The 72,089-nt window shown below is 38.4% G+C and overlaps 1 long non-coding RNA gene across 1 annotated transcript; it reads right to left on the reverse strand.

Moving 5' to 3' along the window:
* Positions 1-30,136: 30,136 nt before the first annotated feature.
* LOC112626959 lies at positions 30,137-33,628 on the reverse strand. The gene is made up of 2 exons (XR_003119997.1): positions 33,431-33,628; positions 30,137-30,568 (listed from the first exon to the last, which is right to left on the reverse strand). It is a non-coding gene; the product is annotated as an uncharacterized LOC112626959 (long non-coding RNA).
* Between the last annotated feature and the right edge of the window lie 38,461 nt (positions 33,629-72,089).

The raw sequence follows: 72,089 nt of genomic DNA on the forward strand, positions 1-72,089 counted from the left end.
CTAGGAAACCTATACAATTTTATTTCATCAAATAATTTCAGTACTACACTTCACCTTTAAGTGAATTGCGCCTTGAAACATTTTAAAGCTACTAACAGAACTCGTTAAATTTGAAATAGAATTATAGGTCCATTGAGAGCAAATGTTTGCCAATAAATAGGAAATTTTGTTCTATCTCAGTTATCAAAGTTCTTTCTTCTTCCATTTTTTTGTGAATCTGTACATTCTTGGCCCTTAAAAAAACAAACAAACAAACAAACAAACAAAAACTGGCGTGTATTGGCCGGGTGCAGTGGCTTACGCCTGTAATCCCAGCACTTTGGGAGGCCGAGGCAGGCAGATCACGAGGTCAGGAGATCAAGACCATCCTGGTTAACACGGTGAAACCCCGTCTTTACTAAAAATACAAAAAATTAGCTAGGTGTGGTGGTGGGCACCTGTAGTCCCAGCTACTCAGGAGGCTGAGGCAGGAGAATCACTTGAACCCAGGGGAGCTTGCAGTGAGCCGAGATTGCACAACTGCACACCAGCCTGGGCCACAGAGCGAAACTCCATCTCAAAAAAAAAAAAAAAAAAAAAAAAGGGGGGCATGTATTTTGACAATCCTTATAGAAGCATATTCTTGCAGAAGTGTCTAGTGATCTTGGTTATCTATCCTGGTTGATTGAAAGTAGTATAAACAACACGGTAAAGAAATTGATGTTATTTCCAATAGTACATAAGTACATAAGGATTCACCATTTTTAATGGGACACATAACAAAGTATCTTACAACTCCATATCCCACTCCACTTATTAGTATATTACATAAATAAATACAATTTCTAGGCCTCATATTTGAGAGAGGATGATCATTCTTTAAATTTATTACGTGCATTTTGTATTTTAAAACTTTGACATGGCCAAGTCTTTTGTAAACTTAGTTCTTTACGCACCTATGTAAATATTTTCCATATCTGCATACCAACCCAGCTGGATTATTATTTTTTGTCTTGTGGTTCTATTCTCACTTTCTCCTCCTTGTGCTCTGAAACTGATAGGCTGAATGAATCAACAAATTGCTATCAACGCTCCCGTCCTCAGCCTTGATTCGAAGACAGTGAATCCCACCAATTTTCAGTTCTGAGTCCCTCCCAGGCATTGATGCTAATAGAATGAATAAGAAGTAATGGCAATGCCACCAGCTTGGTTTATCAGTACTGGTTGTGAATAAACCAGTGGAAGAAACAATAGGGGAACACAATATTGTGAAACTCTCAAAGCTGTAGCCCTGTCAATTCCTTTTGCTCATCCTTTGTTGCTTATGCACATCCAAATTTATTTCCATACCAGCCTTTGGGATGGAGCTAATTAAGTCACATTTTGATCCACCCCTATTTCTTCTTTATTTCTATATTGCTTTTTTCACTGTAATATCACTCAAATGAGAAAGAATTTCTGCTACTAAAGTGACCAAGAGTGGCACATGCTAAGTGCAGCCTTAGAGAGTTCTTCTTCCATTCGATCAAATTCCAGCTCAATTCTTGGCCCACCCTAATCTCATAATGGACATATGATATTCCATGTATCATATGATAGTGGACATATGGTACATCTCATATTGTATCTTTTATCCAGGGTGTTGAATATTTTATATGTTTCTCTAAATTTTCTGACTATATTAGTCTATTCAGGATGCTGTAACACAAAACCATAGACTGGGCGGTTTAAACAACATAAATTTATTTCTCACAGTTCTGGAGGCTGAGAAGTGCAAGAACATGGTGCTGGCAGATTGGATTCCCCGTGAGGGCTTTCTTCCTGGCTGGAGGATGGCTGCTTTCCTGGGAGGCTTCTCATGGCAGAGACTGAGGGTGATATCTCCCTCTCTTCTTCTTTTTACAAAGTCACTAATCCCATTATGATGGTTCTACCAACATCGCCTCCTCTAATCCTCATTTCTTCCCAAAGGTTCAGATAATATCACATTGGGGGATAGGGCTCAACATATAAATTTGGACAGTGGGGAAGCAATTCAGTCTCTAACACTGACCTCCTCTATCTTCTTTGTCTTAACTAACCTTGATCCCTTCCCTTTGATCTCTTTCTTAGTATATTTACTAAAATCAGAGTTACTTTTTAAAACTTACGATATACTTCATAAGAAATTTTATATCAGCACTGCATAAATAAAAGGTGAAACCATAAAATAAAAATACGAAAAAAAAAGTTGTGAATGGACCTGTTTTCCAGCTCTCATGTGCCACACTTTGGGAACAGCATTGAAGAAACAAAACATGGGGAGGCTGTAAATTCAGGAATCTTCCCAGGTGTCCCAGATGTTCCACTACTGATGAGCTTGAGAGTTGGGTCAAGCCATGAGTTTTTCTGTATGACTATGCTACTGATCTTAATCTAGCTTAGAATATATCAAGAGTAGGGGAAGTGAGGAGTAATTGCAGCTCATACTAACTCCATCCCTTTTCCTTTCTGAATGCAGACTCATAGTTGTGAGTAATATGTATTTGTTTCTTAATGTAAGCTATATTGGCTACTGGCTTGTTAACTTTAATTGGGGGAACTGTGATCATTTAGGCTATTAACAGAAACTAGTCATGTGTTTTCAGGAAAACTGGTATAAATTAGAATCTTTCATTAAAGACCAATCAGCCATTTTCACATTTCAAAATTTGACACCATTGCTTTCTTGATGGGGTAGCAAAATGACCAGAAAATTCATCTAATCCATTTTCTAAGGGTAAGAGTCAAGAAAATAAAAATCTATCTATATTAACGGCTTAAAATATTTATATTACCAATTCTAGCATAACTAGTTCAAGAGTAAGATTATGGAGTGATTTAGTCAATGTTGCTTGAAAGGTAGGCACAGGGAAGCAGCCGCTGAGGCTGCTCATTACTGTCTGTTCAAATTTCTCATGTTTGCTTTCAAAGAAAACAATCAAACAAGTGTTTGCTTCTTTTTAGAAAAGAATCAAACAAGTGTTTACAGATGAAATAATCAAAGAGGAATCTAGCTGTAGATAAAATGGCATATCTTTGTTTTTTAAGAGCAGGATATAGCAGTTAAAGTGTAATAAGAAAATCATGAATATGTTTACAGTGGACTCGGAGCAAACTTCTTAATGAAGCTTAGGAATGACCCAGACCTAGAGCAATAGATAGTGAATTCAATGACTTCATGGAAATGACAGGACACCTACATAAAAGGCAACGTAGTTGCAAGAGCTTTGAAATAGTAGTAGACTAATCTCTTGGATTATAAATTTGGTCTGTCACTTACAAACTCTGATCTTGGCCAATGCATTGAACTTTACCTAGCCTCAGTTTTTTGTCTATAAAGTGGGTATAGTGATGACAATTGTTTAGCTAATGATTTTTTATTCTTATTTTCATTGATTTATTTTTTGAGACGGAGTTTTGCTCTTCTCGCCCAGGCTGGAGTGCAGTGGCGTGATCTCGGCTCACTGCAACCTCCACCTCCTGGGTTCAAGCGACTCTCTTGCCTCAGCCTCCCAAGTAGCTGGGATTACAGGCACCTGCCACCATGCCCGGCTAATTTTTGTAGTTTTAGTAGAGACGGAGTTTCACCATGTTGGCCAGGTTGGTCTCAAACTCCTGACCTTAGGTGATCCACAACCTCAGTCTCTCAAAGTGCTGGGATTACAGGCACGAGCCACAGTGCCTGGCCTGTTTTACTAATCTTACATGGTTGCTGGGAAAGACAGATGAGATATTCTATGTGATTGATTGTGTTTTGAATATTCGACATTGCTAATTTATACGTAAGGGCTGGTTACTATCATTCCTTTTTCGTTACAACGATTGTTTGGCAAGACCCAGCCAGTCAAAGACACAGACTCATTTTCTTGGTCACAGTTGCCACATCCATGAAGTAATATCAGGTAAGCAGAAGTTAGTGCACAGGTCTAGTCCAACTACTGCACACATATGGCCAATTTCAATGATCCTGCACATTTCTTTTTCTTTTATCACTTCTGCCTTATCCAATCTGCCTTGAATTACTTATATGTCAACATTTCCTTCACTGATATGTAGAAGAAGGCAATGAGAATTAAAATGGATAATTTTCCTATCTCATAGTTGTTTTGGAAAGAAGGGTTTATGGAGTACAATTCGTACGTGTGAAAGTCTGTTGTTTTGTGATCTATATTTCCTTAAATTGTATGACACATAGATTCACATTTTGGGCATAAAACCAAATGTCAAAAATAATTTAGGGCATAAAACTCTAAACGTCAAACAAATTCATAAACCTCTGGACATAAGACCTTCCTTGTTTACCTATAATGGTCCTGGTAAAACAAATTGTAGAAGACTTTCTGACATTTATTTTTATAATGTGAACATTTTTTCCTTAGCAAAGTCAATCGTTAACTAATGGTGTTATGTGTAGTTGTCATACAGAAAATTTTACTACAATGCTCTATGCAATTCATATATGTGTAATTTATCTATCACTTCCATAATATGCAAAGATTTAATGAAACTGATAAAATGAACACATGCCAGAAGATATAAATAGGAAAAAAAGAAGATTCAGCACTAGGAAAATGTAAATAACACTGAAAAGTCAAAACCAAGCGTTGCAATGACTTCAGATGTGCCGTACTTGCTTTCATGACAGTTGGTTCTGTATTACTATTATTGGTTGGAGAGAAAAATGCTAGTCATTTTGACATATATTTTTATATTTCAGTCTAGCATTAACATCATGAAAAGAGTTTTACTCTTTCCTTTTTGCAGATGATTAGATTTCATAATACAGAGGTCAAGGGATTTGCCTAAAGTTGCTCAACTAAAACGTGGCAAAGTTCTAATAATTTGAACACAATTCTAACTCCAATGCTGAGTTTGGCATTTGACACACTATCTGATTACTGTTTTTAATTTCAAAAAAATTATTTAAAAATTTTGTGGATACACAGTAGGTATATATATTTATGGGGTATATGAGACATTTTGATACAGGCATGCAATGTGAAATAAGCACATTATGGAGATTGGGGTAGCCATCCCTTCAAGCAGTTATCCTTTGAATAATAAAGAAGCCAATTGCATTCTTTCAGTTATTTAAAAATTAAAATATTGACTATAGTCACCCTATTGTGCTATCAAATAGTAGGTCTTATTCATTCACTCATTTTTTTGTACTTGTTAACCATCCTGAATATTTGATTGCTCTTACTGGTTTGTTATTCTACTTTTTTACTCCTCGGCTAATATCTGCCCCTCACAACCAGGCTTCCCTTACGCAACTTGAAATTCTTTGAACGATTAGAGGCTGCTGACTAATTATTTCATATTAACAAAATCTCAGATTTTTCCTGAAACTGACATAATGCTGAACTGTATTTAGTTGGAGAATATTTGGGAGTCTTGTAGTAAAACAAATATGTTTTACATAGGATGGGGTGAGTGCAACATACTTGGTGACAGAACTGTCTTTAGGGTATTATAAATCAGAATGACTGTCCCCAGCTCTGCTTTCTGATTCTCTAGGATTCTGATGACTGATGGGCAAGTCTTCACAAGATGAGAGAAGGATGTGTACAGAGGCAATGGGGAAGTCTCGTTAAAATATTTATTCTCAACTAAGCTTAATAAAGACTAAGGACAAACACTTACGAGTATCATGCAATCTCTACACTACCATTAAAACCAGGTGACTCATAGAGGGTCCTGAGGCAGGGCTGGGGTATGGAAACCTAGCAGCAGTACTCCTTGTGTATTTACGTGGGGATATATGTTCTGTTTGCCATCTGCCCCCATCAGTTTCTATGGAATGCAGTCTGCGCATTTTTTAGTTGATTCAGACTGTCTTTGGAACTTGTATCAACCAGATTTTACCCATGTGGAAATGTGATTAGGAGGGAAGGGGGACCACACACTGCGATTCGCTTCATGCATACGCAGCTCTATTTTTATTGTATATTAGTCAATGGAAATTAATTGCTAATTATCCAAACATTTCTATGATAATATTTCAAGCTCTCTTGTAGCAGATGTGGCCTAAACTATATTTGGAAGAGAGTAGATGGTATTATCTTTCTTGATGGAAATGATTGTGTAGGGCTTTAATATTTTTTCACCATTTTTTATTTTAGAAAGAAAAATGACTATCATTCTTTGACAACATTTGTTAAATATTCATGCTGACCAGGGTAATTATGCACTGACTATATTAGCAAACATATAACTCTGTCAACTTTAAGAATTTGGGAATGAAATTAAACAGGTTGTGTATAATATATTCAGTTATATGCAGTACAGACATATAGATTGTTTAAATAACCATCACCACATTTCATTTGTAGTCATTGCCAATGACAGACTTCTCTCATTTTGGGACTCTCATACTGAATTATTCTTTTTTATTGCATTAGATGTCTGTCCTTCAATGTTTGAACATTGCTTTTTCATTCCCCCTTTATGAATGCTAATAATATACTGGGTAGAGCACTGGCTATTTTTAGTTATTCAGCATTTCTTTATATTTATACTCTGAACAAACTTGAGGGAGTTTAGCTCTGATTAAAACAGATAATTTTCTCTTTTTAAAAAAGAATAATGTGGGACTGATACATAGCAAGGACAAAAGGAATTTGATGGGCACAGTGTCAAAGCTTAATTGTGTCAATAATTATTTGTGTATTAGTGCCAAGTTTTTAATGAGGAGTAGTCACTTGTGTGTAATCATTATCAATGACAAGTAGTTAAAATATCTTCATGAAGTGGCAAACTCGGGGGGGAAATGAAACCATATTAACATTGCCTACAGTTCCTTACATACTAGCAAGTCTGAAATCTATGAGTAGAGTTAGCATTAAAAAACTGAAAAAGCTGCAAGAATGTTGCTATATGTGTGTAGATGCATGTGTTCATACAAGATTTGTTTCCATGCTGTGAACATGTGTTGTTTGTTTTGGGGTTGCAGTCTAACCTTGTTAAGGTCTTTTTAAAGGAAAGACTGCCAGCTTGCTCACTAAGCTGTCACTCCTGCCCAGAGACCTAGACCTGTCTATGTACATCCTCATTTCCATGTTAAGATAATGGCACTTCTTTTTTCGTATTTGTGCTTTCCAAGTCATTAAGTCTCATCATCCACTATTCTGAGTGCTGTTGTTCTACTTTATTCTACATCCTGCCACTTTCCATGTGGCATGCTCTCAACTTTTATCTCTCTCTCTTTCCCCCATATATATACATACATATATATATATCTCAAATATATACATATTTGAGATGGAGTCTCACTCTTTCACCCAGACTGGAGTGCAATGGCATGATCTCGGCTCACTGCAGCCTCCGCCACCCGGGTTCAAGCGATTCTCCTGCCTCAGCCTCCGGAGTAGCTGGGATTACAGGCACGTGCCACTCTGCCCGGCTAATTTTGTGTATTTTTAGTAGAGACAGGGTTTCACCATGTTGGCCAGGTTGGTCGCCAACTCCTGACCTCGCGATCCACCCACCTCGGCCTCCCAAAATGCTGAGATTACAGGCGTGAACCGTCTCACCCAGCCTCATTAATATTTTTAAGCTAACGAATCTGAGTGGCCCACACTGCATTAGTCCTATAGAAGAGTGAGGAATTTACAGGAGCCCTGAAGCATCTGCAGAAACTTTGAGTTTGGCAGTAGCCTAGATACCTGCTTTCTGTCTCTACAATGTGTGATATAAAATGTAAGCTTTAGTAGTCACACGGCAGAAGTCTGGAAACTAGTTCCCATAAGTATTGTCCACACTATCCATTTGCTTGGTGTCCTTGTAAATGTTGTTATCTGCATCATCTAGCCTCAAATTGTGAATTAGGCAATCCAAATCTGTGCAGTCCTGGTGTGTTTACAGGCATGGAAATGAACTTTTATTTACTGATGACCACAATGAGGCTTCGATATGACCATGAATACGGGTAATTGAGAGAATAGCTGTAAAATGGTTTGCTTGGCAATAATGTCCACACAGAAACACAAATTATGGATTTTTCTAATTGTGTTCGCCTTTACCCAGAATTCACAATTAGCAGTAGTGGGGATCATTAATAGGTTTTCCATGCTTTTACCACCATTTGTTAGGATGCCTGTATTTTATCTTCTTTATTATAGTTTCATTCATTCTGATTCTACCTTTGTGTATGGTGTTTACTGAAACTGGAAATCTGTTATCTCATGTATTGTGGCGTTATAAGAAAGATTTTTTTTCTCACTTCTTTTGGTTTCTTAACAGTAAACTCTTTCTTGTATGAATATTCACTGAGAGGGGAAAAAGCATGAAGTGGTTGCTAGTAGCAGATTTTGAGTAGGCCTTAACCACTGAGTTGAAGTCTGGAGACTTGCTGACATTTTGCAAATAGTTTTTAGAACAAAATGTCAGATGATGGGAGCTTTACATCATGCAAGAGTAACTTGTGCAGCTGATGCTAACTAAGCCGATTCTTACAAAGCCATGCGAGGATGGATGACCACTGCGCTTTTAAAAGAACTAATTATATCCACATGTATATGCAACACTTCACATTTCGCACTTGCTTTGCTTTGCCTGACTTATATACGAGAGGCAGTTGACCGGCACCTTTGCCAACCAATCAAATGCTGGCAAACTGTTGTTATTTTTAAAAAGAGCCATTGGTGATGAGACGTCATTACATATGCAAACTTTAGACCAATGGCGTGACCGCCCTTCTGTGATCGCTCATCAAGGCAGCTGTGCTGTATTCACATTGAAATGAGGGGGTTTTTTAAACCCAAGCAGCTGTATTATTCACACTTAAAATAAAAGCTTAGTTTCCCCAAATGGGTGTGACGTAAACATCTCATTAAATATTTTTAATTTTGAAAAAAAAAAATTGTTAAATGGCAATGAGTACGCTGGTGGTGGGAGCGGTTCGTATTTGTGTGCAAGATTGTAGGAGGCTCTCTTTACACTTCAGCTGCATGGGATTGTACTCTTCCGACAATCGTGGATCTGAGGAGGAAAGCTCCATGCCACAGGTGGCAATGAATTCAGAAACGTGGGGTGCACATTCTGGCTGTTATATCACTTCTAATTTAGCGAGCTATTGTCTCAGAAGGAAGTCCCGGTGCTTTGTTCTAACCTCCTCCCTTTGTTTTCTAAATTAAATTTCTCTAAGTTTCAACAAGCTAAGCCCTGAGAGGGTTAACAAAATCTTTTGTCTATAATTTTTTTTTCTTTGGTCTTTCCTCAATTCATTGCATAGTGTGATATCATGGTTACGTTTTGCCCAAAAGTTGACACTCCCAAGAGGTTGGCTTAACTTCCCATAGAACAAGAAAGCGGCAGGATCCACTAGGACCTCACCTATTCCCTCTTCCTTTTGGAGAATATTGCTTCTTAGCCTGTGGCCATTCACCCATAAGCTGTTGATTAAATAAAGATGGCAGAGTTGACTTTTGCCTCTTAATGCAAGAGCTGTCGGTGTGCTGTAACATTAGCTAACAAAGCATTGCTTTAGTGTATGCTTTAGTTTCCTGTTGTTGCTGTAACAAGCAGTGAATTAAGACACAAATGTATTCCTCTTATAGTTCTGGAGGTTAGAAGTACAACATGAGTCTGTGGGGCTAAAATCAAAGTGTTTACATGGCTTTTTCCTCCATGGAAAATTTTAGGGAGAATCCTTTCCTTGTCCTTTATTTCCTTGTCATTATTCCAGTGGCTACAGGCATTCCTTGGCCCATCTCTGCTTTTGCCACATAACCTTCCATTCTCTAGTCAAATCTCCCTCTGCCTCTCCGCTAAGTACCCTTGTGATACTGAGCACACCTAGATCTCCATAATAATCTCCTCAAGATCCTTAATGTATTCACATCTGCAAAATCCCTTTTACCGTGTAAGGTAACATAGTCACAGTCTTGAGGATTTGGACATGGACATCTTTGGGAGGCTATTACTCAGTCAGTGCAGAGTATATGCTTTGGAGGAAGATGGATCTGGAGGTAAATTCTAACTTTGCCAGTTACCAGCCACATATCCTTGGGAAAGTTATTAACCCTCTCAGTTTCTCACCCATAAAATGAGATGCCACTACCAGCTTCACAGATAATGTATGAAAAGCAACAGGCTTTACCAAGCAGGTGTTCCACAAATTTAATCCCACCCAACCTTCAAGAAGTAAGTGTAGGAAGAACAGAACATATCACACATCTGACTGGGCCAAGTTACTGGTCAATAGAAATGGCTAGTCTTTTATTTCTTTTTCTTCCTTCAGTGGATTTCATAGTTAGAGAAGTAGCAATGCACATGGGGAGTTTAGGACATTCTCATATTATTAATATTGTTATGAACTGGGGCATTTTCTCATTGCAGCACCCCATATTAGATCACATGTACAAATGATTTTTGACAGACCCTTCTGCTACCCGGCTGTCTTGTGTCATACAATGCCAATGGGACTGAAAATCCTCTGACTGATTCTGCCCCTTGTTGAGAACGATAGCAGTTTGAATTTGATTTGTCCATCTTCTGGGATGACAGTCCACGTTCCCTTTCAGCACCGCTGAGTAGACAATGGGCACCACTTGTATTCTTTACAGCTCGTTCACCTATTATGATGATGATGTCATTATTCACATTATTGCTCTCATTATTATTATTATTATTATTATTCGATGACCTCTGTCCTGGGGTGGAACTCCCCGTGACAGATGGGAGCTTCATTTATCGGACTGCTTTATGCTGCACAATTCCCCTGCCATTCTGAGTTTATATTGAGACGGGCTGCTTTTGGAACAAAGGCAGCCTGATCACAATTTGTCAGTGTACTTGGTAGCTATATATCACCAAAGCTCTCTGCCAGTCCTTCTGGGACCCAATTATTTATGGAGCTGACAATATGGGCTAACTTGTCTTGTTATGAATGCCACTATTACAATAAAAACCTTGCTGTCTTGAATGGTAAGTCAACAGGCGTTCTGGTTGGTCAGAAATTCCATTAACTAAGAGTTAATTCACATTGCCCCGGGTGATCGCTTGATGCCCCAGGTGAGTTGATGAGATCCCTGGGGAAAGTTCTATTTCAATATTCTTTTCTGTCCAGACTTGGGAAATCTGTTGATAACTGTAGTTTCTGTGGCTTCTGTGTAACACAGGTTCAGTTCTTAAGGGTTGGGAAACAGTGTTCATTCTGAGCCTGCTATCGACAGAGGAGTTTACCAAGTACTGTGCAGAGTGGAAATGAAATGAAAGACTTGACCTCTCCCTATAAAGTGCTCATAATTGAATGAGGGGAACGATCCAACTCAAATCTATACTTACCAACTCAGATGATGGAGAAATAAATATCAACAGAGTCCAGCTTGACTGCCTTGAGCCTGAAAATGGACTCGAATCCCATTCCGGGGAAGTAACTCCTTTATTCTCTGATATTCTTCACTAGCCCTTATGTCACACTGATTTTAAATCAAATCCCTCATCTCTGCTTTTAAGATACCCCAGAGGAGCACTGAAAAGAAAGGAAACTAATTAGACCTAAAAGAAATTCTCTTGGGGGAAAAAATGTCCCATGCTAGGAGATGAATTAAAAAAAAAATGAAACAATCATGATTTTATAGAAAATATAGAGTATTATTTTTAGGACACTAGATGGTACATGTGTGACATCAGAAGGATTGGAGGAACTCATTCGCAGTGATAGAACGTTTGAATTTGAATTTTCTGGCGTACTGATTGGCAGGGTCTAAGTACATCTGTAGTACAAATATAGAGCGTATTTACAGACACACCTTTTTCCTAAAGCAAATGCTTTAATTGTACACAGAATTGTTTTTGTCCCTTTTTCTTTTATTAAAATAGTCTTTGAACTAGGCATAGTGCTTAAAAGATTAGATCGTATAGAGAAACATAACATATTGTATTTAAATATGCTAATCTCTTAGAGGAAATGAAGGATCTGAGCCTGCTCATTAAGAAATAAATTAATTCATCACCATCGCATTCATCATCAATCATCATCCAGTTGTGTCCAGTTTTCAATTAAGTTTTTCCAAACTGCTTTGTGCCTTTACCAAAAGGACTGATTATCTCTGATGATGATTTTTTGTGGGTATTCGGATGTTGATGGCAGTTGAATTGGCATAAACATGCTGAATGTCTTTTTTATTCAAGTAGTTAAGCAGTAGCAGCTCAGTGCATACAAATACATTATGATGACAAGTTAAAAAATTCTTATTTTTTAAGATGTATTTAGGTGGCCAAACATCCAGCTTTCAGATTGACAGGGAATATTTCATATGTGCATACCTTAAAGTAATGCAAACTTTGAATGTTTATAATATATACATTGTTCTTTCATTCATGAATCACTCACTGAGCCAATATTTATGAAACGCCCATAAGTTTCTGGTACTGTAGTAGGCGCTAAATGTGCATCAATAAATGCAATTGACTTTATTCCTGCCTTGATGGAGCATCTAGTCTAGATGCTAGACAATGCATTATTAATTTTAATGACTATACACCCTTAACCTGGTTTTTTTCTCAAGATAAACACCAAAAGTCATGATTACTTTATCAATGACCCTCTAGGTAGAGCCAAGCCTCCTTATTCATTCTTGGAGTTAATGAACATTCCATGCTAGAGGAGAACAATTTCTGACTATCTCTTTAAGGTTTCCATGCAGAACGAGGATGTATGAAAATGACTCACCATGCCTGCCACTTATCTCTAGATTCCTATAACATGAAGATGATCACAATCTGCCATCGTGCTGTTAAAATGATGCATAACCCAACCAGCACTCTGAAATGATCGAGTATTATTGCAGCCTCTTACAAGTTGGGCACTGAGATAATTTGGCTAGTGTTGGAGAAAGAATGTTCCACAACCCCTGTGGCTCACCCTGCATTGAATAAATATGGCATGCTGCTGCTTTTGTTCTCCTTGTGTATGAAAGAGCAATTAATGTGTCAAAGAAGAAAAATCACAAAATGTGCATACTTTTTCCCCTATGAAAATTGCAAGACTATGTTCAATCTGCCTTAAAATTATTGTAAAACATTACAGGATGTTGTTATTTCTGAAATATTAGATAACTTGTGGTTGACATTACATTTCTTTTGGTGACTTTGTGATTTCTGTGTCCATTAACAATCCTATAGTGAGTTTATATATTTCTTTATAAATGTTGTTGGGCTACCAATGTTTACATAGACATCCAGGTATATATTTTCTTTACTTAAATAGGTTAAATGAAATATTTTTTAAATGCAAACATTTGTAGATTTTAGTTAAGAGAAAGAACCATGCATAGGGCCAGCCTGCTACAATTCTTGCTTTCTAGTCCATTATTTTCCTAATATCCAAGTGCCTTCTTAGAAAGACTCATGAAATCATGGTAAAATGGGAATCCAATATTGGTTTCCTCCTGCTAGTATTTGGAGGGATGAAAGGGGAAAAAGGGAGTTCACAGTTTTTCTTTGTCCATTTTGTCTGCTAGTGTAGCCCAAGCAACTCAATTAATTCAATATTCTGGACCATAGTATGTGCTCAATATATGTATGTGACTTGAATGAATAAATGAATTCATCCTCTTACTAATAAAACCTATTACTAGGGACTCAAGAAGAAACTTAGTCCCTGACAAATACTAAGCTACTCAGTTAATTTGTCTTTATAAATTATATTAGGATGACTTTTACATTTTAAAAACAAAAAATGAATATTTTCATTTAAGGCTGTTGAATTATATGTTTGCTTTTCATCTCCCTTGCTAGATTGCAACCTCCAAGAGGCCTGTCCTGTTCACTCATCTATCCAGTGCCCAGGATAATCTGGCATGAATTACTTCTTCAGTTGTTATTTATCTAGTGGATTTTCCAGCAAGCAAAAAGATCTGGGGTGTATCTGGAAAATTGCACACATTAACAAATATTAGATAGCGAGTGTGCCTCTACATAATGTTATGTGGAATATTTTAAAGAAGATTACACGTTGCCTGAAATCTTGAACAGGGTATAGACAGGGATGGTGTGGCCCATTCTTCTTTCTGCGCTCTGATCTTCCTAAACTCTCTCTCCATATTTTAATACTCTAGCAACATCGACCTGATTCCCAGTGCCCAGCACAGATCACATGGTGTCCCCATGCCTTATTTGTCAGCTTTCTTCTCTGGGAATAACCTGTGCTGCTCTTCCTGATCCATTTTCTCCTGTTCTAGCTGTTTCTATTTATTTTTGAAGACTCAACTCAATCAATTCCTCTTTCAGAAAATCTTCCTTATCTCTCCCTCCAATGCTTCCCAGTCTGCAGTATCCTCATTTTTCTTCCATCTGTGATTATCTTTGTACTAATTGCATTGACTATGATGATCTGCTTGTATGCTATTCTCTTCCACTAGGCTTGTGAGTATCTTGAGGACAAGGATTGTTTTATTCACTGCCATATTCTCAGTGCTTGAAGGAGTGCATGGCACAAAGTGAAGGGAAGGATAGGAGGGATGGATGAAAGAATGAAAAGATAAAAGGAAGGAAGGATGGACAGGACAAGGAAAACACCCAGAGAAAACTCTTTAATGACTATTATAAAGTAAGTAATCTCCATTGGAGAATACACCATAAGTTAGAAAAGGGAGGGGAAAATACAGGGTTTTAAAAAGTTACTATGGGCCAGTGAGTCTTGATCTATATAAAAGACACCATCCACTTTTTTCTGCATACTCTACGGCCTACTCATTTCTCATCCTGTCTATTCCTCCTTTCCTTTCAGCAACCATCATCATAAAAGTTTGATGTATTTTAAAGGCCATTTAAATGGTTGAACTAGTGGTGAAATTTAATTTCTGCTTCTATTATATTAAGATTGTTACAAGCTTGCTTCTGTTCGTCCAGGAAAAAAAATTATTATGGGCAAATAAAAGAATTTTTGTTATGTGAAGAGCTTAAATATTCAAGCTTGTGGTCAAGTAAATTTAATGAGTGTATTATTTTGATTTCAAAGCACATATTAAGGGTGAGAACAGTGTTCTTGTCCTAGAATTGAGTGTTTATGAATTGACTTTTTCAAGATGTCATAATAATAGCTAATACTCACATAGTGCTTACTATGCTAGCAACTATTCTAAATGCTTTATTCATTTACTTCTCACAACAACCAACTAATCAATTATTTGTCTCTTGTAGTTGAGGAAACTAACATACAGAGAGGTTAATGTGTCCAAGGTTCTACATCTTATATGAAGCTTAGTTGAAATTCTAACCCACATAGTTTAGATTCAAGGCTAATCCTGTAAAACCTCTCACAAGATTTCAACCTAGAGCCTGGATAACACAAAAACTCATTCAATGTGATGACTGCAAGCACAATTATGTTCAATATAATAAGCCAATATCTTATGATTATAATTTCGTTTTCAAGAAAATGATGGAGTGAGCCTGGCCATTTAAGTACATTATTTAATGTAATCATCACTACAATCTTATGAGATTGGTGATAATCTTTTCCAAAACTCACTTCACAATAACTCAGGGGGCATCTGGTGGTTGAGTCAGGACTACAAACAGATATCCTTTGAGCCTCTCCTGGCTTTTCTCAGTAAATCTGTGACTTTAACATGTATTTTATTAAACCTCTCCTCCAGTCGAGATTATTAAACATTGCCAAATCTTTTATTCTTAGAAAGCAGATTGGGAGGACAGACTAATAAAGGGGATCTTGAGGATCCCTGCCAAGTGGAGATCAATCAAAAAGGAAAAGCAATGGAATTGATGGCATTTCTAAAGCATTATTATTTTTTTCAATGGGGAAGTTTTATGAACATGCCAACATTTAGCAAGATACCCATTGAGTACTATGAGACATACCAAGAGAGAAATCACTAGCTGACCATGGAGTGCTCTCCAACATTTCACTTTTCTGACTTCTGAGCATAGTTGGAAGGAAGTAGAGAAGTGTTCCTTCTAAAGTTGCTACCTAATGACCATGTTCATAACTACGTATGACAAATGCAAAAACCTAAATATTTGCAGCTGAAAAGCAAATGCTTTTCTTCTTCATTTTTTAGACGGAGTCTTGCTCTGTTGTCAGTTTGGAGTGCAGTGGGGCAATCTCGGTTCACTGCAAGCTCTGCCTCCTGGGTTCATGCCATTCTCCTGCCTCAGCCTCCAGAGTAGCTGGGACTACAGGCACCCGCACCATGCCCGGCTAATTTTTGTATTTTTAGTAGAGACAGAGTTTCACCAAGTTGGCCAGGATGGTCTTGATCTCTTGACCTTGTGATCTACTCGCCTCAGCCTCCCAAAATGCTGGGATTACAGGCGTGAGCCACCGCACCCGACCTGCTTTTCTTCTTAAAAATGTACCTTAAACCCTTTGGTAATGGGCAGTTTTCCATGCTGTGGGAGGTCAATAAATCCCTTTTGACTCTCTTTATGTTCAGCAGCTCCAAGTCAAAAGGAAAGACATGTCCATCCAGGCATTGCACACACATGCTTTTTCACATGCTCCATTTAGATGCCTAATAGTTAAGCCAGTGTGGTATGTGGGGCCCAGTTTTGAACCACTGATGGAGGCCCTCATATACAACATTTGCTACTTTTTTGTTAGAGGAATAATCACTTTGGAAAAACAAGACAATAGGCATGCTTTCAAGCTGTTCTGATTTCTCGTGTGTATTTATGAAACACACATTGTGTTTTCTTTTTCTTCACAAGGAAACTTACATGGTATGAAGCAGAAATTTTATTATGAAATTTATTCACATTTACAATCTGAAAAAGTAAAGACTTGGAAAGCTGCATACCTGCACTTAGAATATCATTATAATGATCATCTCATGTACATACGTGGTTCAAATCTGCTTGTGAAATTATCTTGAGATTTATTATATGAAAGACTTTATTTAACAGTAACGTGAAAGGAGGTAGGAGAAAAATATTTTTTTCTTCAAACTGGGAATTAAATTTCATCATTCAGTGTTATGGGTCCAAAACAGGGGTATAGTTTTAAAATAGTTCTACAATTTCTTAGCTGTTATATGGTGTTAAACCCAAAAGGATCCTCTTACCTGTAGTCTAGGATAAATAGATGTACATTCAGCATTTCTAGATACGGTAGTCCCCACGTATTCCTGGGGGATATATTCCAAGACTCTCAGTGGATACCTGAAACCTCAGATAGTGCTGAACCCTATATATGCTATGGCTTTCAACCTCATAACAGAGGCAGGTCCTAAGTGACTAATATGCAGGTAGTGTATAAAGTATGGATTCATTGGACAAGGGGATGACTCACCTCTAGGGCAGGACAGAGCAGGACAGCAGGAGATTCTATCAGAATACTCAGAATAGTGCTCACTTTGATACTTCTAAATTGTTTATTTCTGGAATTTTTCATGTAGTATTTTTGGACCACAATTGACCATGGGTACCTGAAAGCATGGGAAGTGGAACCTCAGATAAGGGGGGCATTGCCGTGAATTCAAGTAAGTCCTGAAGTAATATGTCCTAGTTACCAGAAATTAGCTTGCCCACCCTGAAGAATATTTGGTGACTTAGACTACTTTGAGGTTTTATTTATTTTTGAATGAACTGGCCATCACAGTCAATGGATACACACACACACACACACGCACACACACACACACGTACACACACACACACACACAAATACACAAAGCTGTGCCCTGAACAGTGCAGGGGTTAAGAGCACTGACTTCCTACACAGGTGAAAATCCCCACGTAAGTTTTGACTCCCCGCAAACTTAACTACTCATTGCCTATTGTGAACTAGAAACCTTACCAAGAACAGAAGCAGTTGATTAACACATATTTCATGTTATATGTATTATATACTGTATTCTCACTATAAAGTAAGCTATAGAAAAAATGTTATTAAGAAAATTATAAGGAAGAGAATATATATTTACTGTTTATTAAATGGAAGTGGATGATCATAAATGTCTTCATCCTCGTCATTTTCAAACGTTGAGTACACTCAGGAGGAGAAGGAAGAGGAGGAGTTGGTCTTGCTGTCTCAGGGGTGGAAGAGGGGGAGGAGGTGGAAGGGGAAACACGAGAGGCAGGCACATTCAGTGCCATTTTTATTGAAAAATAATTCCACGTGTAAGTGGACCTGTACAGTTCAAATCTGTGTTGTTCAAGGGTCAACTCTATATATTATCTTTGGCTGTGATACAGCTTTAAATATATATATGTGTGTGTGTGTGTGTGTGTGTGTGTGTGTATAAATATATATCCAGATCATTTGGCTTTAAGAAAGAAGATGGAAGTCTTTCTGGTGTTTATTACATAATTAAATAAATATTTAACCTTCCCAGTTAATAAAAAAGACTGAAAAAACAAACAGAAAAACCTTTGTCACAATTAACATAATTATCAGATAGGTCAGAAACCCATTGCATTTTCTGATATTCATGTTTCCATTTTTAAATCTGCTTCTGTCTTTAAGGCAATAATATCTCCAAATTACATTTCTGCTACTGCTGTAGAAACTGTAACAAATTCAGTCCTATGTGAAATCAATAAAAGCTGCATTCAGTTGGGTGAAATACAAGGGCAAGGTCTCTTTGTTCTTGAAATGAGACTGAAGGATGATTTTCTTCTGGAGATTAATATTTATGTTTATATTGTCCAGACTAGAAACAACCTGCCAATAATCAATTGATTTAAAGCTAAATGATAAAGACTAAAAATTGGTCTGTTCTTGTGTGTTGAAGAACAGTGCCTTTCTTTTGTACAAAAATTGCATTTGTTGAAGTGATTTAACCAATGACAGATTTAGTTTGGAACATGTATTTTAAAACTTGTAAGCATTTCCATGGGCTGAAAATATTTATACTTTTATCATTTACTGGCAGGTCATGAGCCACACAGGTATTTATAGAATTGACAACACTTTTCCATTGCCTTGTTGAGTTATGCAAACTTGGCATGGATCTGGGCGTGTGAATGACAGAAATAGAGTCAAAACACAAAGGTTTCCAGATTTTCCATTACTGCAAAATACAATTTTTTTAAATTAAAATGAAACATCATTGGGACATTATTTCAACTGATAGTGAATAAAAATTTTTCACTCTGATAAATCAAGGACAGATGACATGATGTTTTTCAAAAACAATAGAAGACACTTAAACTAAAATTGGGAATTTTCCATAGGATTAAAATGCCTGCAAATGCAAATCTACGATCACATTCTATCTAGGCCTGTGTTATCTTTTTTCCATTGTTCATTTACTAAATGCGTGACCTTGTGTAAGTGACTCAACTTCTCCATTCCCGAATTGCCTTATTTTTCCTGAATTTAAAAAATGGGAAAAATTAGAATCTAATTTTATATTTGCCCTTAGGGACAAGTGAATTACTACATATAAAGTAATTAGCAGAGTGTTGGGCACATAGAAAGTACTCAATAGATATAAGCTACTTTTATTAATTATTCCAATCCTGTTCCCCTTATAAAAGCATAAAAGTCATGCATATTGCCTTGTAATCTTTCTTTCATGGTTACTTATTGTGTGAGCCTAATTACATCGTAACTACCTTGATGGTAAAGCTTTTGTCATATTCTTCTTTGATATTGCTGATGAATTGGTAAAGACACAATTCGTTGTGTAATGGGGCAAGTTTGTGGATCCAAGATTGCATTAAGGATTCACCAACATGTACACTGAGTTTCCTGTGTCAGAAGGCACAGTGTAGAGAATGAAACAAACAAAAAAGAGTTCACGTATTCAGCAACCTGCCGTGTTGTGGCATGTTAAAATACCACTATGCTTTATGGAGCAGAATTTTGCAAGCTGTGTTCTATAGGATCCTGTGTCCCAAAAATATTAACAAGTCTCCACTCCAAGCCAAAAAATTCTGTGGTCCAATAATATTGAGAAACCTATAATTAACCTATGTCAGGCTCCTGTAATTCAGGAATTTCCCAAGCCTTTAAATGCACTAGTGTGCGTTGAGATAATTCAAGAAGGGAAGGTAACAGTTTGTAAACCTGCCCCTGAAACCTTTTTAGCAGGGATCCTGTAGAGCATCTTGTGCTCAATATAGTGAACAGCAGGATTTGGGTAGCGCTGCTCTAAGTCTGTGACCGCGACTAGAGGCACAATATTGGGCTTCACTCGTGATTCGTTCCATAGTGCCGTGGTGTAGTGTTCCGCGCTAGGAGCTGGGAGGTTTCCCCAATTAAGTATTGAAAACCGAGAATGATTTACACGAAATGAACTAAAATCAAACCAACTCAAGAATGTCCCCCGAAGCCTGTCACTGCCATTCATTTGCATTTCAGTACATTTACTCTGCAAGCGAAAAGCAGGAAGCAACGTGAAACTGACAGGGATTTTGCTGCACATGTGCGGTCATGCAGCGGGTGTGGAAAATGGCAAAAGGTTTGAGCAGCGCTGGGCTTTTCAGGCGCGCTCTCTTCTTCTGAACGATTCCCTGGGCCCTGTATTTCACTGACTGCTTCTGTTGTCACTCTTGAGCGTGTCTGGGTACAGCTATAGCAAAGCATTTTAATTTTATGACTTTCAGATGTCTTGTTAGTGGGCAAATGAAGTGATAGGACAAGTGGGTTTTGTCTAGTTGCTAAGGGATAAAAATAACAAATGCCTTTATTACTTTGCTGACAATCTGTTTATAAATTTCTGGAGGGGATGCCTACAGAGGAAAATACGGATATATTTTGGATATACCTGAGAATTCTCAAGTAAAACTGTGTATTGATCGAATCTGCTTTACAAGACTTTGGTAGTGTGCGCAAATATTGCTCCTACACGTAAAATAAGTTTCAAGCTTGGTTCTTTGATGGCTATGATAGAAATGACATTTGGCAAAGGCTATTTGCTCACCTCCTCTTTCGCCTTACTTATACCAAATGGCACAGGAGATTTCCAGATATTGTAGTGCTATCACCTTAACTACACAGGATGGTAAAAGTGGCATTTAAAAATAAGTATTTGCCTCAACCAGTGGTAATCTGTAATGGGAATGAGCCCTTAAAGTCTCCCTGTGAAAGCTGGGAAAGTTTTCTTTGACCTAAGGAGCTCTGCTTGGTCTCCAAGTCGGAGAGCAGCTCTTCAGTGACCAGCACATCCAAGCCTTTGACGCCCTTGCCAGCATTTGGGCCCTCGTGCTGCTGTAAATGGCAATGGGATAGAAAAGTATAGTAGGTACTGGCATGTGAGTGAACCATTCCAGTCAGGCTGCCCTCACCCCGCACACTGAGAAACTGACAGAGGGCAAAATGCACTCCCCTGATTACACACTTGGCCCTCTCAAGCGCTTTCCCAGAAGAAAATGACAATTTTAAAACTTGCCCAGACTACCGGAAGTTTGAGTCCAAGTGGCTCATCTGGGCACCACTTGTCTCTGAAATATCGACATATTCATTGTTATTCTAAGGGAGTCTAATACCAAGGGAGAGAAGAGGAAGTGGTAAAACAGGGTGACCTGTTGTTTACATAATGCTATGGTATTTCCAACTTCTGCAAACCCACATTTTTTGTTTTTATGAACCAAGCATTGGCATTTGTTTTCATGCAGGTGTGATTCATAATATCCCAGCATTCTGAGTTTAAAAAGCAGTTTTGTAAACTCTCACACCATTGATGCTGTGGTAATTTGGCAGTCTGTTACAGTAGGAAAAATATCTTATATAGTAGCCCGAGTAGTTCCTTCCACCTTGTACAGAGAATGCCTTCCATCCTGCTACTGTTCTTCAGTGTTTGTGTTTTAAAAGGCCCCTCCTTGATGATGATGAAAAAATACCACACAGCTCCAAGACAGGGTAAATCAAAGTGAAACCAAGGTGGTTTGTTTGTTGATAAGTGTTTATTGATAAGCCCCTCATTTGGAGTGTGCCTGCTTCCTTCTGGCCAGGTAGTAATGGTTTACATTTTTTAGTAGCTACATAAATTTGAAACTTTCCAACTTCTACCGTATTATTAGATCATGAGGGGTATGGAAAGAATTTGTGTGCCAATAACCAAAGATGAGATGATAAAAGAACCCACAAATTTTCCACAACTGAAGGTCTTTTTTAGTCAGTAAGGACTTGTAGATGTGTATGTTCCCTCCAGATGTCTGGGGAAAACACAGCTTAGAGAGGAAGATACTTTTATATCTATATGAACACAAAAGACCTGTAATTGTTAATTATTTATTGCCATATTAAAGCCCTTCAACTACATAGTAGAATTACTACTTAGAAATTAAAATAAAGGATTAAAAATTAATTGTCCAGTGTGTTTTGGAGGTGAACATTTTTATAATCCACGTTAAAAGTTTTATCAACAGGAATGCTTTTTTGTTGCTCATTTAATTTATCCTTTTGTCTTACCATTTGGAGATATGAGAGCAGCTAAGCAATATATAAATTAATTGAGCTCTGTAATGAAATAATAGTTTAATTAGTTATTTATAACGTACAATGAGAAAGAAGAGAAAAATTCAGCAGAAAGCCCGACAGCATTTCTACTCTCATTTTGGATTGTTTTCCTGTAGGAGCACACATCAAGTGATTTTGTGAACCCCATGACATTTCTCTTTTTTTTACTTTGAACATCATGGCTTAAATTGATATGATTTTACATTTTGACATGTTTGCTCTTTCATTTCTTCTTCACTTTTTAATCGTTTTATTTTAAAACAAAACACAGATACAAGTACACTGAAAACACAGATACAGAACATTGAACACTGAATAAAACAAATGTGCAACTTATTAAGTTATCATGAGGCAGGCACCCTTGCAACTGCTACCGGGTCAAGAAATAGGACTAGGCCAGCCCCTCACCACTCTTATTTAGGAGTTCCTTTCTAGCCCCCACCCTTCCCATTTCCCCAAAGTCACCACATTTTTATAGTTTATATGATCTCTTTCTTGCTCTTCTTTATCACCCAGGACATATCCCTAGATCTCATGGTTTGCATTGGCCTGCCTGGGGCCTAGGTCTTTGTCTTAGTTCAGGCTGCTGTCATAGATTGTGTGGCTTCAATGAAAAAGCATTATTTTTCACTGTTCTGGAGGCTGCTGAGAAGTCCATGATCGGTGCCAGCTGATCTGGTGCAGTCTGGTAAGGACTTATTTCCTAATTTGCAAAAGGCCATCTTCTCATTATATCTTCACATAATAGAGGGAGACCGAGAGAGAGAGAGGGAGAGCGCATGTAAGCTCTCCTGTCTCCTTACAAGGATATAAATCTTACAAATCCCTCTATGAGGTCTCCACCCTCATGATCTTATTATCTCCCAAAGTCCCTGTCTCCAAGTACCAGTGGGAACTGGGACTAGGGTTTCAACATATATTTTTGGGAGAATACAAACATTCAGTCCATAGCAGCCTTTTCTTCCCTTCCCTCCCTGCCTCCCTCCCTGCCTCCCTCCCTCCCTCTCTCCCTCTCTCTCTCTTTCTTCTTTCTTTCTCCTTTCTTTCCTTTCTTTCCTTCCTTCCTTTCCTTTCCTCTCTTTCCCTCTTTCTTTCTCTTTCTTTCTTTCTTTTTTTCTTTCTTTCTTTCTCTCTCTCTCTCTCTTTCTTTCTTCTTTTCTTTCTTTTATTTATTTTTTTTTTGTACAGAGTCTCACTCTGTTGCCCAGGCTGGAGTGCAGTGGCGCGATCTCAGTTCACTGCTGCCTCTGTCTCCTGAGTTCAAGTAATTCTCCTACCTCAGCCTCCTGAGTAGCTGGGATTATAGGCATGCATGGCTAATTTTTGTATTATTAGTAGAGTCCGGGTTTCACCATGTTGGCCAGGCTAGTCTGGAACTCCTGACCTCAGGTGATCTGCCCGCCTTGGCCTCCCAAAGTTCTGGGATTACAGGTGTGAGCCACTGTGCCCGGCCCCATAGCAGTCTTTAAAGTCTCTTAGAATCTACAATTTTCCCCATATTCTTTTATTTCCATGCAATTTATTTGTTAAATAAATTAGGTCATTTTTTAAAGTTTTATTTTGACTTTTAAAAAAGACAGAGTTAGAGGCCAGCCGCGGTAGCTCATGCCTGTAATCCCAGCACTTTCGGAGGCCGAGATGGGCAGATCATGAGGTCAGGAGATCGAGACCATCCTGGCTAACACGGTGAAAACCGGTCTCTACTAAAAATACAAAAAATTAGCCAGGCACGGTGGTGGTTGCCTGTAGGCCCAGCTACTCTGGAGGCTGAGGCAGGAGAATGGCATGAACCCGGGAGGCAGAGCTTGCAGTGAGCCGAGATCGTGCCACTGCACTCCAGCCTGGGTGACAGAGCGAGACTCCATCTCAAAAAAAAAAAAAAAAAAGAAGACAAACAAAGTTAGACAGGAGGAATAAGTTCAAGAGATCTATTGCACAGCATGGTTACTATAGTTAATGACGAACATATTGTATTCTTGAAAAATGTAAGGAGAGTGAGTAAGTGTTCTCACCACAGAAATAACCATGTGAGGTAATGGACTTGATAATTAGCTAGATTTAAGCATTCCACAATGTATATGTACTTCAAAGCATCATATTCTATATGATAAATACATACTACTTTATCTGTCAGTTAAATTTTTTATATTTAAATTTAAAAACGTCATTAAAAAAAATAAAGTCAAAGTGTCCAAACAGCACAGGTGTTTTCTTTTTAGGAGGTGTTCTGTAATTTTTCATTTAGGTTCTGGTCTTCCCCACCAGAGAACCCCCATATTTCAGTTCTATTTGGATAGACCAGCACGCTTGAATCCAAGCATTGCCAACGATGGAATACGGAATTCATACAGAAAGGCTAGTGGTGCCTGCTCCCACTTGTCGTTGGAGAGGACTGGTAGAATAGAGAGGGTATTCCTTCTGAAATTATTTACAGTGTGATCCATTTCACATACCAACAGTCCCAAGAGGTTATCATTCAGAAAGCAGGGTGAAATATACAAGATTCAAAGGGCGGAAGTCAATCAAGGTATATGAAAGTCTCTAGATAGTTGGGCTCTATGTCTCTGTAAAGAAATGGGAGCAGGAAGTTCTATTTTGGCATCTTTTCTGTACCAAACTATTTTCCAAGTTTTGACACTTTTCTACAACCATGTGAGTTAAGACTTAATAGCCTGGTTTTGCAGAAGAGGAATCTGAATCTGTTTCTTAACAAGAAATCACCTCCTCACTGGACTCCTGTTTCTATGTATAATCCTGTGTTAACCTGAATCAGATAATGCCAAGTCAGCGTCCTTTGCATTTACAGTCCAGACTCCTTTGCGTGGATTCTGGTCCACAGGATGGAGGTCTGGCCGCTGCCAGTGTTTCTGCTTTCGATGGCCCCTCCCACTCATGCCTGGCCTGCTGTGCTGTACCCTCACTGACCTTTTTGCTGCACCTCAGATACAAGCTTGTCCAGCAAGATGAAGAAAGACATACCTTGGTAGTCTCTAAGATTCATATTTTCTCCTTTAAGGGAAGTCAGCATGCAAGACCACTTTGGCGGCCTCTGCATTTGCTTTTTCTGCTCTCTGGAACACTTTGCTGACACAATTTGCTTCGCTGGATCTTACATCTCTTTCAGGCCTCAGCTTAATTGTCACTTCCTCAGAGAACTTCCTTGCCCACTCAATCTACTTGGGCTTTTTCCTGTAATTATCTCCTCCACTTATTCTTTTTCCTCTCTGGCACTTATCAACACTCTAATTATACATATATTTATTTAATGTCTATCTCTTCTACCTGACCCTGAATTACCTGAGGATGGCATGTGCCTGCTTTGTTTACTGCGATATCCCTCATGCCTAGCTAACACAGAGCCTAGAACACCAAGGAAGCTCTTAAATATTGGTTGGAATGTAAAATCAGAATGAGGTTCAGAGAGGCTAGATAACTTGTTCAAAGTCACACAGCTTATAAGCATCAAAGCTGGGGATTTTAAAACACACCCGAAAACCCCTGTATTTTCAATATGAATTGGTTTTTCCAAACTGTGTTTCTTGAACACTAGTGTCCTGAGGAATCTTAATAATGTGTCAAGAATAAAAAGGGATCCGTGTTCAAATAAATTGTGGATGTGATGCAAATGTTTGAAGAAAATTGAACGTATTTCTTTCCTGCAGTATATCCCAGGGATTTTAATATGCAAATGTGCATTGTGACTCTCCAAGAAACTAATATGTTATGCAGCATTTCTCACCAGTGTTTGGCCATGATTTACTTTTTTGCATGAAAACAGTATCTTGTGGGACCACAGTATTCAGCAGAAGCCAGGGTGGGAATTACTCGACTACACCCTGCTTCTCCCCAGGAAGTGGGGAAATAGAAATTTCTATCAGCAAATCAGGTCTAAATATCCTAGTATCTTTTAAAAGTTTTATGCTTTCTTCCATCTTCTTCAACTATGAATGTGGGCCAGAGGAGGGGGTAATGTCTTAAGAAAACAAGGTTAGAAAGCTGAAGTTAAAGAAAGTTAAACAGATTGTAATGTAAGTTATTGTGGAGAAGATATGAGAGGCATATATTTTTTAAAGTAACAGATTAGAAAATACAAACTAAATAAAGTTAAATGGTTAATAACTTAGAACTGCAAGCATTTTTTCCACTTCAGTATGCATTAAAAATGACTGAGAATGGTCTTAAATGCTGACATCCCTTAATGGAGAAAGTATGAAATTACAAAATAACCAATGTAATCACACCTTAATCTTGTTAAATTGAAACACTGTAATCTACATTCAAATTTCACATATGGTCAATCTTGCAAGAGCTGGGTGGATGAGCCAATGCACTATTCGGAATTTTAAATAGGGAGCCGTTCATACCTCTCCAAAGTCCATTTACTTCTTTATGAAAAATATTTCCCTGGGATGCCAGGTGCAGTGGCTCGCGCCTATAATCCCAGCACTTTGGGAGGCTGAGGTGGGCGGATCACAAGGTCAAGAGATCAAGAACATCCTGGCCAACATGGTGAAACCTGTCTCTAATAAAAATACAAAAATTAACCGGGTGTGGCGGCACGCAACTGTAGTCCCAGCTACTTGGGAGGCTGAGGCAGGAGAATCACTTGAACCCGGGAGGCAGAGGCTATAACTGTGAGCTGAGATCACGCCACTGCACTCCAACCTGGGTGACAGAGCAAGACTCTGTCTCAAAAAAAAAAAAAGACTAACTAGATAGGAATCTCATGGAAGAACTTGAAATCTAAGATAGTGGTCACTGATGGGTTATAGATGCTTTTGAGAATACATTATATTCTCAAATATTCAAATATATGTTGGACTTCTAAGCATATATTCAAATATATGTTGAAACATATAAAAGTCGGGCACGGTGGCTCATGCCTGTAATCCTGGCACTTTGGAAGGCCGAGGTGGGCAGATCACTTGAGGTCAAGAGTTTGAGACCAACCTGGCCAACATGCTGACATGCTGTCTTTACTAAAAATACAAAATTTAGCTGGGTGTTGTGGCACATGCCTGTAATCCTAGCTACTTGGGAGGCTGAGGCAGGAGAATTGCTTGAATCTGGGAGGCGGAGGTTGCAGTGAGCCGAGATCGCGCCACTGCACTGCAACCTGGCAACAGAGCAAGACTCCATCTAAAAAAACAAAACAAAACAAAACAAATCTTCCCTCCTTGGGACTGGGGAAAAAGGCTTCAAGCCAAAACGAACTTTTGTGTAATCGAAATAAAGAAAAGTTTAGCCGGGCGCGGTGGCTCATGCCTGTAATCCCAGCACTTTGGGAGGCCGAGGCGGGCGGATCACAAGGTCAGGAGATCGAGACCACGGTGAAACCCCGTCTCTACTAAAAATACAAAAAACTAGCCGGGTGCGGTTGTGGGCGACTGTAGTCCCAGCTACTCCGGAGGCTGAGCCAGGAGAATGGCGGGAACCCAGGAGGCGGAGCTTGCAGTGAGCTGAGATCTCGCCACTGCACTCCAGCCTGGGCGACAGAGCGAGACTCCGTCTCAAAAAAAAAAAAAAAAAAAAAAAAAAAAAAAAAAAAGAAAAGTTTATTTCCAGAACCCTGATACTCATGTCCAATCCTACCATAAAGAAAGCAGAGTGCATTTCAGAAAAATGTGTAACTATGTGAGAGGAAAATAGGTTTCAGCTTTTTCTTGCCAATGAATTATTTCAACCTGTTGAGAAACGTGATTTTTAAGCACAATAACTAAAGTGAAGTAGTCTCATCCATTGCTGACTCAGTGTGCCTCTCAACTGAATAGGTAGAATGTGCTGCAATTTCATTGTCTAGTCATGAAACGTACATTTGGGAGCAGAATTCCAACAGTAGAGATGCCCACTTTAGATTTGAAAAATGGTAGCCCTTTGTTCAGAGGAACCACCAAATAAATGGTTTGTTCACCTCCTGTCTGGTAACCTCCTTTTTATTTCTTCAGAGGCTGGGGATCTCACTCTGTCACTCAAGCTGGAGTGCAGTAGTACAATTATAACCCATGGCAGCCTCAAAACCCCTGGGCTCCGCTGGTCCTCTGCTTCAGCCTCCTGAGTATCTGGGACTACAGGCACATGCCACCACACCTGGCTTTTGTTGTAGTGACAGGGTCTTGTGATGTTGCCCAAGCTGGTCTTGAACTCTTGACTCAAGGGATCCTCCCGCCTCAGCCTCCCAAAATGCTGGGATTACAGGCATGAGAGCATGAGTCACTGTACCTAGCCAACCCTTCTAAATATGAATACATGTTCTTCTCAGATACAGTGAGATAATACTAGAAATACGCATGCTTTTAACAGATTAAAAAAAAAAATCCTGGAAAGAGAAAACTGGAGAATCTTAATGTTAGAGGAATAAAAGATGATTTGTTTATGAATTATCTGGACTTCTGTATCCTATCCTTTACACGCTGCTTTACTGGGTTTTAACACTTTCACCAGGGACTTGAAATCAGTGCTGCTTTAAATCAGCTCTTCCATGGGGACTGCTGATTATGGTAACCACAGGCTCTGCTATGATGCTCTGACTACAACATTACAGGGAAGATTTGGCTATTTCATTCATTCTAGCAGGCTGTTGCTACCCAGCCAGTCCCTTGTCTCTGGAGTATTTTACTGTATCTATAATAAGACAAAACAAAGGTATTTTGAAGGTTACAATAGACACAGCCTCCATAGGCATAGTCCTCTGGAGACTTGGAGGGAAAGACAGATGAGGCAAAGCAGCAGTCTCCAAATCCTCTGTGAACTGCATGCCCATACCAGAGCCCTCCACGAGCCTTCACCTACCGAGAACTTCCAGGGTTTTTCTGCAATTGCACATCCACTGCCCTCTGCTTTACTGCGTGAGTGCAATTGCATTAAGTGTACTAGAAAAAGTAAACCCTTTTTTTCCAAATCAGAAAACTGTGTGTCCTAGTGTGGCAAGAACCCCAGCTTAAAATAAGAACATCTCTCATCTCAGTTTTGAATGAGACAGAGAAGGAACAAAAAGGCATAAAGACAAGAAGCCACCAAAATGAGATTTGAAAGACATCTGTTTCAGTCGAGGACCAGATTCCCATGCAGTAGTAGGTGAGCTGCTTTACCTCTCAGACCCTTAGTTTTCTCTTCTGACAAATGGGGTGGTTTGGACTTCAAATTTTACTGTAAGGATGTGAGAGATTATCTAATGATATAGCTTCACTATAGATGTCAAGGCATGCAGCCAAGTATGGAACTTCAGACTCAATTTTTGAATTGAGTGAATGTGCTCTAATATTCTTGCTACTATGTTCTGAGGCTAAAATTTCCTATTGTTTTGAGCTTCCATAAGCTGACCTCATTTACTATGGGAACATTATAAGTATTTAGGAATATGAGGGTAAGCACCATAGAAAGAATAATTCAATCTAGATGTGAGAGGCTCTTTTTTTAAGCTTCATTAACTGATAATTATGTGAGTGCAAAACAATGCCCTTACTGTTTGATAAATGAATATTAGCCTCATGTCATGCTGATAAAAGTCATGAGCAGAACTAGACTCCTCTGCATTTGGGGGACTTTGTTATCTTGATGCTAATGGATTATGTTCATTTTATATAGATAGATATCTCAAATCTCGAATGACTCAGTAGGACCGACTTAAATTAGATTTGTCAATCCATACTCTGCTTATTTGTGTGTCCTGAATATCTTGATGGCAGTCTTACATTACAGTGTGTACTTCACATAATTTATCTATCATGACCTAAAGATTTCGATGATAGGAGAATTTGATTGATCATTAAAATCATGATTATGTATTTATTTGAAAGTATAGCATTGTGGTTTTATTTCTCCCCAAAAGTATTCTCAGAATCAGCAATATGAAATAACTTATTAAAATCTCTTTACAATGTATGCTCTTTTGGAGTGCATTGAATATTACTTCTTTGTAGATATTAGCTTCTTATAATGGAGAGTTGTATTCGTCTGAGTAGGCAGCAGCTATAATAAGTAACCTTCAAATTTCAGCAGCTTTACATAATGAGGGTTTACTTCTTGCTCATGTCACAGTTCAAATGCACACTGGTGGGAGTGGAGAGCAGAGAGAAGCATTGGACAGGGAATGGGTTCTGCCCATCAGAGTCGTGCAGTGACCCAGGTTTCTTCTGCCTTGTGGCTCCACCCCTCTCTAGGTCCCTGAGGTCTTCTCTGTTCAGTAGGTGGCTAGAAAAGGGGAGTAAAAATTATAAATGAGATGATTTTCTTACTTGGCTCAGTGTGGAAATAGCGGGACTAATTTCTACACACTTTCCATTGGCTGAATCTCTGACATGAGTATGCAATCTGGTAGGGTGACCAGAAAGAAGAGAGGACACCAATGTCAATCAGCACTGACTGTCCCCTCCACAAGATCTAGACATCAAATCGAGGATAACTAAAGATAGGTTTGGTGAACGCTTAATACACAAAAATCTTATTCTGACCATAAGAGATTAAGGTATGATTAAGGTATAATAAGATCAAGGTAAAATAAGACCAAGTAAGGTATACAAATAATTATACCATAAGATGTATGAAATATAGGTACAAATCTTCACTGACCACCATTGTCAGTGAAGATAATAAGACAAGATGTATGAATAATCATACCTTTTATAAAAGATTATGGCTATGCATGCAGAAAGCTATAAATACTGATTAACAGAGGGATAAAGTCTAACAATTCGGGAGGACTGGGAAATTGTCTTGATGTGATGGTACTGATATTGGGCTATATATTCAACAACCAGAATTCTAGATTGCTTCTGTCATTTGCTTGCTGCAAAATGCTGAAAAAGTTTCTGAACCTCAATTTTTTCGTACGAATATTCATATATTCTCACATATAAATATCATAAGACCATATGAAGGGGGATGTTCAAATTAGGTCATGAATAGGGAAAGCTTTTGTGAATGATGGTTCAAATATCCAATTAAAGTCACTGTTGTTACTATTATTTTTTAAATTCTATGTACACAGGCAAGGCTTACATTTATAAAACATTGTTCAGCACACATACACATACAAACACAGACACATCTGCACACATCAAACACACACAAACATCCAGGTAGTAAGAAAAGAATTAAATACTTTATTTTTTTGATCTTCAGAATGAAGTTGAGAGTCAACGCCTGCATATTTGGTTTCTCTGGTCACGAATACATCTTGCATCTGTGCTAGTTTCATAACCCGTCCTTGGAAAGTAGCATCAATTATCTGTGTCTGTTCAGGTAGGCTGGTTGTGGGACTCTCTGTCCTTTCTGGCTTATAATATTGTTAAGAACTTCAGAAAAATGAAGTTTGTGGAAATGTTTTTTAAACTGTAAAAAAAAAAAATGTATATACGGACGGGAGATTTATTATGATTTTGCCTAGTTTAAGTACCAAATGTCTATCCAGTTAGTTTGGGTCATCACTGTAAAAAATTATTTAAATCACACCTTTACATACCCTTTTAGCCAAAAATCTAGTGTGCTTTAAATAACACATTAAAGCAGCAAGTGTAAAGAAGTCATTTAATATATGGCATCCATTATTTTTGTTAACTTTGTTTTTACTGATCTCTAAATACCCAGGCTGCCTATTCTCAATAATATTATAATCTCATAAAGTGACATTCTTTTGTTGGGGGGTGCAGGGCACAGGGAATCAGAGAATAGGTATTTCTCAGGAATCTCAAACCTACCTTGGGTGGTCCTCAGAGCCTAGGATCAGTCTAGCCACGTACACATTCCAGGGACTAGATGAGCAAAGCCATATCACGCTTTGGAACCTGGCCCCAAATTCCTATAATTGGCAAGACCAAACCTTCCTCCTCAATTCTTCACTTTCAAGCTGTGGCTACCTGGATGACTGTCCTAGAAAAATGCTCGGCCGACAAGTTATCAGAGTTAACATCTAGGGAGGTAGAATGACAATTCTTTAGCTGACATTATTGACTTAGAGCTGGGAAGACACAAAGGCATAGTTTTTTGTTTTATGTTTTTTGTTTTGGATCAGCAAGTCCCACCTGTAAATTCTGACAAACCATGGTGTCTTCGATTGTCTAGGAGACTATAGAGAAATTCACAAGATAAAATTAGATTATCTTTGTAATGATAACTCTACGATGTATGTGACTTTTATTACGGTCAGTTCCCATTTGTCCAAGCCCCGGGCCATGCTCTGTGTTGTTTCTAAACTGGAAATGGGATTGCTGAATCAAGTTCAAACACGTCGCAGCATCGATTCCCTCTTGATCCCTCCCCTGTCATAAACTCAGCTTGGGATCACGCTTTCTGGTAGTTACCCACGTTCCCAAGCGTTTCCACTTTCTTCACCCACTTTTAGAAATGGCTTTTGCTTCTTCAGCCACCTGGAGAATGACTACTCATTTTTCACAACTCACATTTAAAATTCCTGTCTCTGGGAGGCCTGCCAGGATGCACCAGGCAGAATGAAGACTGTCTTATGTGTGATCACATAGCACGTTATATGCAGGACTATTGCAGACTTCAGCCAGCATATTGTGACTGTCTCACTCCTTTGTGTTCCTCAAGCAGATTGTGAGCTCCTTAAACACTGAGATGACATTTTAGTTTTGCATCCCCATAGCCCAGCACCTGCCCTGGCACTTTGTAAGTATTCAGAAAACACATAATGAATGAAGGAATGAAGGAATGAATGAGTGAATGATTGTCCCTCTTAGAAGAAGCAGGATAATTATAAGACAAAGCGATAGACAAGGTGCCTACTCTGAAAAGTTAAGCATTACACATTGAGACCCACACTTTGAATCAAGAGTGGAAAAAAAAAAACAAAAAAAAACAGGTAGTAATTGCAGAGGGAGGGCAGCTAAGCATGTGGCTGCTTTGGATATTTACTCATCAGACCAGACTGAAACAGCCTTAATCAGGGAAAATCAATCTGCCTGTTTTTCAGTGTAAGCATAAACATGCTGACAGTAGATGCTGCATAGGTGTTCTGAAAAATCTTACATCAACCTCAAGTTAGTTATAGCTTCATTTACTTTCTGTGTATAAGTTTGAATTGTTTATGCTTACCTGGAAGGGCAAATTTATCTTCTGCAAGCAGTATTCTATATCATGTCATGCCTGAGGTCAAACGTCTCTTAATGCACAAAATACAGTCCAAATGCTGCCTGAGATTCCATCTCTTCTCCAACTTGATCCAGTTTGCATTCACTATTCTCTATATTCACCAGCTGTCTCAGCAAAAATTGTCCACATGTCTTTCTCCATATCCTGTCACTACCCTTCACAAGTCCTCTTGTTTTCTCCAGCACCAGCATCACCCTGAAACTTCTGTGGTACCACACATGCCAATGATGTCTTCATCCTCTGAATTGTCCTTTTCATTCAAATAATCACTTACTTGTGCTGTGTTCTGCATAGTAAAATAAATTGTTCAACAGAATTCAACTTTAAATTTTCCATAAGGTTTTGTGTGTTGTTTTCCCAGGCTTATTTTACAGTTACTGATGGAAGGAACTTCGCTTCTTTGTGTTCAGTTGTAGCAGCTAGCGCAAGGCCTTGATGATCGTCAGTTTGTAATAAATGTTTGTTGATATTTGAAAATGATGCCTGGGTTTATTTACTTTTTAATTATTTTACTTTATTTTACTTTTTTGAGATGGAGTCTCGTTCTGTTGCTCAGGCTGGGATGCAGTGGCACAATCTCGACTTGCTGCAACCTCTGCCTCCTGGGTTCAAGCGATTCTCCTGCCTCAGCCTTCCAAGTAGCTGGGACTACAGGCACGTGCTGCCATGCCCTGCTAATATTTTATATTTTTAGTAGAGACAAGATTTCACCATATTAGTCAGGATGGTCTGGATCTCCTGACCTCCTGATCCTCCTGCCTTAGCCTCCCAAAATGCTGGGATTATAGGCGTGAGCCACTGCGCCCAGCTTGATGCCTGGGTTTAATAGTAACAGTAAATTAATCTTCGGAATGGAAGCTTCTGTACAGGGAGATATGGTGCTTCCTTTGGCTAGCTATTTATGAAACTCCACTCCTTTGTTGCTTCCTCTGGGGTCAGAGGAGTGGGGTTTAATAAATAGCTAGGGGCTCTGTTCTCTCACTGGCAGTAGATCACCAAGGTGATCAGTTTCAACTCTTTATGTTTTCGTTGTCTCATTGGTAAAATGGGATGGTAGTAACAGTTGTGGAAAGAAAAACATGAAAATAAAATACATGTGAAGGTTATGCTTCATGGTCAGTATACATTAAATATGAGCTACTATTTTAGTGATTTTCTCTTTTATAGGTCCTAGGGCCCAACTTCCTGTGGTCACATCCCAACTCTTCCACTTATGTATGATCTCTTGCCTTGGGCATGTCTCTTAACTCCCAAGCCTCTGTTTCTCTCTCTGTAAAATAATCAAGGCAGTAATACTGTCCTCCCAGTGTCATTCTGAGAAATAAATGAGACTACACATGTAGCACACTCAGCGGTGTGCACAGACCATAGTAAGCACTCAATAAATAGTCGCTGTGCTCATTGAGATTCCACTTGCCCATGCTGACATTTCCACGAAGAAAATGTTGCCCTTTATCACAATAAATAAATTATTTTTCTGAACGTTAAATCCCAAAATATGTCATATCCCTCTTTGGGCCTTCCTCTTGGTGCCATGGAATAAAAGGAAAAGGTGTTTGTTGTTCCATGCATTTGTTTGATGCAGTTGTTATTTTGTAGGAATGAGCTTTCTGTAAAAGGGTAGTCTTGTCTAAGTGATTTATATGTATCTGATGTAAGCATCACAGCTCTTGACAGATAGGGCCATCTATCACTATACCATGGAAAGTATACAGACATATGGCAGGGTACCACTGACCCACGTTTCTTGGGTGTGGTCAGTCCTGATGTCTCCTTCAGTACCTGTGCCACCTACCCACTGAAGAGCTCACACACACTCCTGCTCATGTGAAATGGGTACATCTATTGGCTGGAGTGTTTACATGGAATCCTATTTCTTCTTTCTAGAGAATTGCCTATGCTGATTTTAAGAAGGGATAAGCATACCATAGAATTCCTTGTAGGAGGATTAACAAATAGGTTTCTTTTGAATTCCCTCTCAGGAGAAAAATGTACAATCGAGTTGTTACCTCTATTCTAATCTAGTCAAGCTTCATTGGTTTGCAGGTCAATCTCAAAATAGGATTTTGTTTGAATCTCAGATACAACAAAGCAAACTCCTGCATAAATGCTAGCTAGGTATGGTGTATGTGTCTGTGAAGTTCCTCATAAGAAGACAAAAAAAGTTCTTTTGGCCAAACTCAGTGTATAAACTCTCTGGGATAGTGATATGCCTCTTATGACATTTAATATATTGATTAAAGTCACTAAAAACTTATCTACCAAATTTTCATGGCACATGTTTGAGACACAGCATGCTTAAGTTTCTATATGACACTCTCACTGGGAATTTTATGTCAAGACATAAAAATCCATTGACATAACATTAGGTCAGTTTTTTGTTTTTATTTTGGTTTAATTTATACCTTTAAAAGTTGATCTTTAATCCCTCTTCTTTTTCCGTTGAACCCACTTCAGTAAGACTTTTGTTTCTAAACACTTCACCAAAGCTGTGTTTGTCAAGGTCCACCATGAACCTCATAGCTAAATCCAGTGGCCTGTGCGCAGTTCTCATCTTACTTGACCTACCCCAGGATTTGACACAGTTAATCACTCCTCCTAAAACTCTTTCTTCACTTGACTTCTTAGTTATCACTCTTGATCCTCCTCTGGTTACTCCCTCTCAGTATCCTTTGCTGGGGGCTGACCCATCCTCTTCCCTTCCACAGCTCTGTCATGGGTCTTTGTAGCTTCTCTCTCTTGCATTCTCTATCTGGGTGATTGCATCCTGGCCCATGTCTTTAATGCAACTGAATTGCTAATGACTGTTGACTCTTTGGCTCTGTTCCAGCCACACTAGCCTCTTTCCCTGCCTTGCCTTTGATTCTGTTCCAGCCACACTAGTCTCTTTTCCTGCCTTGAAAATCCCAAATGAACTTCTACCTTTATAGTTGATACTCACCATAAATATACGGTTGCTCCCCTGGTAGCTGAATGGCCCCTTCTGTCACTTTCTAGAACATTTAGTTTCCATTTTCTCAGTTGAGTCCTTCCTGACCTGCCTATGTGTGTGATCTCCATAACATAACCACTCACTCCAATGCTTATTTAATTACTTTTATCAGGCAGGGGCTGAACAGGAAACAGAGGGGACACTGTTAAGGGTTTTACAGAAGAAAGGTTAACAAAGGAAATGCATATGAAGGTATAGGCAGGTTAAGGGAATTGACAAGGAATGGTGAACTACTCAGGAATGAGCAACCATGAAGCAGCTGTGTTCACCTCCAGGACTGAAAAAACAAGTGAAGATAACTATGTTACCCAAAACTGTTCGCAACCTGGAGCTATGAAAGATGAACTACTCAACAGGAATGTGGCTGGGGAAGAGCACAGCCACTTCCAAGAAGGACCATGAAGACCCAAGGGAGACAGAGGGAGAGGAAGATCAACTGAGAAGAAATACCCTTGACTTTCTCTTTTGCCTTCTGAACTCTTTCTATTATCTTCCATTGGCTGAATCAATGAAATTCCACAGGGTGCATAAAGGTATCTCAGGTTCAGCTTCCTGCCACCCAGAACAGAGCAGAAAAAGGTGGGGAATGGATCTAGGGGAGAGAACAAAGACAAACTAATAAAAGATGTTTGTAAAGGCTTATTTTCACTTGGCACTTGGGAGTGTGACATTCTACCCTGCATGGATCATGACAAAATCAGCATTAAATGTTCTTGCCTCCTTTTTGATAGGGTAACCTCTATACCATCCAAACTAATGTTGGTTGAAGTCATGACTAGTCATTGTGTCTTCTCCAAACAGCAGGAGTGGTGTTCACAGTGTTTAACAACCAGTGTGACACAGGCACAACGGTCAGAACAGTAACCCAACAAATGAGAGTAATGTGCAATACTGGGTCCAAAAGGGACCATTTGGAAGAGATGCTACAATGTGAATATTTGAAAGGGGTGATCTTTTCTTTTCCAAGGACATCTGAGAAAATTGTGCCCTTATATCCAGGAACCCGTGTGATCTATTCATAGGCAATGTGGTGAACTTGATGGAAAAGGCATCTCATTTAAACCTCCAACAACTCTTCTCTGTTTTCTTCATTTTCAGATTTGGAACCTAAGGTTCAATTAAGGTCATTTTGCCTAAGACCACTTATTTATCTGTAGTGGAGCTGGGACTGACACCCAGACTTTCTGACTCCAAAGCCCCAGCTCTCAACTAGTCTTGATATTAAGACTGCCTCCCAGATGGAATAGTGGAGGATTTAAGAACAGAAGCTGCATATTTCGAACTTCTTATGTTTTTTATTTTTCTTTCCTCATTTTCATATTTTTTTTTCCAGAGGCAGGGTCTTACTTTTGCCTAGACTGGAGTGCAGTGGTTCTGTGCCTCTAATTCTTGGGCTCAAGCAATGCTCCTGCCTGAGCTTCCAAGTAGCTGGGACTACAGGCACATTCCAGTATGCCTAGCTATTTATTTTTTTATTATTTTTTTTTTATAGAGATTGGGTCTCACTGAGTTGCTCATGCTGGTCTCAAATGAGCTTTCATTTTTTAAATGTTTCAATCGAAATCCCTGGGAAAGTCTATTCTCTTTTTATTTCCTACATGATTTTATCTTTCAAAAGTACATTTGGATTCATTCCTGAATTTGGCTAAAATCTAAAGCAGGGTCTGAAGGTACCGTGTGTTTCTCCTCCTTACCACATCCATTATCCAAACTGTATACAAAAGGCACCTAAAATATACATGTGAAATGTCTGAATAAAATTCCTTCTTACTTAGGACTGTGGTGTTAGGCTCAGCATTCCAAAGCGTGAATAGTCATAGCAGGTGACACATAAGGTTGTTCTGACACAGGTACCTATGAGACATAATTGCTACATTTTACCTTGGACTGTGCTCTTATTTTTAAAACTATAGGCCACTTGTATAAAACAATCAGAAAACCTGAATTTCCTTACTTGCTGTGTTCTTTCTACTTTTCTAAACCGCAATTTCCTGTTTCCCCTTTCTCTGCTTTACTACTGTCAATAGAATACCAACAAGAAATTACTCATTCAAACTCTTCCTTTGCAATAATTATTTTGAATCCTTAAATCCTGACCCATACCTGCAGAGGTGCCCAGATGGGCTAGGCTACCTGTGTGGATAATTGGAAGGCTCCTCTGGGTACCGCTTTTTCCATCACAGATTATAATGTCTTTGTAAAAATGAACAAACTTTGTGGGCTGGAAGAAGCAAAGATGATTATTATGACCAGGAGCATGTTGGAACCTTGATTTTTTTGGTGTGTGTACATCACACTTGTCTGCCTAAGTTAATGAAGGAAGAGTGAAGACTTACTTATCATTTTAATACAGTTTTGAGTTTCTCAAGAGAGAATTTCTCATTTGTCTCAAGGTGATTTGAGTGTGTGTGTGTGTGTGTGTGTGTGTGTCGGTGTGTAGGGTGTATTCAGGTTGTCCAGATGATAAATAGTGCCCTAGGTAAGTTGCGGGCTATATATGTAAAAAAATAGAAGTAATATTGCAATGGGAAGTTTTCAGATAAAAGTAGAATTCAATTTTGTTTTGAAAGGCTATGATGAATGTTAACCACTTTTTTGCTGAAATTCTTTTCCAGACACATCTTAATGTTTTAAAATGATCCTTATGTGATTTTTAATATAAAATACATAATAATGTAGATAAATTCTGTTATTAATAACATTTGAGGGAGTGATTTGTTCTTCATTTCCTTTTTCCACTCCCTTGAAATAAAGACAGAGCTATGGTGTGCAAGGCTGTAATGTTAACCGAGTTTTGTAGGTTTTTTTTCCTTGTTCCTGGAGTTCTACAACTGAGAAAATTATTTCCCTGGTTTTCTCACAATGAATTTCTGCATGTTTCATTCAAAACAACGATAACGGAAACATACCCTGCATGTAATACATCTAAACACCCACAAATAAACAGTGATTGAGATTAATGCACCTTCAGCTTGTGCTTATTCTTATGCACTTATGTAGGCATGAAGATTTAATTTTCCCTGTCACATGAAGCAAATACCATCTCTTATGTGGCAGATTTGTTTTGGGGCTCTCTCTCGTACCCTTATTTCTCACATTGCTGTTTTGACATAGTATTAGCCCATTAAATACTTTCATGAAATACTGAAGAACAATAATTAGTAAATAGAATGAACACATGAAAAGTTTCATTTTGTACCCAATGTAAGTAGTATAGATGTCTTCTTGCTTTGTTTTAAGTTTCTTTTTATTGTACATTTTAAGGTGTACAATATGAAGTTTTGATATACATATAATGAGCACTTCAGTCAAGCAAATTGACATATCCATCACTCTTCATAATTACCTTTATGTGTGTGAGATAAGAGTACCTAACATCTACTTTTCACACATTTTCATGATGCAATACAATATTATCAATAATAGTCACCACGCTGTACATTAGATCCCTAGACTTACACATCCTAGATAATTGCAAGTTTGTATGCTTTGACCTACTTCTCCCCATTTCCTCCCTGTTATTCCTGCCCCTGGAAACCATGTTGTACTCTCTGTTTCTACGTATTCAACTTCTTTTTTTTTTTTTTTAAAGATTCCATGTATAAGTGAGATCACACAGTACTTTTCTTTCTGTGTCTGGCTAATTTCGCTTAGCATAATGTCCTGTTGATTCGTCAGTGGTGTTGCAAGTGGCAGTATCTTTTTCTTTTATAAAACCGAATATTTATGTATATTCACACGCTATAGATACCGTAATTTCCTTATCCATTCATCCATTTACAGGCACTGACGTCGTTTCTGTATCTTGACTATTGCAAAGAATGCTGCACTGAACAAGGGAACACAGACATCCGTGTGGGGTGGTGCTGATTTAAGATGGGGTACTGAATGTCTTTGTCCTTTTAAAATTTTGAAAATATTTTTCTCTTTTGTTCCAGAAATAGTACCCATATTTCTCAGATTCAAAATGTGCCCTGAGATATGTTAACAGCACAGATGTTATATTTATTAGAAAGTTTATATCATCAGTAATTTTAGTTTCAGGTGGCCAGTGGTAACACAATTTTTTTAAGCTTTAAAATGATGTAATACATTTAGCAAGAACTAAGGTGACTTATGTGATCCAAAAGATAATATCATCTCCAATACGGATTACTTTTGTATGTGTAACATTTTGTCACATTCTTTGTCATGGGACTTGAAATGTGGGTCTTTAAAATGTGGTCCCCTTTCTCTGTCATACCCCACATTCAATTAATTGCCAACTCCTGAATTTTCTGTCTTCAATGTTTCCCCTCTCTGCCATCATTTTTATCACTCATTCTATCATCATTCTGATAAAAGGCCCTCTACCTCTTTATCTGTGGTCTTCTACCTCTTTATCTGTGGTCTGTGGTCTTTCTTTTTGTTTTTGTTTTTGTTTTTGAGACAGAGTCTTACTCTGTTGCCCAGGCTGGAATGCAGCTACATGCGATCTCAGTTCACTGCACCCTCCATCTCCCAGGTTCAAGCAATTCTCCTGCCTCAGTCCCCTGAGTAGCTGGAATTACAGGTGTGTGCCATGGCACCCGGCTAATTTTTGTATTTTTAGTAGAGATGGGGTTTCACTGTATTGGTGAGGTCGGTCTTGAACTCCTGACCTAAGTGATCCATCCACCTTGGCCTCCCAAAGTACTAGGATTACAGGAGTGAGCCACCGTGCCCAGCCGTTATCTGTAATCTTTCTCAAATCAAAACCTTTCCACGAGGTTGCCAGATGACTTCATAAAGACGTGAATCTCTAAACATTGAGAATCCTCACTGGACTTCAAATTAACAGCAAATCCCTGATGATATTCTCTCAGTGAGGCTCTCTCCTATTCTTTCAAGCTGATCTTCTAGAATATTCTCTGTAGGAACTTGACATTCTCGCCCAACTCAGTTATTTCTGAATGCGTCTTTTGTGTATGTCTGAAACTTTTTGTTGTTGTGTTCTTTTTTACCCAACTTGTGCTTCGTGACTAAACATAGCCCTTTACTTTTGTGAAGCCTTTCTTGAACCATCAGCCAGGTAGGGCTGAGCTCCTGTTCCCCAAACTCACTGAGCTTTCTCTGCCATTTTATTACTCTATCTAACTGGGCTGTGCATTACAATGACTTTAATTAATGAAATAGATACTATTTATCATATGCATATTATCTAGAGGTTTGCAATTGTGATCTTATTTATTCCTCTACCAACTTAAAAAGGAAGGTATAAATGTAGCTTAGCAGGATTGATCCTATGCTTCCAAGTAATGTAGAAGTATCACACAGGTGAATCATGCTGACTTTCATATCTCTGTGCTTTGCAGTGGCCTCAATTACAACCACTTGTATTTAGTACTTCTTTACTCTTTCAGATTTTATGCCCCTTGAGGACAGGGCTTACTCTTGCTCATAATTGTATCTTCCACGTAAGGTACTTTTTGTGTAGTTTGATACTTTCCCAAAACTATAAAAAAGATATCAACGTAGTAACTAAGGGGAAAATAACCTATTAGGATGGAAAATAAAGCAGTCTCTGTGTGACCCCCATGGTTTAATCTGGATGGGGAACGTGGATAAGGGATATATTTTTAATATCGTTTCTTCTCACTTTCAGAGACCTTATGTACCTTGACCTGAGAATTTTATCTGGGACAAGGCAAAGAAAAACTGCAATGTCAAAGCTTTTCCGAGTTCCTAGTGTTGCTGAGGGTGTTGACCTATGGCAGCTGGCTCTTTAGTTAATCACATTAATGATGCTTTTAGTTTTAAAAATAAGAGCCAGGTGTAGTCCAATCAAGGAAAGTTGAGACAAAGGGGAAATGAATTTGTTCTATGAGTTAAAAAGGGCTTTTTTCCTCCAGTTTTTCACCTGACAGCCTAAGCCTAAAAGATTTAACAATGGTGTTTGTACTTAATGGCTAGTAATTATGTAGTACAGCATTATTTGAGGCAAGTACACATATAAGAAAAAAAAAATTAGACTACAAGACAGTCACCAGTAAAGGAAATTGGTAATTATACTGAAATCCAAACCTTCCTCTTTAAAGATCTCCTGTGATGATGGAGAAGGCCAGTTGTTTGAGTCCCAAAATGTCATACCCAACCTGAATTTCAATCCCTTGCGGGCAGTTTGCTTAGAGGCAGAAAACACAGTTCTCTGCAGACCCATCCTCATTTATTTGCATGTATTCCCTGGTAGGTTCGCTGTTGGCTTTTGTCAAATAATGTCGATTCTTAAATCCGGAATTAGAAGATACAAAAGTGCCTTGGTCTTATCCTAGGGGATAGGATGGGTGTCAAGACTCAGAGAAAGTTCAATTCCAATGAGAGGCATATTTGATGGGAGAGAGGACCAGAGGGAGATGGCCACCCATATTCATGTCAGGGAAAGCAGTTGACATGTGGCCTGAAAGATAATAGGGACATGGAAAAGGACTTAAATCAGTTGTATTATCATAAGGCCCTATAAAGGAATCTGTATTACTTGTCATTAACTTTGCCTGAATGGCAAAGTGAGCTCTATTTAATTAAATGAAAGCCTCAGTACTCTTATTAGAAAAGAAGAACTACAGCAGGTCCATATGGTCCCTACTATGAAACATGCAAAGCCTCAAAGTCTCAGGCTTGAGCAGCCTCAGCTGCCGCCTATTAGCATGAATGGTAACAGCATGATCATATCCTCAGACCTTATAACATTCATAACCATAGAGTTGTAATTTTACTCTTACAGTGACAAATGAGAAATTATAAACATTTAATTTGGAGGGAAATTTAACATATTATTCCCTAAGTCCACTTGGCAAGTGAAGGAGGCTATTAATATAAACTCATTACATTGCAGTATTGCATCCCTACAATCACAAAAGCTGGCTTTTTAAAATCACAAGTGACAAGTTGAGGTGGAAGAAATTCTGCATTTATACGCCTTCTGTCAAAGTGAAGCATCTTGGACAATGCATACACCTGTCTGAATGTCAAGACCTATGCCCTCGGACTTCAGGGTGTTTATACATTTGGCTTTCAAATTGGAAACTCCACATTAAAGCATCCAGATTTTCTCTGGCTTTATTAAAGCGGCTCCAGAACAAGGTGAAGGAAGTGAGTTTCTCATCCTGGTCGGGGCTCTTGGTCCGTAACTGTGCTTTAGTGCACTCTCCCAGTGGGTAAGGATGGAGTGTTAGCACAGACAGCAGAGTTAAGCCGGAATGTCCTGCGGAGCCTCACCATCACAAAGGGTAATACTACTTTATCGATCCCTTCCACACTGTCTCCCACCGTTGTGTTAAGCCTGTGGCGAGTACAACCTTTACAAAACGAGATCTGGCGATATGACTTACTTTCTAACTTGAACGTGAACTTAAAAAAAATGGATAAAAGCGTGTTTTGTAGGAATGGCATGGTGTTGGCATTTCACAGCGTAAATGATAAAAATAAAATCAAAGTCAAGTATCTCAACAGAGGGAAAAAAGTCACATTGAGACTTGCACACACGCATATAAAATGGGGCCACATTCTTCCACTTAAAGCAGAAACAGCTTCATTTGCTCATGTTCTATTGAATTATCCAGCCTTTTCTTGTTACCTTAAGAAAGGCAACATTGTTAGCATATATTTTTAGAGATTCAATGCTCATTTTCATTTCAGACTTTATGAACGTACATCAATGAGGTTAGGAGAGGTTCCATATGTTTAAATTGAGACAAATGGATTGATTTCCCCCCAAATATTGATGATTTATAAGCTGTTATGCGTTGTGATATTTTTTTCACTTAATAAGGCATTCCACTCTCAAGGAGTTAAAAAAAAAAAAAAAAGCATTTTCTGAAAGCTACATGGAAACATGTTTTTAATTGGCACTGTCCTCATCCTTCCAAGGATAATAGGAAAAAGCTTCTACTTCACCGCTTGCATGATTTTTGATTTTACCTTTGTTTGTCACGATGCAGAATTAAGGGGGAAAAAATTGGCCGTGAGGTACCTTTTAAAAAGGCTTTCCCTTTCATTGTACGTACTAATGGGATGAGAGAGAAGTAAAAGACAGATTTATTTTTATGTTTAATCAAGTCCTATAATTATTGCATTGTGGTTACTGCTTTGAGCATTACATTTTCAGTAAGTAATTTATCAGCTACATTCCTTTTTATTTTATTTTATTTCATTCTGGAGAGGATTAACAGTTACTATAGGATTTATACATGGTAGGCATTTTTCCCCTTTAGTAAATAAGGCTTATTGGTGGCATAGATTTCCTGAGCACCTCCCCCACACACACAACCCTGGCTCCCCACCGAATTTCTGCTTATATACTTACAACTTTTAGTTTGTCGTTCATTTCTTGACCTGACTTCATTAGGAATGTCTTTATGGCTGATAGGACCAGAGGACAACAGAAGAAATTCAGAGATAGATTTACCAACTTTTACAGACTTGTCCACAACTCCGTTTTATCATTGAACGTCTCAGGTCCTTAGGAAGCCCTTAGCCCCTGTCAAACCAGTAAGGTTGGTCACTGTGTGGTTTGGGCACAGTCTTGGAGCTGGCATGTCTGGATATAAGCTGCATGTGCAAAGTTTTAAAATAATAAAGATGAACTTTCTTCCAAGCTGGGAGAATAGAAAAGAAGGCTGAGACAACAGAGCAGATGTGAAGGATATTCATGGAAAGGCAGGACTTGGCGAAGCTGGAGAAGGAGCCAACCCGGGCCAAAGCTGAGTCCTGTTGGTACTGTTTGACCTGGTTCTGGTTCTTTGGCTGTGTCCTCCCACTTCCATTCCTCCCAGCCCTTTTCAGAGTAAGTGCTTCCTTTTTTTTCTTTTTTGAGACAGAGTTTCACTCTTGTTGCCCAGGGTGGGGTGCAATGGTGTTATATCTTGGCTCACCACAATGTCCGCCTCCCGGATTCAAGCAAATCTCCTCCCTCAGCCTCCCGAGTAGCTGAGATTACAGGCATGTGCCACCACACGGGGCTAATTTTGTATTTTTAGTAGAGACCAGGTTTCTCCACGTTGGTCAGGCTGGTCTCGAACTGCTGACCTCAGGTGATCTACCTGCCTCGGCCTCCCAAACAGAGTAAGTGCTTCTTTACAAATCCTTCTCTCTCCCTCCTTTTCTTGGCTTTTCTTCATTCCTCCTGGAGAAAGAAATTGCCCCAGCCTGACCTGACCAGTTATCTGTAGACCGGTTGAATTTTGCTGTCGGAAGGCAGCAGTTGCCCATTGAACAATACAGGGGTTAGCGTCACCAACTTCACCTTGCAGTTGAGAATCTGTGTATGGCTTTTGACTCCCCCAAAACTTAACTACTCATCGCTTACTGTTGGATAGAAGCCTGACTGGTAACATCAGTAGTTAATTAACACACGTTTTGTGGGTTATATGTATTATATGCTGCATTCCTAAAATAAGGTAAGCTAGAGAAAGGAAATTGTTGTTGAGAAAATCAGAAGGAAGAGAAAATATATTTATTAAGTCGAAATGGATCATCATAAAGTTCTTCATCCTGGTCATCTTCAATCCTAGGAGGGGGAGAAAGAGGACGAGTGGGTCTTGCTGTCTCTGGGGTGGTAGAGGCTGAAGGGGTGGAGGAGATAAAAGGGGAGCCAGGAAAGGCAAGCACACTGGCTGTAGCTTTTATCTAAAAAAAAAAAAAATCCACATGTAAGTGGACCTATGCAATTCCAACCTGCGTTGTTCAAGGATCAACTGTATTTTGATTCCTCAATCCTAGTGTTTCTTTGTTAATAAGGGGAGTCTTCAAGCAGAATAGCACAGAGATGGGCTAGGAATAACCATGGTATGTACTTGCGGAATGATTTTCCTAAAAGATTTTGCAGAAAATTTAGGCACAGCAGTCATGGTATTTTAGAACCTATGACAACAAAAATGCTGACCTGGTTGGCCTGATTTTCCCTGAAATGAGGTTATTTAAGTTTGTTATAGAAACCAATCTAGCGGTAACCCTTTATTCCTCTGTAGTCTTATTCAAAACTCCCTTTTTCTTCTTCCTTCTCACCCTCTCTTTCCTTCCTTCTCTTCATTCTTTCTTTTGAATCAACACAAGTGTTTACATTTCAAAATTCTTCTTTTCCTTGGTTCTCTGGGTTTTTTGTTTTTGTTTTTGTTTTTTTTCCCTAGGGAGCAGCTCATTTGTGTGTGTGTGTGTGTGTGTGTGTGTATTTTCTTGTTCACATATCCTACCTTTAGGTCAACATGTATAACAAATATATTGTTGAGTAAAGCACAAAATGTTTAAATGTGTCTGGCTCAACACGAGTAAAGAAATGATGCTGCATAAAACAGAAAATATATAAATGAGTTCCTACTTTTTGCAAATAAATATACTAATGAAAATATTAAAATTTCACACAGCCAATTCTGTATGTAATCAAAATTGCGAAGTATGTGGGTTTCAGTAGAGTGAAGGAGAAGCATGTTAAAGTAATTTTTCATTGTAACATAACACATTAAGAATACCTAACTCTTCTATTTTTGCTTTGTTATGAAACTTAAGAAATCTACATATTACATTTTGCCTGAAACCTCGGATTCCTTTAGAAGGGATTTAGAAGTAAAGCACTTTTCCTTATCCTCTGTGTCCAGGTACTGTGTGTGGGTAGTCCCTGTTTATTTCTACAAAAAAGGCAAATACATTTATAAATAGCAGATCTTATTTGAGGTTTTATCCATAATAAAAGTTAAATTAGGAAAGATTTCATAATAACTAATATCCCTATCAAATTCAGTACACAGGTATCATTTGTTTTCTTATTAAAATTTAAATATGTAGTAAAACATTTCAGGTAAACATTATTTTAGCATTTGCTATTTGGATGCTTGGAAGGAAAATAGCATAGCTAATGATATTGATTTAAATTTTAAAAAATACTTGCAGGAGAAGTTCTGCTAATATCTTATATATTTATAATGATTTTTTTTCTAAATCCAATTGAGTAAATATGAAATTATTCTTCAAATAGGTTGCTACAGTACTTCAATGTATCCATTAAGCATTAAATAAATGTTTCTTATTTCCTTGAAAGGTTTTTGTTGCCTTTTTAAAGTACACTGTAATCCCAGTTGTATTTTGATTTGGAACATCATTCTGAGTTTTTCTATTTTCTGCTGCATTATTTTAAGACTAACAGTGATTAGATGAATTTATACTTTTAAGAAATGGATTCAGAAATCTGTCTAAAATATTTTATAAACTTTTTATGTTCTTTATTGTTTTTACAACATTAGAAAATGTCTACTTTTAAAAAAAATCCATAAATTCTGATTTTCCATTTGCCTTTTTGGCTCTAAGCCAAAATAAGTTGTCAGAGAAGTAACTTTTTTATTTTTGAGGGGAGGAATGGAAATGAAGAAAATTTCCACATGTGCCCACAATTTCTTATGTTTTTACATTTCAGATGTGGTGATACCGGATTCTATTCCTCCACTGCTGCTTTTGCAGGGAAACCCTCCCGAAATAATGATACTAATAACCTCATGCTCTTTTGAGTTCCAAATTATTTTGAGGTGATCTTATGAAACGTGTGCATTTTTTATTAATATTAATGCATTTTTAAATATTTACAACTCATTTTAAAAAATCAATATTGCGTTTAAATGCAAGAACAAATGCTGATATTAAAGTGTCCCACTGTTTCTTAAAAAAGATTATTTTCCTTAGATCTTAATTTCTGTTCTCCGTCCTCTTTCCCACAAATCAAGGGGAACTAATATTATTTATACAATTTAGGCAAGGTTGCATTTAAAGGCCCATTATGCTGTTTCTCACCATGGTTTTCTGTGAATCATCCCTCACTTTATACCTCGCATTCATACACATGATTAGAAATGCTGGTATGGCTTGTATGTAAGGTCAAGCATGAAAATGATGCTGGTTTGATGATGTATTCAGCTTCATATTGGTCCTGACTCTACCACTTACTTGATGTATACGGTTTTTAGGAAATCATCTCTCCTCAATTTCCAAGTGTGCAAATCTGATAGGTATAGTACTTATTAGGAAAATAGATGCTTAAGTCACAGTTGCCCTTTTAGCAATGTATCATATTTACATATCAGGAACAAATAACATGTTGTGAAACATCTTCTTTGTCAGCTAGACAATACAGCCAACCTCTTCCTTGATTTTGATAATTTATGTGGCCATATTATGATCTCTGAATGTGCTATCTACCCAGAATCAGGCCAGTAAACATTTGTTGAATAAATGTATCATGTTAGGTTTCTTGTTGTTTACCAACCCAGCTGTTTGAATTTCAACTTGGGGACACACTTTTTACTCTTCAGAAAAATAAGAGATCAACCAGATTATTCTAAAGATTTTTGCTAGCCCTCAGATTCTACGATTGTGTAACATATATATTTTATATATCAATGGCTCATATCCAAGCAAGCCAACTTGCAAAATCAGCAATATGAACCACCTGAGCCATGACGAAAAAAATGGCCACTTACTGAATTTTTAAGACACATTTCTGATATGGATTTCAGAAGTGGAAATGTACCAATATAATTAATTTACTACAACTAGTATGGTAAATCAATTTTAAGTACACACCTAATTTTATACATTAACAGTAATTTTGTAATTTTCTTCTTGACTTAGAAAAAGGACATTTTCTAACATTTATTTTTTGGCCTAGAAGCACACATACCTTTGAAACCTCTATATTCAGAAAACATACGTTATTTTTAGATCTATTTTTGGCCACTCGACCTATGTACACAAAACTCACTCAAAAGAACAGATTACTTGGTGTTTTCAAGGAGAATTATACTAATTCCTGTTGTTGAAAACATATTCTTTGAAGATATCTGAGAGAATGAATTCTTAGCTTGCAATATATTTTTGAACCAGAAAATAGGGAGGGGAACATGAGGTGAGGAATTAAAGTTTATGTTGTTACAACCTAGAATAGGCCATTTCCTTTCCGCCATTTTGCCCTGATTGCAGCAACTGAGCTGTGTATTTTTCTTGTGACTGAGGCTTGTTAAATACAAGCCATAGTTAGCATTTATAGAGGACCTTATACCAAGATAGGAAAGTGCAAGAAATACTGAAAATACCGTTTATAAATTACACATAAACATCGTAATGGTAAAAACTTTTTGTTTTTGCTTTTTGTTGGGGGGTGGAGGGAAGTGTCTCATTTCTACACTATTTCAGTATCATGTCAGAGCACTTAAAGGGCGGCAGAAGTGATCAGGATCACTTTGCTAGTGTTTGGGATCTGTACATGCCTGACCCTTATGTGAATATATTCTAATGAGTCCTCTTGAACATAACCCAATTCTATGTTAGAAGAGCATTCCTATACTGACCTATCCAAGAAAGTCAACTCATTTCTCCTTCTTACGCCCTCATTCCATCTGTGCTGCCTGACCTAACACTGATCTATTTTGCAGTCCTCAGGCTACCTCAGGCTATCTGCCAACAGCTGATTTCAAACTGGCCCCGCTGGGTATAAAGGTGTGGCGCACAAGAGTTAGAACCCAAACCTGGAATTCTATTCTTAGTCTTTTAGGTAAGATGCAGCAGAAAACACTTAGCTTTTCCCAGCCTTAGTTTTCTCATGAGGAGCACGCAACCTGGATCCCGCGCATGCGCAGTTCACAATGGGGTTCGCGCTCCTCTGAGAATTTAATGCTGCTGCTGATGTGACAGGAGGCAGAACTTAGCTTTTTCACTCGCATCTCCTGCTGTGTGGCCCTGCGGGTTAGGGACCCCTGCTCTACATACATATGTTCATACACACATATGTTAGAGGAGGGTTCCCCAGTCAGTCCCCAGGGTGGCATGCGTGACACCATAATATTTAATATAAATTAAATATACGTATGGCTATATTATCGTGTCATGCATGTCATTAAATAAAAATGATTCTTTTTCTCAAAAACAAAATAAATTACGACAAATAGTAGTTTTCATAATCTCTTCCTCCCACCCCTGTGAATGTTCTTGTTCCCTGACCTTGAGTCACCAAGCCCATGTTGGAGATCACTGCTTTAAATACTTCGCAAAATGCAAAATATAATTGATGTAGTCGTTACTATAGACTGTAGGCTGCAGACTGAATTCCAAACTTCAGCTGCTTTATCATTTCTGTTGTGATAAATAACTTTATGTCCTCTTCTTTACTACTCCAAACAGGGTTCAAAGCACAACTTCTGCTGGTTGGTTATTAGGTTAATATGGGAGCAATCAAAAGGGATTCTAAGATCTTTTGCATTTTTATCCAATATGAATAATATTAAAAGCCTGTAGCCCTTTGTTAAAATAATAACTGACATTTGTGCAGTGCTTAACAGTCTGCAAATCTCTTTCAGACACTTTAACCTATTTAATCCTCCCAATCTGCCTGTAAGCTAGGTACAGTCAACATATTCTTACAGAAAAGCAACTGAAGCATCTTCATTTTATGAACTAGCTTCTGGCTTTAGTACCCATGGAAAAGATGCTTTCTATGGCATCTCATTACCTTGATATTTACCCCATTGATCACTGAAATTTTCAAAAATAAAGATGGTAATCAGAATTTTTTTATTTTACAAAGGCAGCCAATTGAATAAAGCAATGTATTTCCCTTTGCAACTTTTCTACTTCCCTGTCTTTCTCTAATACAGATAATTTTATGTGTCTACTTGGCTGGAATAAGGGATGCCCAGACAGCTGATAAAATACGATTGTGTATGTCTCTGAGGTTGTTTCTGAAAGGGTTTAACCTTTGAATCAGTAGACTGAGATCTGTCCTGACTAATGTCAGGAGTGTGGGGGGCGGGGCAAGGATCATTCAACCCTCTGTAAGCCTGAATAAAACAAAAAGATGGAGGAAGGGCTAAATTGTCTCTGTTTTCTTTTGCTCGGTCATCCATCTCCTCCTGACTTCAGACTAGAGCTCCTGGTTCTCCAGCCTTCTCAATCCAGAACTTACACTAGCACTCGCTACCTACCCCTGCTTCCACTCTCACACTATTCTTAGGCCTTTGGATTCAGACTGGATTAAAATGCTAGTTTTCCTGGGTCTCTAGTTTGCAGATGAAAGATGGTAGGACTTCTAAGCCTTCATAATCAAATGAGCCAATTTCCATAATGAATCTGTCTATATCTACGTACATATTCATCTATCTATCTATCTTTTGTTTGTTTGTGTTTGTTTGTTTTGAGATGGAGTCTCACTCTGTCATCCAGGCTGCAATGCAATGGCGCAGTCTCAGCTCACTGCAACTTCCGCCTCCCAGGTTCAAGCAATTCTCCTGCCTCAGCCTCCTGAGTAGCTGGGATTACAGGCACACGCCACCACACCTGGCTAATTTTTGTATTTTTAGTAGAGGGGTTTCAGCATGTTGGCCAGGCTGGTCTTGAACTCCTGGCCTCAGGTGATCTGCCCACCTTGGCCTCCCAAAGTGCTGGGATTACAGGCATGAGTCACCGTGCCTGACCTCATCTATCTATCTTTATCCTACTGGTTCTGTTTCTCTGGAGAACCCTGACAAATACACCCTGATTTCACTGTTACATGACTGAAGCTTTGGGGAGATAAGGGCCATAATTAGGGCTTCTTTTTTGTGCTCACCATAACCTATTTAACACACCAGTTTCCCTTCTGCACCTTGAAACTAAGAACCTAGTTGATTTGGGGATTTTAATGTGCTGATGTTATATTGTAAATGACCAAAATAAATTACATTATTGATATATTCTACAGTGATTTTTTTTTTTTTTGAGATGGAGTTTCACTCTTGTTGCCCAGGCTGGAGTGCAACGGCGCGATCTCAGCTCACTGCAACCTCCGCCTCCCATTTTCAAGCGATTCTCCTGTCTTGGCCTCCCTAGTAGCTGGGATTACAGGCAGGTGCCACCATGCCCAGCTAATTTTGTATTTTTAGTAGAGATGGGGTTTCTCCATGTTGGTCAGGCTAGTCTCGAACTCCCGACCTCAGGTGATCTGCCCTCCTGAGCCTCCAAAGTGCTGGGATTACAGGCATGAGCCACCATGACCGGCTCTTCTACAGTGATTCTTATCCTTGAATACAACCCCTGAAATAATATGCACATTTTTATGCATGTATAAATACTTGCCCTATTTTTGAATGAGGCTTTTACATGTTTCAACACATATTTGAATATATGCTTAGAAGTCCAACATATATTTGAATATTTGAGAATATAACATATTCTCAAAAGCATCTATAACCCATCAGCAATCACTATCGTAGATTTCAAGTTCTTCCATGAGATTCATATCTAGTTAGTCTTATATAAACTTTATGCTGTAGAACCACACAATGGTGACAGGTAGACTAGTGATGTCATTTGGTTCCATTTCTTGACGGTCGTTTGTTTTGGATACCATTGTTTAGAAAAATGACATATTTTCAGATTAACCATAAGCCTCCATGCTCCTTTCATGGCCCTCAGAAACCTTTGGTGTGTCTTTGCAGGGACAGGAGACAAAGCCTGTCTCACTTCAGATTTGAGGGTTTTGTTATTATAGCAATTATGTTCTATCCTAAGGTTTGTACACACAAAACTACTACCCGCCGCTCCCACCAAAACCACACTGACTCCTCGGAATATCTACGGATTCCTTTGGTGGTGGCAGGGAAACTTTTGAGCAGAACACTGATGATACCTGGCTTTTTTCTGCTTTATGGCTTAGGGCATTTATAATTTGGGGTAAGAAGATAAAAACATTTAACAGAGTGGAATTCAGCCAATGGCCCAGAATATGTCTTTTATGAGTCCAAGTTCAATCAGCCCTTTTAAAGATCAACCTTTGTTTCCTCCCTGAATTTTGCTTTGAAAGTTTATGTGAAGAGGACTCTTTACTTGGTTTAACAATACTCACTAAAACATTTCAACAGAGAGAGAAAATAAAACAATAGAAAAGAGAAGATTAGGCATAAATTAATATAGACGTATAGCGTGACAACATGTTGTGTTTGAAAGATATACTTCTGACCTTTGCGACCGAGGCTTAAATTGGAGTTTGGGGGTGAAAAACCGGAAAAGAGGTAAAGGAAATGATTTCTAATGTCATACAGATAAAACAACAGGGTTCTCCTCCGGTGTTCCCTTTGGTGAGGCTTGCTGAAACAAAGAAAGAAATAGGTATTAGAAAAAATGAAACTGCGAAAATGGGTCGGAATTAAAGCATGCCTAGAGGAGGTTAGCGAGCTTCCCTTTGGGAGACCAAATTTGGAACCAACCCTTGGGACGATGTGTAGTTGGCTTCTCTGCCAGTCACCGTAAAAAAACACGTGGGTCTTCGCAGGCTGATGAGCTGAATGTGGAGCACAGCAATGTGTCCTATATGGAGAAATAACCAGAATCAAAAAGAAACATGAAATCCAAATTGACAATCCGGCCCATTGGCTAGAGATTAAGTTACAGAATTAAACGGATTGTGACTAGAAAGTCCAATTGTGTGAACAGGAATTGCGCTTGGGAATAGAAACTACAAAGACAGACCAACCTGCCTTACAAAGGTGTTTCCTTTCAGGGTTGACTGTGAGTCTCATTCTAGTGTATCAAATCATGTTGGAACATTTCTGGGAGAACTGACCTTACGTCTTCTGCTAAACAAATCCTTGCTGTTGTTGTGATGTGAATAACTTCTTCTCTCTACCCACCACGTCTTCAGACACACTGTTGTCAGTCAGTTGGGTTTTCTTGGTCTCAGAGTCATTCGCAGGTTAGTACAGAGATGCTACTGTAGATTCACTTTGTTTTTAAGCAGTCATAAGAGATTGGTTCTAATGCTTGGATGCCTCTGTTCTGGTAGACATCAAAATGCGATTTCAGCATCCATCTCAGATAATCTGTGAGAATCAACAGATTATCTCAGTGAAGTGTTTTCTGATTTAACAAAACTGTTCATAATGAGTGACCTGCCTTTTAGGAAGCCATGGCAAAAGGGAAGACGGGGAATGGATAATGTTGGTTCTCAAAAGGCTGCCTCTTCTGATGCTGATTAAGGGCATTGGCCCAAAGAGCAATCCCTCATGTTAGGAGCAGAAATGACAGGTATATTTTAAGATACTCGCTTGCAGTTGTATGAGGCATTTGGTGACCTTGCATCTTAGCTTTACATGACAGATGTTCGGGTCCTGAACTCTTCTCCAATGTGACCAAAATAGTGAGACTTGGGGTCTGGATGGCATTTGTTTTTGTCTCCCCTGAGCCTAAAGGTAAGAGGTTAGAGCTGACTCTCACCTGGGGTCTCTCTCCTCCCTATGATGTGACTCTACAGTCCCATCAGCATTAGCTATTTCAACCTCCTTCTCTTCTCCCTCCCACTCCTTGTGTGCCTCCTCCTCTTTTCAGCTGATGTCAGTTGAATTGAAAAGTTAGCAGCAGTGGATTTCTCATTCAATCTGTTCTCCTGGGAGCCTGGTGGTTTTGAATTCACAACCATCTCCCACCCTCCTTCCCATTATAAAGAGGGGAAAGAATTACTGCTGCTCTGATTTTCCACGAACAGGTGAAATACATTCTGTCGTGACTAAAACACCCCAAGCCATAACTTTTGAGGCTATTTCACATTTCTCCCCCTGGCAGAGGCTGTTGTGTTTTGTTACAGCAGCGTGAGGAGTTGTTATTAGAGCGTTATGGAAACCAGGTGTTAGAGCTGATTAGTCACTAATCTTCCATCTCTGGGAGCTTGGCTTCAATCTTCTCTTCATCAAAATCATTCTGTTGCATTAATTTATTCATCCCGCCTCTAAGAACCTTGTCAAATCAACATGGTGGTCTCTGCTGGGTCCCTAATGCACTATAGCCCAGATCACAAACCTACTATATGACACATAATTCAGGGTAATTGGCAGTCAGTGCTCAAACAGCCCTGTGATTGAATGGGTATGGAGATTGAAATAGCCTCTCACCTATTAGAAGGTAGTCTCGCTAGGCCAATGCCATTCTTCAGCACGGGCTACTGCTGGAAAGGGCTGCCTGACTTTTCCAGCTTTATGTGGTTTGTGATTGATGAGATAGCACTTCTTTTTCCTCTTAATATTTTACCTCTCAAAACACGAAATGAGCCACTTAACTTTGTATTTCCTTTTTTAGACTCCATCTCAAGTCTTCATTAGTAAATCTTAATGACTGCTAAAATTATAGGAAACCCTTCACTCACTATAAAAGGGAAAGAGACCATTTTTTTTTCCTTTTTATGCTGCTTTTGCAAACAGCTCACTTTTGACGACAAACTGTTTATAAAGCCATAAAGAAAAGAGTTTGACAAGGTTTTTAATTTTTGACAAGTACTATGACCAGTTCTATGTACCTTGAAATGGTTGTTCCTGATGAAAATAATTTAGCACAGCCAGAAGTCTTTAGATGGTAACGAAAGTGCAGTTGATACTCACTGTGAACATTGTTTCTTAGCTATGTTTGGATTTTGAAATTATATGAATGATACACATTTGAAAATTTGGACAATCGAGACAAATAAGATGATAAAAACTCCGTGATATCAAACTATGCAGGGAGAAATTATTCAGCATATTTCCTTCCATTTTTTTGTATACATTTTTTACATTTTTGTGGATTAGATTGTGAATGACCCAAAGGTCCGTGATGTTTTTGTTCCACTGAGGCTTACTTATTTGCATTTTAACACTTTTTTCTTGTTATCCTCTATTCATTTTCATGTATGCAGTAATTCACACCATAAAAAGTTCATTTTAATCATTCCTTACCCCCTTCCTGGAAAATGACCACAAAAATAAAGCCACTTTCTACAGTTTGAGATGGAAGTGACAATACAGTCAAGCAGTCTAAATAAATAAATAAACTGATGACTATTAGCCAGAAATCTACTTTTTAAACTACTGTAGTTATAGAATCACTCATAGTCTGAAAAAGGCCGTTAAAGTTTTACATTTCTATTTGTTATGTAGTGTGGACGAAAAGTATCTACAGTTGTAATATTTGTGAATTTGGTTTCCCAAAGCCACAAAATACAATTTAGAGGTGCAATTTATTATTTTTGAGTTTTAGCAATTTTTAAATGTAATGTTATAATTTGCACACCGCCAAATCACAGCAAAATTAAATAGTATCTTTCTTTTTTCTTTCTTTTCTTCTCTTCTCTTTTCTTTTCTTTTCTTTCTTTTCTTTCTTTGTTTTGTTTTAGAGAGACAAAGTCTTGCTCTGTCACCCAGGCTAGGGTGCAGTGGCATGATCATAGTTTACTGTAACCTCAAACTCCTGAGCTTAGGTTATCCTCCTACCCCAGCCTCCTGAGTAGCTATGATTATAGATGCCAGCCACTGCACCCAGCTCTTGAGTGGATATATATTATTTTATGATATGGAAGTACTAAAATTTAAATACCCAGCGCCCTATTTGAGACCATATTTCTTTTTCTTTTTTTTTTTTCACTGTTACCGTACCAGGTACCTTGAGATATAACTTTATATTAAAAATTTAGATTATTTGCATAGTATAAATTATCTGAATTAGAATTTATTGAGGCATAATAGTCCTATGGAAGTCTAAAACTTTATTTGAAATGAACGCATAAAACTTCTAATAGGGCACCCTTAACTCAAATTCTGTCCAAATTCTTCAAAGCAGGCTGGCTTTGAATTTTCTGTATTTGCATGATGGGATGTCTTTGTTTGAGTCCCCTTTGTCTAATTGAACTGGAAACTTTATTAGACAGGTAAGTCCCAGATCTTGGAGTTGGAGGGTCACAGCCCTCCATTGACAAGAGTATAATGGGTATAAATAAACATAATAATGATTTCCCCAGTCTAATGTACAAATTCTATACTTTGGGATTTTTAAGATAAGGCAGGGGATGAGATATTGAGGATAAGAAAATACTTTTCAGAATAGGACCAGGGTTGTTTTGAAAGCTTTAGCTCCTTTTACGGTGAAGGTTCTCTCTACCTCTCTATGAAGTTTCCCATCCCCTCTTCCTAAGCCTCATTGAGATGTGGGTCATAGCAAAGGTGTCGTGACAGAGAAATTAGATTGGTGGGAAGGAAATTTTACAGTCCTTCTATGTTTGGAGCTTTGAAAACCTTTGCAAAAGTCTTTAACATTGAGCCAACCTGGAATCTGTATTTTGCTTGATTCTCATAGTGTGATGTAAACCAGGTGTCTAATAAAATCTTCAAGGGTACTTTTTACTTTACTCTAGGTTGCTAAGAACCATGGTATCAGGAGAAGAGAGAGTCAAAGAGCCATAATACAATTTCTAGGTCAAAAGCTACAAGTATTTTGAAGGCTTACTGGCTTTCTCCTTTCTACACTTTTCTTTTCTACACTCTCATCTGCAGTGTTTGAGGGGGTCCATTTCACCAATGCATGCCAATCGGGACATACTCCTTCTTTGAAAGTTGCTAATGAAACAGGTGGGCAACCTATTTCCTTTCTATTACTATTCAAAGCTTGATTATTTTTGAATGAACTTATTAATCATTTGTGAAATACATGTTGCTTTATTTTTGTTAATCTGCATATACATGTGTTTAAATGACCTTTGTTATCTTTCCTTGTGTAACTGGTAAATATTTTCTTGATTAATTTTTGTTTTCATTTATTTTGTGTTTTGAGCACATTAGTTCATCAATTAACGGTGCTGGGATAATTTGTTTATCCTTGAGAAAAAAGAAACTTTGATACATACTCATGCCTGTCAGGAAAGGAAATTCTAGAAGGGTTATAAAAAATTCAAAAAGTTAATATTATACCTAGGAATATATTATATATATATACATAATCACACACACACATATATACACACACACATATATAACATACATCCTGTATGTTATCCACAAAATAATATTTCATTTACAAAAGAACATGTATATGTCATTAAAAAATATATATGATGTTTTGTGAATAGGATAGATTGGTTGACTGGAACTTCTCTTTCTGATCATTCCCAGAAAACTTTGTTTAGTATCCCATTTCTTTTCTGTGGCTAGGACATATGTGTGTCCAAATTCACTTAACATGAACAGATTTCTCAGGGAACCACTAAGATCTCTAACCCCTTGTATACATGCTCTTTATGATCTGTACCCTGTGAGTGTGGGTCAGCTTTATGAGCATCATTATATGAATTTTATTGTCATCTTTCCTTAGACAGAAAGCATGCATATTAGAACAAGGAAGAGTGGTTATTTTAGTACTGGGGAAAGGAGTGTAGGTAAGATCTATATAGAACAGGGCAAGAGGGCCAAGAGCAAAGTTGGATACCATTACATAAGACTATACGGTTCTACAAAAGAAGAACCACATTAGGGGTGGTCTATTGATTTCAAAGACTGGAAAATGCACTCCCAGTAGAGCCAGGTAGGCAATTTGGTTAGGTGTGCTTACAGTACAATGAAGACATAGTGAGACTCAAAACTTGTTAAAAATTCTCTTACGCGAATAGTACTTGATTTCTCACTTTTTCACACAGAAATAACATGACAAGGCAGCAGGGACAGGGAAGGTGATCTTGCTGGCATACTGACATGTTGCCAGATCCATTAGCAACTTCTGTAGATGACTTCACAGTATTGAAAGGAATAATCTTATTCTCAAGGAAAAATCTTTAACAACTCAACTCTTAATGTTAATATTAGAAAATACTTTTTGTGTAAATGTCATTCGAAGCTACTCTAGGTATAGAAAGCTGTGCTCAGAACTCCACCTCCTTCCTCTCATCTTAGTGTGGGCAGAACCCATCCAACCATGATGGCTTTTCTGCTGAGTCTGGGTTGCAGCACCAGGATCCATTCAACACAGTGATCCGTGGAGTAGCTACTAGTGGATTGGTGTTGATACAAGACATTTTTTGTGTGTGTATTCTTGTGTCTCAATCTACTTTACGTGTGAAGAAATGAAGAACCCTCTATGTAGGATAAGGGAGTTCCTTAAATGCTCACAGCCAACTAGAGGCACAGCAAGGTGTGGAAACCAAGTTTCCAGGCTGCTAGCACAGCATACACTTATAAGAGCCAAACACAAATGACCATACGTAAGTGGCCATTTTAGTACTGGGGAAAGGAGTGTAGGTAAGGTCTAGACAGAACAGGGCAAGAGGGCCAAGAGCAATGTAGGATACCATTGTACAAGACTATATGGTACTACAAAAGAAGAACCACACTGGGCATGATCTATTGATTTCAAAGACTTCAAAATGTACTCCCAATGGAATCAGGTAGGCAATACTCTTCAGGGTAGTAATTAGGTCTTTCTTCCTAACACTGAGAGAGGATCATGAAGATGGAACCCAGTTCTCTTCTGTTGGTTTTGCTCATATTCACTACAGTTAGGAAATCTCATGGTATTAACCCTTTGTTGAGATGTAAAAGGGAAAAATGACTTATGATTCTCTATGCTATGTAAGCATGCAGCTTCACTTATGGAAGCTGCTAGATGATGAGGCTCTTCGTGTCAGTCGACCTAATGGGAGGTTGAGAAAAGAAGGGAAAAGATATTGCAGGACATAAATACACACAAAGGACAGAAGGAGGGAGGCAGCAGAGAAATCTTATGTGGGATCCGTTTCCCCTTTCAGGCAAGAGTTTAGTATCAGTAATGGAAAATACCTACATTTGAATCTGCGTTGCTACCACAGTATAGAATCACAGACTGAAACCTTTTCTCTCAAAGGGGAAAATCCTGTTGATGGAAGAGGGAGGGAGTGAGGAAGAAGTGTGGAAAACATCTAATATATCTTGTTCACAAAAAATGTCATTTTAGTGTCAGTTCCCATTTCTCTTAAATCCATTAAGACTTGTACACTGCAGTTGTAGTCAGGCAAGACAGACATCGTTATACACATTTGTTCTGGACACCTCGGGGTACATTTTCAGCATTGCACTCTTGGGAAATCACTATAGGTGTGCAATTCCTGTGACTGTTAAATGGAAGTGTGAATCTGATTCCGCAAATGCACTGGGGAAACTTAGGCGGGGGATATCTTTGTTTTCTTAAGCATTTCAGCTCACTTTAAGTGCAGCCTCTGAGTTCTTTCCTTTATATGCAGCCTGGGAAATCTCCCCATCACATAGTTGGTAACAGACAGAAAGGGCAGGGTGGGGTGGGGGCCTTCTTTTCAACATATAGGATGGCTTCTCTATTTTTTACATAAAAATTCCTTTAACCCTAGCCGGAGTCAAAGGCCCAGAGGAGATATAGCTCTTTGTAGGTGTTTAAATTTAAAGTTCATACTATCACTTGAACCTATTACTGTTTCTACTTGAGGCATTATAGAATATGAGGCCTGTAAAAATAATTTGTGATCTTATCGGTCAGCTTTTGATGACAACAGTGACAATGAAGATGGTAAGAGTAATGATGATAACCACCATTTATTGAGTGCTTACTATGTTCAAAGTGCTCTTCAGGGAACTTCACAGATAATAGGTCAATTTGAGCTTATGTGACAGAAATTGTGCAATGTACTTTGCAGACGCCATCCTTTGTCTCAGCAAACATAGTTATTTATTTATTTATTTTTTTGGATGAGGAAACTGAGAGTCTCAAAGGCAAGGCACTTTGCCCAAGATTACTGGCAAAGCGAGCCATGGGTCTATTTCATTGAAGCTCAGGTTCTTCACATGGCATCTCTAGATAAGGCTAAATCACTGTGAAGGGTGTCTCACTGCTATTGTGCCAAATGAGAAGGTTATACAAGGTGTGACCCTCACTCGTAATGAGGCCATAACAGCCGCCTACACCCTTTGCTGAAGTTTGGCACAGGATGCCAATATCACAAGAAAAATCACTTCCCTGGTGATATCTCTCAAAGCATTGTGTACCAGTGACACATTAGAAAACATATCAGATTCATTTGCTTCACAACCCTTCAACTCATCAAAAATAATGGAAGATGACACGTGAAGTAAAATGCCTTCTTCCTTCCCAAAGTCTCTCAGTTTCCTCTAGTTCTACATGACCCACTTTAGGCAAGATTTCCACTAATGAACACATAAGCCAGTTTCTGAGTTCTGAATGTATATTAAAGCTCATCTAATGCAAAATTAACCTATCTTTATTACTGGAACTGTAGACTATTAAGGTAGCATGCAGAGTTACAAAATTATACATTTGGAAGAGATTTTCATGTGAGGCACCTGTGACTTTATGAAAGCTGTTCCCCTTCTGAAATTAGGTTTTTGAGTCAGGGATTAATGACAGTGAGAAGGAACAGGGGGTTGGGACAGGGTGCAGTTTTGAAGGTCACACACTCTAACTTTTGGTCCCTGGACAAACCCAATTTAGCAAGGATCATTATCCCTAGGAGGTACTGACATTTGCAACTCAAGGAATAAAAATAGTAAATGCTTCATAAATGTTAGCTCTGATAAGCACTTTCTTAGAAATTTCTCATTAATCCTCACAAAACCTCAGAAGGATGGGTGCTATTGCCATCTCCATTTTATAGACAGGGACACTGAGCCTTTGATTCTAAATTCTATGGCTATTTACTAACAAAGCAAGGAGTGAGGTCTATTAGGTGGGGAACATCACACTCTTAACTACTATACTATATCTCCATCTCTTACTTCCTAAAGGGCTTAACTATTGTAGAGAATACCAGCCAGTCCATGTGGATTTATGATATATTTATACTAATCCATGCAATTATAAAAATAGAATAAACACCAAGAGCAGCTGGTAGGATGTGTGGAAGAAAGCAGTAAAGGATCTCAGTGGGAAAACGTGCCCCCACCAGAAAAGAGCTCGGTATTCTCAGCTCTTAGAATTGATTTATTAGCTGTGTTCTTCTGCTAACATTTGCATTTTAAGGCAGGGGGGTTTCGTGTTCTATCTGGGAGTGGTGACATATTAAGCTATTATCAGCCATTAATAGCTCAAATTAATGTGTCCAATTAGTACTCAGTCACCTACAAGAGACCTAAGGGAATGGTTCTTTCAGACAGAAAAGGTGAAAGCTTTTATTGAGCACATATACTGTAAGTCAGGAGTAGAGGAAGATCAGGAATCCACAATTTTTTTCTGCAAAGGCTCAAATATTTTAGGTTATGTGGGCCATATGGTCTCTATCACAACTACTCAACTCCAGTTTGTATCGTGAAAGCAGCTACAGACAACATGTATATGAATAACATGTTTCAATAAACCTCAAAAACATGAATTTTAAGAGAAAACATCTATTTTAAAATAAAACTCACTGGATGTGGTCCATTAAATCTTCAGTTGCAAAATCAACCTGCAGGTCTATTATTTATAAATAAGAGCTATTATTACTAATATTATTATCATTATTGCCATTATTATTCTTATAAAAGAATACATATTTAAATGCCAAAAATTAAGAAATACCACCTAAGAAAAAATGACAATCATTTAAATTAAATAAAGAATAAATTTAACCTCATAAAGACTATTTATGCTTTATTTTTCTTAGCTTTCCGCAGTCTGATCTACACACCTGTATTTAGATACCAAACCTTTTATTATTTAAAATGTTTATTGTAAAACTGTTTAAATATATTTGAAATCAATAGAATAGTATAATGAAGCCCCATTTGATCATTACCCATCTTCAACAGTTACCGTCACACATTGTTTAATAATGGGGCTACATTCTGAGAAACTCATTATTAGGCGATTTTGTCTTTGTGCAAACATTGCAGAATATGCTTACACAAACCTGGATGGTATAGCCTACTACACACATAGGTTATATGGTATTTCTCCTAGGCTAGAGACCTGTGTAGCATGTTACTGTACTGAATAGTATAGGCAGTTGTAATACAATGATAAGTATTTGTGTTTCTAAACATATAAACATAGACAAAGTACAGTAAAACATTTAAATATAGACAAAGTACAGTAAAAATAAAGAATTATAGTATAATGGAGCCACCTTGCTATATGTGGTCTCTTATTGACCAAAAGGTCATCATAGGGCACATAATCGTATTAACCTTCTATCATATCATCTATACCTCCACTCACTCCCATCCTTGCACATAATTGTTATTATTCATTTACAGCTTTTAGCATAGAATATATATATTATATATATATATATATATTATATATATATATATATATATATGCTTTCTTATAAATCTTAACTGTAAAATTCTGATCAACATAGAGTCATCCCTCTATATTCATAGGTTTGCATTTGGGGATTCAACCAACCATGGACTGAAAATATTCAGGAAAATAGCAACACAAAAATAAAAATAACACAAAGTTAAAAATAAAATATAACAACTCTTTTCACAGTATTTACATTGTATAAGGTATGATAAGTCATCTAGAGAAGATTTGAAGTATACTGGAGGATGTGTGTAGGTTACATGCAAATACCATGCAATTTTATGTAAGGAACTTAGGCATCCTTGGATTTTGGAGGGGTGGGGGCATTTCCTGGAACTAATCTCCAGAGAATACTGAGGGAGGTCCGCCTATAACTGACTATCTCACCCACACTCCTGTGATGTCTGTAGCATATCTTGCCATATACCTCAAGAGAAAGTAAATTGATTCTGGGATCTTGAATGCCAAGATTGGCAGTGAATTCAGCCAGATCCAACCTGGAGTCATTAAGGAATCGGTCAGTTGCTTCATTTTATACCGTTCTACTAGAAATAGACATTATTAAAACCATTTCATTAGCACTCTCTGTAAGTGGCAGGATATATAAACTCAGAGAGATTAAGTAACCTGACAGGGACACACAGTTAGTAAGTGACAGAGCCAGGGTTCAAACCCACAACTGTCTCCTTCCAAAGCATGTGCTATTTCTACAACATGGCGTGCTGGAAGTCAGAAGTGGATTCCCATGGATTTCTGAAGATGGACGGTCAAGTGGAAGGCTACCTAATCCATATGATTTGTTCGAGAATCAGTTCCTAGCACAGTAATATTTGCTCAATCAACATTTGTTAAAGGAATGGAGGAGGGGTCAGTCTTTGGAGGATAGAAAATTGGATTATAAGAGCCAAGATCCTTCTTTATACTTTTGCCTTGGGCTGGCAGAACTCAGTATATTGATTATTTGTGATCAAAATCTGTTTTCATTGTAAACTGCATTTGCCCTGCTACCCAGCCAGTATAGAACATCAGAACAATGAATAAATTGTGTCCTGGGACTTCTCTGGCAACAAAATCAGCGTTGTTTGTGCTGTAAGAACAGAAAAATATATGTTTTTCCACATGAACATGAAATAAGGCAGCCTCAATCTCATCATCTGGGCACCTTCAAAATAGTTAAGTTAGTTCTAGGTCCTCTTTCCATATTCTTGGTTGTAAAATGTACTTTTGCTAAAACTTGTTTCTTTCTAGAGTATGAGATATTTATATATCTCATATAAATACATATATACATGTGTGTATATATATACACACACACATATACACAGAGAGAAGGAGAAAGGGAGGGAGGGAGAGAGGATTAAATGGGAAGAAAAGAAAGGAGAAAGGAATCAAGGAAGACAGAGATTTGTCATGAGAGGGCATTACTTGTATTGGAATGTTCCAGATAATTTAAATTGTGAGGATAATCTTCACTAGAGATAGATAATCTTCACTAGAGACTACAATTTCCACTGCCCAGGGACAGAGCAGAGAGCATTCACAGGCCATGTGAGAATGCAGGAAACCATAGAACACTTGAGTCCTGTAAAGGTGTCAGTCACTCCTCGATTCCTGTCAATTGCACAATAGGCTGTAGATATACAGTATTAGGATCTAAGTTTTAAATGAGAAACCAGATATCTAGAGATTTATATGAAATATCCTGCTTTCTGAAAGCTGGCCACTAATTTGTTTTCAAAACTGCATCAATTTCTATGCAGTTCACAGAGTCAACATCACTCTTGGCAAAGGAGGGCGCTAACCCTTAAACAGCCGGCTTACAACTTCTGATCTAGGTGTGACCCCTCTTTTTCTCTTTTCCATTACATACAAGAAATAGAATGCGGAAATGGCCCAAAGGAAGCCACAAAATGAAGTGGCCTGTTTAGTCCTAGAACTTACTGGACTTCTATTTCCATATTTCCTTTAAAAACAAACAAACAGTAGAGCAAGTTCTTGTAAAAGTTAGGTGAAAGAGTGCACCGAGAGGATCTGAAACAAGACCTGATTCTGTGTCCCTTACTTTGCAAGGGAGATCATCCCTAAATTTCAAATAGGTGAGGATGGGATGCAACTCCCTGTCCAGTCCCAGCTGTGTCATTGATCATCCGCCACTAGTCTTGTGGCACACACAGTTGAATTGCTTTTCCCTGAGGGAAGCAATGCCTCCAGGTGTGCTAATAATAAAATTAATAGCTTAGAGAAACAGCTTGCTACAGCAACAGCGGCAGGAGAAAGGGAGGATCGATTTCAGTGTTTAACTGTCCTAATTCCACAGTGTATACCCCACCTCAGCCCCTGGTGAGCCGTGCTCGGTTTCACGGTTAATCAATAGATGCCTGATTTAAAGCAAAGAGCCAGTTTCAAGATTAGAAGTCTTCATGAATAAAAAGATGTATGGCAAAACTGTCAAAACCCTTCAATTCTCACCTTAACACTGCAACTCCAAGGGCAGTCACTCACTAGCCGATATGAAGTAAAAAAATAAATAAATAAATAAAAATCACATGCATTGTATTGTATCCCCCTCTGCCTATAAACAAAAGAGGAAAACTATCTGGGCGCTGCTACTGCTGATGGCATCACATAAATAAGAATTTATTGAATTGCTCTGTGTTTAAAGGACTGTGAACATAAAGATGCGTGAATACTTTGAGTAGCACAGAGAATAATATGTTTCTGCTCTAACCAGCCTGCTATCTGGTGGTTCAATTTATACCTTCTTGTAACTGGCATTCTTATCTTTTCCCTGGAGAAAAGGATCAAATTTGCAGTCAACTTCTTGGCTACCGTTTGCATTACCAGGATCCACTGAGTCTTCCTGGCCAGGCACCTTCAGAGGCGTTTTAATTCCGTATTTCTCATTCTCCTCTCATTCACCAAATCTGCCTCCCATCTAATCTGTACAACTCTCTCCCCCATCTTCAGGAGTGCAGCTGCAGTGAATGCTCACCTTCTCCGTATAATCTTTCTTCACACCTGCTGTTATTCTTACTGGCCTGCCTGAATCTTCCCAGCAGTATCCTTTCCTTCACCTCACGTTTCCTCCCCTTTTTGAAATAAGCTCTTCGGGAGGTAGGAAGGCGTTTCTCACATCCTTTTGACATGTTCCCCAACAAGCTTTCAAATAGGTCCTTACATCATAATTCGAGCTCCTAGAAAGAAGAGACTGAAATTTGTTTCTCACATATTTAGTATTTTAAATGCTGATGGAACATTTTGTTGTGGTTTTTCTTAGGCAGCCCTAAAAATAGTATCATCCCTACTTTGTCTATGGTGTCTTAATTATAATTAAGTTAAGGCATAGGTTTCTTTCCTTTGTCCCAACACTGAGCAGCAAGGGGGTACAAACTACTGGCCTGGTAAGAGCTGGAACTTAGGGATACTTCTTTGCCAGGCTGGTTTACATCAAGCCCCATTTTCCACACCATCCACTGCTTTGGATGAAGATGAGCCAACAAAACACAAGGATTGAATCTACTCGCTGATTCAAAGAAAGAAAGACAGAAATGCCTTCCTATCTCCCTTTGTGTATGTGTGTGTGTGAATTCTCCAAAGACAACGCATCTAATTTGAAACTAAAACTGGAATTAAGTTTGGTTGTTGGTTTTCCTTTCATATTTATTGTTTGCAGTGGATTCCCTCCGAGGGCCCTTTTCAACTCATTTTCCCGGGACGAGAGGCCACTCCATACCAGTTCAGTTTGACCAAAGTCCTTTGCTTTTCACTTAGCCCTTATTTTTGTCATCATTTTACTGTATGACATTCTGCTTCGTTTGTTGCCTCTCTCTCTCTGCTTGCCCCCTCTCCCCTTCCATCCATGCACAGAAGAAGTCCAAGGGCAATGGTGGGAAATTTTCTGGGGTTTTCTGAGAAAAGTATTTTCTAAACTTGGAAAAGAAGTGGGAGTGAGGAAGCACTATGTAGAACTGAGGCCTAAGGATAACTCTGTCACCAATGTATAGCATGTTATGCAGAAGATTTGAACCTCCCTTTTTGTTAAACGTATTTAATTAAAAGTCAGCATCTCCCGTGATACCAAGTGATGAGAACCATGGCATGAGAATGTGTGTGTGAAGCAATCCAAGTGTGGCAGCGGCTACTCCAGTAGCCCAACTTGCACACATTTTCGGTTAGGTACTTTCTGCCATAGGGCATGCATTTGCTTTTCAGAATCCAAAGATTTGTAACATTAAAGAATATCTCATTTGTTTGATTACAGAACCCATTGGCAAGCTGAATCAATTTCATTTAACACTGTAAGTTCCCAGAAAAGTAAGAAAGGCATTGAGGTCCAAGAACCATGAATATGATATCCCAAAGGAATCATGAATCAAATGAGAAATTCCAGGGAAGGGGAAAAAGTGAGGAGAAAGAACTCAGAATATTGTACTCAGCATGCTGTTAACCCACCTGCCAACTTCATCTCTTCTCTACCAGTGGTTTTCAATTTCTTTCGAATTTTTTTTCTTCTCTTACAATAGAAGCCAGAGTGAAATCAGGATTTACCTACCAAAAGTATTCACTTTCTAGCCAGATTTGTTAGAAAGTAGCTATTGCTTAAGGTGAGGAATACTTCTATGTAGTCGACAAAGTTAATGGGACCTGAATTTTGTTCCCAATAACATAATATTCAAGTAAAGACAAAACTGTTATTGTATGCCAAGCATTTGATTGGAATTCTATTGCCTTTTAAAGATGTAATGCTAGGTAAATGGGAAAGAAAAGGAAAAGTCCAACTTTAATGACCTTCATTTTACATGCTGAAAATGAATGGTAATAACCAGAAAATAGAGAAGTTCCAGTGAGTTAGGATTCATAAATATTAAATGTAATGGAGGAAAATCACAGATCTTTAAGAAATTAGCTTGAACAAATGGTGATTTTAGTTACGATGTTGTCATTTTGAGTAATGGTCATTAGCACAGTGGATTGTAATGGGTACGAGCTCACTGGATAGAAAGAATGCCTTCTGATTAACTCAGGATTTTTTTCTGATGCTTCAGCCAGTTGACAACTGTACTGTATCTCTCGTCATGTTGAGCTTGTGATTGGCTCCAGTGGCTCTTTGTTTAGAGATGCGTGTGCTCTATTTTCATGATTAAGCTTTTTTATGATTAGTCTCCATTTTCTTTTTTGTTTTAATTTTTACTATGAATAATACGCAGTGTCTTGGAGAACTGATTGGCTGACTGATATAATTGAGTTCAGATGCAGTTTCCTTTCTCTCTCCACTGTTTTTAGTCCCTGCTCCATTCTGGGCTGTTCCTGACTGCCTGGAGACCTTGCTTTCAGAGCTACTGTGTAGTATTTTCTTACAGTGACTGGTGTCTTGCACAACTTGAATATAATTGACTTTAGGGAAGGTAGTTGTTGGAAGCACCAAGAGGTGCCCCCTGGTCTCACGCAGAGCCCATTCCCTCTCCTACACCCTAACAGTCACTCCTGAAGACAGCAGTTCAAGACACAGATTTTACTGACTTTTCATGGGAAGAAAACACAGCAAACTCTCTGAACAATTCTATTAAAAATTTCTTGGATTCTGTAAATTTCCTCTCTCTTTGCAGCACTTAGAGCCTTCTTAGATTCTTCCAAGTTTCTTTAGATTCTCCCTCTGCGTTTTTCTCCAGCACCTCCTGCTGCATCTTCTGGTCTGTTGCCTGCATTTAACTCAAATCTGAACTTCCTTTACCTCTGTCAGCCTACTGTCCCTCTCCAGACACACCCCACTTGCATTCCCACCCATCACCTTGCTCAGCAAAGAATCTACCTTCTTCAGGATTCATTCTTCTTCTCACGGCAAGTGAAGGAATTTAAATGACTAATAGTGGTTTATTTTACATCTCTCTCCGTGAAAATTAACCTTGCATTTGTGTTTAGGTATTCTGCCAGAGAAAGCAATGTCTCTTCTTCATTTGCTGGTATCCTTTGGATAATCAGGTCCACAGTTGAATAGATTATCCTGCTCCCCCTCAGAACTCTACCTCTTGATAAGTGTATTCCAGCTAATGACTCCGTCATCCTCCCAGTCACACAGGTGTGACTCCTGGGAGTACAAAATCCTCAGCTCCATTACCCCAAATCAGGATATCTCTAAACTATAACTTGCACTCTGAGTCACATGGGAGGATGATGTTGAAGCGAATCTCTGTGGCCTATGTCTGAGATCCATCCTTCCCTGGGCTTGTTCCCTTTCCCTCTCCCCTGTGTCCTTACAGATCTATGCTGGGAGGGCATCTTAGCAAATGACCTACACATGAATCCTCCTCTCAGCTTCTGATACCAGAGAAGTTGAACTAAGACAAATCCTACATGGTAAGTAGCATTATCCACATTTTATGGATGAGGAAATTGAGGTAGAGTGATGATAGATAATTTGCCAAATACCACATACATCTTACCTATAAAGGGAGAAATTGGAATTTTAATCTGCACAATCCAATGCAGAACACATATTCTGCCTACCCTACAATATTACCTCCCAATTATACTTGAATAATTTTCCAAAACACAGTCCAGATCATCTCATTTCTCTACTTGAAATCTTCGGGGGCTCTCTGTTCCCTACATTTCTGACCTTGTCATTTTTCAAGGCCCTGATGATAAATGGCAGATGCAACTTCCTAGTCTCCATTCCCACTGCATCACATCTGTTACACTTTATGCCCAGGCACATGGGAATACTCAGTGTCTTTCCAATAGAGGTCCTGCTGGTCAAAATCTATGCCTTTCTCTCAGACCACATACTCTCTCTGGAATCCCCTTCCTTCTTTCTATCCTCTGTGATACTTCCGGAACCGACCCCATGCTCCCCTTTGACGGTAGAGCTTAACTGTCACCACTTTCATGAAGCATGCCCTCATGTCCCCAAACTGAAGCAAAGGTTTTCTTCCTTGAACTGTAGTAGTAATTGGTAACTTTCTTTCATGTCAACTGGAGCAGGAAGGAGGCAAAGTCCTCTACATTTTAAGAAGGTTAACAATAGAGGCTCTACTTAAAAAAATGTTAGAGAGCATTGCTTTTCATGGAGCTCTCTGTGGGTTAAAACATAACATGCTATGATGATAGGACTGTAGCAAAATGTTATTGGTGCTTATCTTAGTTTTTATAATTATGAATCTATTTTCAAATTTTCTTTTTTATTTTTATATATTCTAAAATATATCAAATAAAAAGTTGCCTCTATTGAATAGATGAAAACTATAAATCTTGCATAAGCAAAAAAAGGAAGAAAAAAGAGAGATGAAGAAAAAACAGAGAGAAGAGCAAAATAGCAGGATGAAAAAGGAGGGAAGGATAGAAACAAGAGGAGAGAGAAAATTTGGATGCATTATAATGCAATGAGTTATAAAGTCCAGGAAAAAAGAATCTGTTATTCTTAAATAATAATGGGAGAGGTTCATATCTGCACTGGAAGGAGAGACTGAAGAACACACAGATTTTGCATCCCAGTGTCTTTGCTGTGGCCGTTACATTCTCTGTAAGTATTTGCTGCTGTTAGAGATTATGATAAGGCCTTAGAAGGAAAAAAAAAATGACGATTGACTGGAAATGAAAGAAATAAGGGGTAATGGCCTGAAACTAAGGGTTAGGGGGAGAAGAGGGTGGAATATATTAGATAACAGAAAATAAAATTAATAATAGGATCAATTAGACAACAGCATAATTTCCCAAAGAAAGTAATTGAGGCAATAGCATCCAAGCTGTTTGGAATGAGAAGAGATAAATCAGTGAGAAGATTAATGTGGACAAACCACAGTGGAGCAAGAAGGACCAGGGGTGAGAAAATATGTTAGGCTCTCCAGATAAAAATGCATATACAGATTTCCTGGAGCAGGTACGAGAAAATTTTTGCCCCTCACTGCAGGGAGTAGAAATGCATAGAAATCCTTAGCGGAATCCAGCTTAGGATTGCCAAAATTAACTCTAGAATTCAGAGGACAGTATTTCCAGCATCAGGCACCATATGCTTCAGTGGTCGAATTCACTGTGATGCCAGGGCCAGGGAAATCTTATGACCTTCTTGGAGGACTTTATGTCAGAGAGAAGGAAACAATCACTCAGGGAGAACTGTGTGTCCTGCAGATTAGAGTCCTATTTGCCAAAAGCTTTCTTCAAAAGCTCAAGAATTGTTCCAAGCTGGGCCTCTAAAGTGACCGTTTTTGCCATGGGCATGTAAACCCAGAAAATTGTATTCTCAATGACAGACCTCATGCGTATGCTACAAATAAACCACCGTAGATTGCCCATCAAAAAGATTGGGTTAACTGAAAGCTTATTTTGACTTTGCCACTAATTACTTGCTGGCCTTTGACTCCTATCTACGAGTTCCAGTCTTCTCATCAGTGAAATAGAAACAGTAATATATGTGCCCCACTGATTTGGTATGATAATTAAAGGATAACAGAAAACACCTCATACAATTATTGGTATGTGAGGAATCTTTCCTTTAAATGTGTTTCTTGACTGGTCTCTGTGGCTCATACCTGTAATCCCAGCACTTTGGGAGGC

The sequence above is a fragment of the Theropithecus gelada genome, chromosome 6, assembly GCF_003255815.1.
Source record: "Theropithecus gelada isolate Dixy chromosome 6, Tgel_1.0, whole genome shotgun sequence".
NCBI lineage: Eukaryota > Metazoa > Chordata > Mammalia > Primates > Cercopithecidae > Theropithecus > Theropithecus gelada.